Source organism: Boleophthalmus pectinirostris, unplaced genomic scaffold (assembly GCF_026225935.1).
Source record: "Boleophthalmus pectinirostris isolate CB_2022bp ecotype Guang Dong unplaced genomic scaffold, ASM2622593v1 HiC_scaffold_19, whole genome shotgun sequence".
Taxonomy (NCBI): Eukaryota; Metazoa; Chordata; class Actinopteri; order Gobiiformes; family Gobiidae; genus Boleophthalmus; species Boleophthalmus pectinirostris.
The window spans coordinates 34,794,368-34,866,456 of record NW_026571140.1 but is presented as its reverse complement, the minus strand read 5'-3'; the positions used below and the strand labels follow the sequence as shown (position 1 = coordinate 34,866,456).

The following is a 72,089-nucleotide window of genomic DNA, read 5'->3' as shown; positions in this document are numbered from 1 at the left end:
TGTACGAACCTGTCCGAACTCGCGCTGTAATTTGGGGATTAGCAGATGCCTTTAATGGGTAAAAATCATCCAGGCTTTCCCTCCCCGAGACACTGGAGGAGGACAGACCCAAAGCACAAAGAGAGAAACTAAAGCGGCACAAGTGAACCTGTAATCTGCAAATTGTCCTTAAATATACGTCTATAATGGGGAGTGTTACGTCAGTGTTACGCCGGGAGGTGTGACGGATCTCGGCCCGCAGGCTCGTTCTGCCGCAAGTCTACGGGACACTGACGAAACAAAAAATGACTATAAACTTGACGCAACTTGTGTCTGTCTTCTGTCACAACTGAAAAGGTGTATTAAGTCACTTTTCCGCTTTTGAGATCTTACTGCTTTGCCTGGAATGTTCCGCAGTGTTGCTTTAAACTATTTACGCCCCGGAAGACAAACTGGCGACGCTGAAGTGTACGTTTATATTTGACGCGGCGTGTGTGGCGCTTCTTTCACAGCTCAAAAGGTGTATTGAGTAACTTTTCAGCTTTTGGGTCTGCGACATAACTGTATCCATGGAGATCTTATTGCATTGCCTGGAATGTTCCACAGTATGGCATTAAACTAGTTACGCCCCTGAAGAACAGCTGGTGACACTAAAGTAAACGTTTACATTTGATGCAGTGTGTGTGGTACTTCTTTCTCAACTTAAAACGTGTATTAAGTAACTTTTCTGCCCGGAGAGTTCCACCACCTTTCTGTATCCATGGAGATCTTATTGCTTTGCCTGAAATGTTCCACAGTGTTGCTTTAAACTATTTACCCTCTGAAGACAAGCTGGTGACACTAAAGTATAAACTTACATTTGATGCAGCGTGTGTGGTACTTCTTACTGAACTTAAAACGTGTATTAAGTAACTTTTCTGCCCGGAGGGTTCCACCACCTTTCTGTATCCATGGAGATGTTATTGCTTTGCCTAGAAAGTTCCACAGTATGGCATTAAAGACAAACTGGCGATGCAAAAGTATAAACTTGATGCAACTCGTGGTGTTTCTGTCACAACTTAAAAGGTGTATTAAGTAACTTTCTGCAAGGGGGAGGAGGGTCCACCACCTTTCTGTATCCATGGAGATCTTAATGTCCACACTGGACATGGAATGGAATGTTCCACACTGTTGCTTTAAACTATTTATCCTCCTTAAGACAAGCTGGTGACACTAAAGTATAAACTTGATGCAACTTGTGTGGTGTTTCTGTCAAAAGTTAAAAGGTGTATTACGTAAATTTTCTGCTTTTGGGTCCACCACCTTTCTGTATCCATGGAGATCTTTTTTCTTTGCCTTGAGTGTTCCGCAATATGGCATTAAAACTATGTATGTCCCCTGAAGACAAGGAGGCAATGCAAAAGTATAAACTTGATGCAACTCGTGTGGTGTTTCTGTCACAACTGAAAAGGTGTATTGAGTAACTTTTCTGCAGAAGGGTCTGCCACATAGCCGTATCCATGGAGATCTTATTACTTTACCTTGAATGTTCCACAGTGTTGCTTTAAACTATTTATCCACCTTAAGACAAATTGGTGACGCTAAAGTATAAACTTACATTTGATGCAGCGTGTGTAGTGCTTCTTTCACAACTGAAAAGATGTATTGAGTAACTTTTCTGTGGAAGGGTCTGCCACATAACTGTTTCCACGGAGATCTTATTGCTTTGCCTTGAATGTTCCACAGTATGGCATGAAAACTATGCATGTCCCCTGAAGACAACCTGGTGATGCAAAAGTATAAACTCCATGCAACTTGTGTGGACCTTCTTTCACAATTTAAAAGGTGTATTAAGTAACTTTTCTGCCAGGAATGGTCCACCACCTTTCTGTAACCACGGAGATCTTATTGCTTTGCCTGGAATGTTCCACAGTATGGCATTAAACTATGTGTGCCCCTGAAGACAAGCTGGTGATGCAAAAATATAAACTTGATGCGACTCCTGTGCTGTTTCTTTCACAACTTAAAATGTGTATTAAGTTACTTTTCTGCCAGGAATGATCCACCACCTTTCTGTATCCATGGAGATCTTGCCTGGAATGTTCCACAGTGTTGCTTTAAACTGTTTATCTCCCTTAAGACAAGCTGGTGGTGCTAAAATATACATTTGATGCAGCGTGTGTGGTACTTCTTTCTCAACTTACAAGGTACATTAAGGTGCTTGTCTTCGTGTAGATGTTAGTGGTTTTCCTGGAATGTTCCACAATTTTAAACTTCTATCTCCCTGAAAACAAGTTGGCGACGTCACCAGGTCAAGTTACAGGTCAGATCTACGGAGAGAATGACCCACTTACGGTACAGATGTATGTTTACCATCACGATTAATTGATTAAATGCAACGCAACTTCGGAACATTCAGGGCAAAGGAATAACATCTGTGTCGTCGTTGTGTGTGTGTCGTGTGTGTGCGTGTGTGTCGTCGTGTGTGTGCGTGCGTGTGTGTGTGAAGTGGCCCTGCTCCACACACATTCCTGTCCACACAAGGCAGGACTTGTTGGGCTGTGTTCACGCGTTCGTGTTAAGGTGAAGTAGGGGGACCGTCTCTCACACCAGGAAAAAACGGAGCTACCTGTGAACGCTTCTCTCTCGCTCTTTACATGCACAGAGAAATCCAAGAACACAACTGAATCCGTATATTCGTAGTATTTGACCCTGAAACCTCAGATCACTGTTGTCCCAGTTTACAGCAGGTCAGTCGGTCTTATATCTATCTTTCTTGGCGTTTACATACACGGAGAAATCCAAAAAAGCTACAAAACTGAATTCATATATTCATATTTTTTCTGAAAACTTCTCAGATCACTCTTGTCTCAGTTCACAGTAGGTCAAAGAATCCTATATACATCTTTCTCTACGTTTTCACGCAGAGAAATCCAAGAATGTTACACAACTGAATTCATGTATTCATATTTTTCTACAGCAGGTCAGTCAATCTTATATGTATCTTTCTCTACGTTTACAGACACAGAGAAATTCTAGAACGCTACACAACTGAATTCATTACATCTTTGACCGCAACACTTTTCCAGATCACTCTTTAGATCACGTTAAAAAATCGTATAAGCATATCTCTCTCCATGTTTACGTGCACAAAGAAATTCAAGAACGCAAAACAACTGAATTCACATATGCAAATTTGTCCCTAAAACTTCTCAGATCACTCTTGTCTCAGTTTACAGTAGGTCAAAGAATCCTATATACATCTTTCTCTACATTTTCACGCAGAGAAATCAGAGAAGGCTACATGGTTAAAGAATCGTATTTACATATCTCGCTCTACGTTTACATGCACAGAGAAATTCAAGAATGCTGCGCAGCTGAATTCATATATTCAAATTTGCACCTAAAACTAGAGTGACCTTATTTCAACAATGAGCTACTCTCACCTCGCCCGGACGCCCAGGACAGGACTTGCAAAACGGAAAAACAGTCTGGGGATAAACGGACGTTTGGTGACCCTACCTAAAACCCTTCAGATCACTTTTGTCCCAGCCTACAACATGGTTAAAGAATCGTATATACATATCTCTCTAACACTAAACAACTGAATTCATTACATCTTTGTCCCTAAAAACACCTCAGATCACTCTTGTCCCACTTTACAGCAGGTCAAAGAATCATATATACATCTTAAAGTTTTTAAAGTGTATAAAAAGTGTGTGGTGAGGGGTTTTACAGCCTTAACACAGATAGAGTAACTGTAAAATATAAAGCTGATACTTCGTGGATTTCACCTCTCGCGGGTTATTTTTTAGAACGTAACCCCGCGATAAACGAGGAACACTGCACTCTCACCTCACAACCTGTGCACATGGACTCACACTTGTCCCGACCGGGACGGAAAACGGAGAATTTCTTGTACAAGTCATTGATAAATGTGCATTTATGCTTCGGTGTGTTGCAGACTGACCGACTGTTTGTGTCTCGCTCCTTGTGAGTCACAGACGCTACGAGAGACGCTCAGTTTAATGAGTGGCACTGAAAACCCGGACATTTGCATCACTTTATAAAAAAAAAAAACCAGATGCCCCAGACATTACGCAAAATACGGACATGTCCGGGGAAAAACGGACGTTTGGTGACCCTACCTAAAACCCTTCAGATCACTTTTGTCCCAGCCTACAACATGGTTAAAGAATCATATATACATATCTCTCTAACACTAAACAACTGAATTCATTACATCTTTGTCCCTAAAAACACCTCAGATCACTCTTGTCCCAGTTTACAGCAGGTCAAAGAATCATATATACATCTTAAAGTTTTTATGCACAGAAATCGTATAAAAAATCGTATATGCATATCTCTCTCTACGTTTACGTGCACAGAGAAATTCAAGAATGCTGCGCAATTGAATTCACACATTCAAATTTGCCCCTAAAACTAGGGTGACCATATGTCCATTTGTGAAAACCTGGACACTTTACCGGAGGTGGAACGTGGGGCTTCGGCATTGAGCTACTCTCACCTCGCAACCTGTGCACAAGGCCTCCCACTTGTTGTGACCGGACCGGAAAACGGGGAATTTCTTGTACAAGTGTAACCAGACGACAGCAGCAGCAAGTTTTAAGAAGGAAGTAAAAAGGGTTGCACCTGTCGATCCTGTCTGAGAAAAGTGTATAAAGTTTGTGGCTGAGGGGTTTTACAGCCTTAACACAGATAGAATAATTGTAAAATATAAAGTTGATACTTCGTGGATTTCACCTCTCGCGGGTTATTTTTAGAACGTAACCCCGCGATAAACGAGGAACACTGCACTCTCACCTCACAACCTGTGCACATGGACTCACACTTGTCCCGACCGGGACAGAAAACGGAGAATTTCTTGTACAAGGCATTTATGCTTCGGTGTGTTGCAGACTGACCGACTGTTTGTGTCTCGCTCCTTCTGAGTCACAGACGCTACGAGAGACGCTCAGTTTAATGAGCGGCACTGAAAACCCGGACATTTGCATCACTTTATAAAAAAAAAAAAAACCCAGACGCCCCAGACATTACGCAAAATACGGACATGTCCGGGGAAAAACGGACGTTTGGTGACCCTACCTAAAACCCTTCAGATCACTTTTGTCCCAGCCTACAACATGGTTAAAGAATCGTATATACATATCTCTCTAACACTAAACAACTGAATTCATTACATCTTTGTCCCTAAAAACACCTCAGATCACTCTTGTCCCAGTTTACAGCAGGTCAAAGAATCGCATATGCATCGTCCTCTACGTTTAGATGAAATCCAAGAGCGTTACACAACTGAATTCATATATTCATATTTTTCTACAGCAGGTCTGTCGATCTTATAAGTACCTTTCTCTATGTTTACAGACACAGAGAAATCCAAGAACGCTACACAACTGAATTCATTACATCTTTGACCGCAAGACTTCTCAGATCACTCTTGTCCCAGTTTACAGCAGGTCAAAGAATCATATATGCATCTTTTTTCTACGTTTAGATGCAGAGAAATCCAAGGACGCAACAGAAGAAAACTCATATATTCATATTATTCATAAAACTTCTCAGATCATTCTACAACATGGTTAAAGAATCATAAAAACATATCTCTCTCTCTCTCTGTGCTTACATGCCAAGAACACTAAGTCTCCCAGTTTACAGCAGGTCAGTCAGTCCTATAAGTATCTCTCTCTACATTGACATGCACAGAGAAATCCAAGAACACAACACAACTGAATTCATATATTCATATTTGCTCCTAAAACCTCAGATCGCTTTTGTCCCAGCCTCCAACATGATTAAAGACTCGCATTTTCATATATCTCTCTACGTTTACATGCCAAGAACAATAAACAACTGAATTCATTACATCTTTGCCCCTAAAACCTCAGATCTCTCTCGCCTCAGTTTACAGCAAGTCGGTCAATCGTATATGCATCTTTCTCTACATTTTCATGCAGAGAAATCCAAGAAGGCTACACAACTGAATTCTTTACATCACAGGTGTCAAACATAAGGCCCTCCAAGACCTTTAATCTGGCCCTCGGCTGATTTTCTACTAAAATATTTTAATTATATTTTCTATTAAAATATTGGTAATTTTCTGTGGTGTTGATCACAGCAGCGTCTCCAGCGTCTCTGTACGTGGCCCCTCCCACCAGAGCAGCACAAATGAAGACTTGTCTCTTTCCAAACGCTCTTAAAGGACGATCGTTTTGACTGTTGACCGTGACACCCTCATCAGAAAAATGTCCAACATGAGAAAAGTGGAGCCGAGTGCAGAATTTTACAAGAAAAATTGACTTATTCCTATTTACATACAAGTTATTTTTAAAACATTGTGTTGAAATTGCATTTTTCTTAAAGTTTCAGGTTGTTCATAATATTAAAGTATTTTATAAAAGAAAGAGTTAATCCATAAAAAAAAAAAAAAAAATCTGTAATAGATTTGTGTTTCTCTGCACAAACATTTGAACTTATTGTTATTTTTGGGGTTTATATGACATGAGTTTTCTGATCCGGCCCCTTTGGGATTAAAGTAAGTTGGATACAGCCCCCGAACCAAAATGAGTTTGACACCCCTGGTTTACATCTTTGATCTCAGAACTTCTGAAATCACTCTTGTCCCAGTCTACAACAGGTTAAAGAGTCGTATGTACATCTCTCTCTCTACGTTTATATGCCAAGAACAATAAACAACTAAATTCATATATTCGTATTTTACCCATAACTTCTCAGATGACTCTTGTCCCAGTTTACATCAGGTCAAAGAATCATATATGCATCTTTCTCTAGGTTTTCACGCACAGAGAAATGCAAAAACGCTACACAAATGAATTCATCGTCCAATCAGGTTAATTTCGTCTTCTGATCATTTATGTTATTAGGTTATTTTCAGACCAAGAGTTTGTTTTCGTACCTGACTGCTCACTAGCGGTCTTTCTCAGAGTCATGTGATGTTGCTGTGACGGAAAAAAAAGAGCACAGACATGGTAACGTTACCGTATACGAGGGGCATAACAGAAAACATGCAGAGGGCAATGAAAAAACACAATATCAACACACCAGTGAAACCGAACAGAAAATTAATTTACTCAATTTCTCGTCCACTCAAAAGACGAAACAGAACAGGAGCATAAATATAATGTCATATATGAAATACCCTGCATGTCCTGTAATAAAACATACATCGGGGAAACAGGGAGGGCGTTCAGTACACGCAAAAATGAACATAGGAAGGAAACAGTGAAGACGAACACAAAGCAGAACAGGAACAACTCAAATCAGCCATTTCTGAGCACTGTAAACGAGAGAAACACATTATGGACTTGGACGGAGCAAACATCATTGGGACAGAAGGAAAAAACATCATCGCTGGATTAAAGAGGCAATCGAAATACGGAAACGTGCCCACGGGACGATAAACCCGGACGAGGGGGCGTTTTTACTCTCACACACCTGGGATACTGTCCTGAGGAAGTCGGACTGCAGATGGCGCTTGGAAGACAGCGGCAAAATCTGTTTAAATCAGCTGACCCTGCACGTCAAACATCGCAGCAACAGCACATGACTCTGAGGAAGACCGTTAGTGAGCAGTCGAAACTGTCAGGTACGAAAACAAACTCTTGGTCTGAAAAAAGAACCTCATAACTGAATTCATGTATTCATATTTGCCCCAGAACTTCTCAGATCGTCCCAGTTTACAGCCGGTCAAAGAAACAGGGGCCATGAGGAGTTCAGGTGTTTGTAAGTTGATGTAGCATAAGCACTAAAACTTATACTCGCTGCTACACTCACTAGGGATGGGCATTCGATGAAATTTTCTTTATCGATCGTCGGAAGAATTAACGATTCATTATCGATTAATCATTAACGTTTTTATATTAAAATGATCATCATTATTATTACTATCTGCACTACTAATCTGCATAAATAAATTCAGTTTTACGACATATAAACCGTAACGACTCTAGAGCCACATCAGCCCGTTTGACATTATAATGTGTTTAATTCAGTTTTTGTGCAACTCTCACAGAAACAAAACTTAAAACCACATCGCTAATTTGCATAAACTAAGCGAAGATAAAACTACAGCTCTTGTGTCGCTGATGCGGTTCAATTTCTGTCGGATTAAAAGACATGACTCAGTGGAATACAGGTTAGTGTGACCATATTTGCGTTTGTCAAAACCAGGACACCGTACGGGGGGAGGGAGGTGGGGACTCGTCATCGACATTGCGCGACTCTCACCTGGTAAAGCTTTTTCCCACTGGACACCGAAACATATGTGCTGCTTTATTACACTGTGCATGCACATGGACTCACACTTGTCCCGAACGCAACGGAAAGTGTGGAATTTCTTGTACAAGTCATCGTTAAATACGCATTTGTGCTTCGGTACGTTGCAGACTGACCGACTGTTTGTGTCTCGCTCCTTCTGAGTGCAGAGAGACACATGTACACTGACCCTGTTTGGTCACGCTACGCACAGCAACCTACATTCGGTTTGTCGATTAAAATCAACGTAATCGATGAAATTCTTAATGATCAATTATCGATTAATCGATTAATCATGCCCATCCCTAATACTCACTAATAAAAAATTATAATTATACATACAACCGCACTTACATTTCCAAAACTAGAAAAAAGGGGTGGGGTGAAATAACTCTTTACTTTCTCTCACTCCTTTTTCGGACACAAGGAAAATTCGGCGCAACATTTATTTTGCCTGTTATTATAGAATGGAAATAGTTACTTTTTGTGTTATATCTATGTATTTAAGTTTTTTATTTATGTTCTATGTATTACTGTCCGAATAAACATTCATTAATTCAAAGCTCAAAATGCCCTGTTCAACCCTGTAACGTCATGAATAACAGCTCTGTAGCATCCAGTCGAACTGAGAAGGCCAGAACTGATGGTTAAATGACTTTTAATCTTTCCTTGCCGTGTCATAGAACCAACGTAAGAGCTAGACAAGAACAAAATAACAGCAATTACCATACGTTTACAGCATCACTAGCTCATTACATTGCTTAACCGTTATCCATATTTAACATTAATTTGATACAAGTGACAAGAAGTTCAAATATACATTAACAAGTCAAACAAACCTTGTTCCCCTGTCGACTGTAGCTATCTTTACTTTGTTTTATATAACTTTTCTCCGTTGTTTTGATTTTCACTATTAACATTGCCGCGTTTTACTGTGCGTCGTTTCTTTATAACAAGCTAACGTTTTTTTCCTTCACTTCCGTTCACACCGGAAGTCATCAAAATAAAAGCGCAACCTTACAATTAAATGCCATAAACTGCGTGTTAATGTATATAAGAGCTAACTTGACCTTTACAAGCTACTTTTACCTTTTAGTAATCCCATGACTGAAAATGACTCTAGTGAAGGTGTGTGGAGTTTAAAAACACAGTGGAGCTCTTCTTGTATTCCCACGTGGCATCACAAGGTGAAAAACACAACTCCGGGTCTGTTTGTGATGAGGAAACCGCATTATAAAAGATGAGAAAATAGCGTAATATGGGCCTTCGCAATCTTCTTTTTTTTTTTTGCTTTAAACTGCTGGATACACTTGAAGACGTGGGTGGTATGTTGTTTACAAGATAATACTAAAATGTTCCTCTATAATACTTTAATGAGCTTTAATAAAGCATGAGAAAGACTTAATGTTAATGCGTATGATTCATTTTAGTAACCACTTATTTACGGGGGCAGGAGTTCGGGGTTAGAAGCTTCTCACTAAACCTGAATCTTAAAAAACGATTAGTTCATTATGGATTAAAAGTGCGTTGTGTAACTTTTCTGGTGGAGATGTTATTGCTTTGTCTGGAATGTTTCACAGTGCGGCATTAAATCTTTCTATCTTCATGGAGACCGGACCAGACAAAGTTACAGGTCAGATCTGTGGAGAGGCGACCCGCTCACAGTCACAGAAAACCTGTTTTAATAGATATTTTTGAGCTATAAAACCACCTGTAATTGAATAAATGTAAAGTAGAAGTGTTTAAAGTCATACTGTGGAACATTCAAAGCAGAGCAATGGCATCTCCATAGAAACAAGAAGGTGACGGACGCCCATTTGAAAAGTTACATAGCGCATCTTTACTTTATTAATGCTATTACATCTGTAGTTGTTATAAAATGAAACTGTTGCTTTGAAGACGTGGAAATTATAATAGAAAAATCATTTAAAAAATGTGGTAAAAACTGCAAATAGTAGGGACGATAACGATATCCAAATGTCCCGATACGATATTTATTGCGATATATACCTTGACAAGATTTTGGTGTGAATTATTTCCGTCATAATCCCAAGAATTCAAGTAAAAAACATATTTCTTCATGTTGCCTGCGCTGCGAACTACATATCCCATGATTCATTTCAGCGCAGACAACACAAAGAAATATGTTTTTTACTTGAATTTTTGGGATTATGACGGAAATAATTCATAGTTTTGAAGAGTTTAACCACAATTTTCTGATTTTGCGATTGTAATTTTTCTTCAAAGCGACAGTTTAATTTTATAACAACTACACATGTAATAATGTTAATAAAAATGAATCATGGGATATGTAGTTCCTGATGTTTATAAGCTGTTTCTACTGTAAAACAATACATTTAAGCATAGGAACTTGTAATTCGATATATTGTGATGGTCCACGATATTATTGTGAGACTTTTGACGATACGATATCACGATATTTCGGTTATTATTACATTCCTAGCAAATTAAATGTGATAAAAATGTTCATCTTTCAATATAGGGTATAGAGTAATGTTTTTGTCTTTCATTTGACTAAACCTCAATGTTAATTTCTGATGGATTCTTAAAAAAAACATGAGTATAGAAAGAATTAAAAATATATGGGGATGTTTGATTGTGCTCCAGTTTTTTTTTTTTTTTTTAAGTTCATATTCTTTTTATACACACATTTATATCTGAGCTTCTTTTTGTCTGCGCTCAAATTGGAGTATAGGCTGAGATCTTCTTTCAAACAGAAAACACTCTGTTCCACCTTATGATGTCATGTGGTGATACAGGAAGTGCTCCACTGTGTTTTTAAACTCTATTCACCTTCACTAGAATCATTTGGATGATTTTAGCACTGGAATTTTTAATCTCTGCTGAACAAAAGGTGAAATTTTTGCTGTTAACTTGAATGTTAATGACAGCTTCATGACATCACAAGGTGGAACAGAGCATTTTGAGCTTTGGAGATGTAGACAGACTAATAATGCAGGATTACTTAAACATGTGAATGAAACAAAACACAAATCCAGGTCTGTTTTTGATGAGGGAACAACATTCTAACGTGGCTTAAAGCTCACAAGAGTCAGTTTTGCGTAATATAGATAGAACCTGTAAGGAGTATTTAACAAAACAGAATTATCCATAATACGGGAGAATTCTATTTATTTATTTTTTAACCTCTGTGGATTTACTGGAAAATGGTTATAGATTAGGGATGTTAACGATATCCAAGTCTCACGATACGATATCCAAGTCTCACGATACAATATCGAAGAGTCACGATACGATATCTAAGTCTCACAGTACAATATCCAGGTCTCACGATATCCAAGTCTCACGATACGATATCAAAGTCTCACGATACGATATCCAAGTTCTCACGATACGATATCCAAGTTTCACGATACGATATCCAAGTCTCACGATACGATATCCAAGATCTCACGATATCCAAGTCTCACGATACGATATCAAAGTCTCAGATACGATATCCAAGTCTCACGATACGATATCCAAGTCTCATGATACGATATCGAAGCATCACGATACGATATCTAAGTCTCACAGTACGATATCCAAGTCTCACGATACGATATCCAAGTCTCACGATACGATATCCAAGTTTCACGATACGATATCCAAGTCTCCTGATATGATATCTACATCTAACAACATGAAATCCAAGTCTCAAATACGATAATCCAAGTCTCACGATACGATATCCAAGTCTCATGATACGATATCCAAGTCTCACGATACGATATCCAAGTCTCACGATACGATATCCAAGAGTCACGATACGATATCTAAGTTTCACGGTACAATATCCAAGTCTCATGATACGATATCCAAGTCTCACGATACGATATCCAAGTCTCACGATACGATATCCAAGAGTCACGATACGATATCTAAGTCTCACGGTACAATATCCAAGTCTCACGATATCCAAGTCTCATGATACGATATCCAAGTCTCATGATACGATTTTGACACGGTATGAACCTCACGGTACGATATTTATTGCGATATCGTGGGAAAGCTCACGATATGGTGGGGAGGCTCACGATTAGAGATGTAACAATATCCAAATCTCTTGGTACGATATTTTCACGATATACATCTCATGGTCCGATATTTATTGCGATATTTTGCAGAGGCTTACAAACAAAACTGTGAATATTCTACTTTTTCTTTTTAAAATGCCTTGACAAGACGTAATCCAAAGACTTAAAAGTGCTTAGAACTGTTATTTCTTCTTGTAATCTGCACTGAAATGGAGCAAAGGATCATGGTCTATGTAGTTCTCTGTCTTTTTTTTTTTTAACTATTGCTGCACCATAACTATAAATTTAAGCAAAGAGACTTGTAATTCGATATATTGTGATGATCCACGATATTATTGTGAGAACTCTGACGATACGATATCGCGATATTTCGGTTATTGTTACATCCCTCGTGTAGAGATTGTGAAAAAGGACATTAGACAAACATACAACAAACCCCAACAGTGTGGACTCAGCCCTGGAGGAGGTCATTATGAGGGAATCCCATGCTTTCTTAAACCAAACATCGATTCAGGGGCATTAGTCTGGTACACAGGGGAGAAGAGAGAGACGGAGAGGGAGGGAGAGAGAGAGAGAGGGAGGAGGGGATAGAGAGAAGGAGGGAGAGAGGGAGGAGGGGTGTCGTCTTTTTGATCAGATCTCTGTGAAAGATGGGTGTCATGGCCTCGTCCAGCCAGCTGTGAGGGGACTGGCCCGTGACACCCAGAGCCCACACATACGGGACACACAGAGAGAGAGAGAAAGAAAGAAGAGAAAAGAGAGAGAGAAAGAGAGAGGGGTGGAAAAACACACCTACAAACCACATGTGCGCAGGAGAGGGGAAAAAGGAGTGGAGAGGGAGAATGTTAGAGCGAGAGGAAAAGAGAAATGTGGTGAAAGAGGGAGAGAGATAAGAGAGGGGGAGAGCGTGAGGAAAGTAAGGGAGAGGCGAGGAAGAGAGAGAGTGAGGGAGAGGTGGAAAAACACACCTACAAACCACATGTGTGCAGGAGAGAAAGAGAGAAAGAAAGGAGGGAATGAGAGGAGCAGAAAGAGAGCGAGAGAGAGAAATGGCATAGAGAAAAAGAGAGAGAAGAGGACTTTGACTTTTATCATGTATCTTTAATATTATTTTAAGAGATAGAAAGAGAGAGAAGAGTAAAAAAGAGAAAGAAACAGAGGGTGACAAAGAGGAGAGAAAGGAAGAGAGGAAAGACAAATATGGAGGGATGAGAGAAAGAGAAAGAGTGAGAGAAGAGACAAAGGGAGAAAGCATAATTAAAGAAATAGAGGGGAAGAGAGAGAAAAAAAAATGGAAGAGAGAAATATTTCTATAAAACATATCTATAGATCTTGAGACTTTTTAAAATTTTTATTCCAGCCAAAAAAAAAAAAAAAAAAAAAAAACAATAATCCAATTCGAGTCCAGATCAGAGCTGGTATTAATATCGATCCTTCACGATGAAAACCATTTGTGTTGGACCGTCCGTTTCTGCACTGTTCCAATTATGACCAGAATAATATTTGAGTTTTTAAATGTGAAATATGTGAATTCTTTCAAATATGTGAATTCTGCCGCTGTCAGAGCAGGATTAAAAATCAAAATTATCAAAGTGGAGTTCACAGCACATGGACGAGAAATACTTCAATGATTTTTCGACATTCAATAAGTTATACAGAAAAAAATGTACGTATAAAAATGCATGGTTCAAAGTTCGTTTTCAATAAGTAAAATCCGAATTACGTATGGGAAGTCTCACAAGAAAAAAATCATTAGTGTTCATGCAAATTACGGATGCAAAACAAAAAAACACAAACAAAAAACAAACTAAAATCAGATGTATTTATGTAAATACATTTACGGGAGCAAGGAGAGAGGAGAAACTAGGAGACAGGAGCTAGGAGGTAGGAGTTAGGACAGAAGAGACAGGACAGGATCTAGGAGACAAGACTTAGGTGACAAGGAGAGCAACTAGGAGACAGGATGTAGGACAAAGGAGACAGGAGTTAGGAGAGAGAAGCTAGGACAACACCTAGGAGACAGGACCTAGTAGACAGGATCAAGGGGACAAGACCTAGGAGAGAGGAGCTTGGACAGAGGACACAGGATAGAGCAGCTAGGAGAAAGGATCTAGGAGACAGGACAGGAGCTAGGACAGAAGAGAAAGGAGATAGGAGAGTTAGGACAGAGGAGACAGGAGCTGAGAGACGGGACAGGACGTACAGGAGCAATAATCTAGGACAGAAGAATCAGGACACCGTCTAGGAGAGAGGACTTAAGAGAAAGGAGATAGGACACAGGACACAAGCTATAGGAGAGATGATCTAGGACAGATGATCTAGGAGAGAGGAGGAAGGAGCTAGGACACAGGACAGGAGTTGTAGGAGAGAAGACACAGGACAGGAGCTAGGACAGAGGAGCTAGGAAAGAGGAACAAGGAGCTAGAACACAGGACAGGAGCTGTAGGCGAGAAGAGAAAGGAGCTAGGAGACAGGACATAGGACAGGAGTTGTAGGAGAGAAGACACAGGACAGAAGCTAGGACAGAGGAGCTAGGAGAGAGGGGAAATGAGCTAGGAGACAGGATAGGACCTGTAGGAGAGAGGACTTAGGACAGGAGCTGTAGGAGAGAGGAGAAAGGGGCTAGGACACAAGACAGGAGCTAGGACAGAGGAGCTAGGCGAGAGGAGGAAGGAGCTAGGAGACAGGACATTAGATGTAGGAGAGAGGACAGGATCTGTAGGAGAGAGGAGACAGGAGACAGGACAGGAGCTAGGACAGAGGAAGAAGGAGCTAGGACACAGGACAGGAGCTAGGACAGAGGAGCTAGGAAAGAGGGGAAAGGAGCTAGGAGATAGGACAGGAGCTGTAGGAGAAAAAGGAAGGAACTAGGACACAGGACAGGAGCTAGGACAGAGGAGCTGGAGAGAGGAGAAAGGAGCTAGGACACAGACAGGAGCTGTAGGAGAGAGGAGAAAGGAGCTAGGAGATAGGACAGGAGCTGTAGGAGAGAGGAGAAAGGAGCTAGGAGATAGGACAGGAGCTGTAGGAGAGAGGAGAAAGGAGCTAGGACACTGGACATGAACTGTAGGAGAGAAGACACAGGACAGGAGCTAGGAGAGAGGAGAAAGGAGATAGGACAGGGGCTGTAGGAGAGAGGAGGAAGGAGCTAGGAGACAGGACAGGAGCTGTAGAAGAGAAGACACAGGACAGGAGCGGTAGGAGAGAGGAGAAACGGGCTAGGACACAGGACAGGAGCGAGGACAGAGGAGCTAGGTGAGAGGAGGAAGGAGCTAGGACACAGGGCAGGAGCTACAGGAAAAAGGAGAAAGGAGCTAGGACACAGGACATGAACTGTAGAAGAGAAGACACAGGACAGGAGCTAGGAGAGAGGAGAAAGGAAATAGGAGATAGGACAGGGGCTGTAGGAGAGAGGAGGAAGGAGCTAGGACACAGGACAGGAGCTGCAGGAGAGAGGAGAAAGGAAATAGGAGATAGGACAGGAACCGTAGGAAAGAGGAGAAAGGAGCTAGGACACAGGACATGAACTGTGGAAGAGAGGACTTAGGACAGGAGCCGCAGGAGAGAGGAGGAAGGAGCTAGGAGACAGGACATTAGATGTAGGAGAGAGGACAGGATCTGTAGGAGAGAGGAGACAGGAGACAGGACAGGAGCTAGGACAGAGGAAGAAGGAGCTAGGACACAGGACAGGAGCTAGGACAGAGGAGCTAGGAAAGAGGGGAAGGAGCTAGGAGATAGAAGGAGCTGTAGGAGAGAAAAGGAAGAACTAGGACACAGGACAGGAGCTAGGACAGAGAGAGAGGAGAAAGGAATAGGAGATAGGACAGGGGCTGTAGGAGAGAGGAGGAAGGAGCTAGGACACAGGACAGGAGCTGCAGGAGAGAGGAGAAAGGAAATAGGAGATAGGACAGGAACCGTAGGAAAGAGGAGAAAGGAGCTAGGACAGGACTGAACTGGGAAGAGAGGACTTAGGAAGGAGCCGCAGGAGAGAAGCTAGGACAGGAGCAGAGAGAGGAGAAAGGAGATAGGACAGGACGTAGGAGAAAGGAGCTAGGACAACATGAACTGTGGAAGAGAGATAGGACAGGAGGCAGGAGAGAGGAGGAGGAGCTAGGAGGAGATTAGATGTAGAGAGAGGACAGGATCTGTGGACAGGAGAGGGAGGAAGAAGGAGCTAGGACACAGGACAGGAGTAGGACAGAGGACTGGAAAGAGGGGAAAGGAGCTAGGAGATAGGATGAGCTGTAGGAGAGAAGGAGGAACTAGGAACAGGACAGGAGCTAGGACAGAGGAGAGAGGAGAAAGGAAATAGGAGATAGGACGAGAGGAGGAGAGGAAGGACAGGAGAGAGGGAGGAAATAGAGTAGGACGAACCGGAGGAAAGAGGAGAAAGAGCTAGGACACAGGACATGACTGTGGAAGAGAGACTTAGGACAGGAGCGCAGAGAGAGGGGAGGAGCTAGACCAGGACAGGAGCCGCAGGAGAGAGGAGAAAGGAAATAGGAGATAGGACAGGAACGTAGGAAAGAGGAGAAGGAGCTAGGACACAGGACATGAACTGTGGAAGGAGGCTAGGACGGAGCCGCAGGAGAGAGGAGGAAGGAGCTAGGAGACAGACATTAGATGTAGAGAGAGGAGATCTGTAGGAGAGAGGAGACAGACAGGACAGGATAGGACACAGGACAGGAGCTAGGACAGAGGAGCTAGGAAAGAGGGGAAAGGAGCTAGGAGAGGACAGGAGCTGTAGGAGAGAAAAGGAGGAACTAGGACACAGACAGGAGCTAGGACAAGGAGCTAGGAGAGAGGAGAAAGGAAATAGGAGATAGAGGGGCTGTAGGAGAGAGCGGAAGGAGCTGGGACAGGACAGGAGCTGCAGGAGAGAGGAGAAAGGAAATAGGAGATAGGAGGAACCGTAGGAAAGAGGAGAAGGAGCTAGGAGGACTGAACTGTGAAGAGAGACTAGGACAGGAGCCGCAGGAGAGAGGAGGAAGAGCTAGGACAGGACAGGGGCTGCAGGAAGAAAAGGAGGCTAGGACACAGGACGGGAGAGAGGAGAGGAAATAGGAGAGGAGCTGTAGGAGAGAGGAGGAAGGACAGGACAGGAAGGACAAGAAGGAGCTAGGACACAGGACATGACTGTGGGAGGAAGGACACAGAAGACTAGGAGAGAAGGACAGGCTGTAGGAGAGAGGAGAAGAGACAGGACAGGAGGGACAGAGGAAGAAGAGCTAGGAACACAGGACAGGAGCTAGGACAGAGGAGCTAGGAAAGAGGGGGAAAAGGAGCTAGGAGAGAGGACAGGAGCTGTAGGAGAGAAAAGGAAGGAAACTAGGACACAGGACAGGAGCTAGGACAGAGGAGCTAGGAGAGAGGAGAAAGGAGCTAGGACACAGGACAGGAGCTGTAGGAGAGAAGACAGAGGACAGGAGCTAGGACAGAGAAGGAAGGAGCAAGGAGACACGATGGGAGCTATAGGAGAAAAGAGAAAGGAGAGAAGACACAGGACAGGAGCTAGGACAGAGGAAATAGGAGAGAGGAAAGGAGCTAGGAGATAGGACAGGGCTGTAGGAGAGAGGGAGAAAGAGATAGGAGATAGGACAGGGGCTGTAGGAAGAGAGGAGGAAGAGCTAGGAGACAGGACACTGTAGAGAGAAGAACAGGACAGGAGCGGTAGGAGAGAGAGGACAGGTAGGACGAGGAGAGGAGGAGGAGCTAGGACACAGGACAGGAGCTACAGGAAAAAGGAGAAAGGAGCTAGGACACAGGAAGACTGTAGAGAGAAGACACAGACAGGAGCTGCAGGAGAGAGGAGAAAGGAAATAGGAGATAGGACAGGACGTAGGAAGAGGAGAAAGGAGCTAGACACAGGACATGAAGGAAGAGGAGGACAGGAGCTAGGAGAGAGGAGAAAGAAATAGGGATAGGACAGGCGTAGGAGAGAGAGGAAGGAGCTAGGACAAGGACAGGGCTGTAGGAGAAGAGGAGACTTAGGACAGGACAGGAGCCGCAGGAGAGAGGAGAAACGGGCTCAGGAGCTAGGACGGAGGATCTAGGAAAGAGCGGAAAGGGACTAGGACACAGGACAGGAGCCGTAGGAGAGAAGAGGAGAGGAGAGGAGAGGAGAGGAGGGAGGAGGGGGCAGAGGCAGATCCTGAGGTGCTCCGAGTGGGAGGATCTCTCATTCCTCTCCCCGACTCGCTCACAAGTCCAGCACTTCAGACACACACCAACACGGAGGGAGACACTACTACTGCTACTACTACTACTACTACTACTACTGCTACTACTACTGCTACTACTGCTACTTTTTCTCCTTGTACTACCTGCGTTTTTGCCCTGATGCCCGTTCTGCGGTAGGAGAAGAGGAGAAGAGCAGAGGAGCAGAGTTCGCTGTTTTGTAGGAACTTGCGAGGAATGGCAAACTCCGTAGTCTCCCTGGAAACGTCCCACTAGTGACAATGGCTGAGGTAAGTTTATTTAAGTCCATTTACCTTTCGTTTTGCAATTATTTTCAAGATTTTCAAAGATTTTCGAGAAGCACGCTTGATTTTTTTGGATGTTTTTTTTTTTAGAAAAGGTGTCGGTGCATTCTCGACTTGGGACTTGAAGTGTTAAGACTTGGTCACATTTTTTTTGTTTCAAGTTTTGAGATTTGCAGAAAAAAGTTGCGTTGGGTTTTCGTTTTAAATCACATCGATGCACTCGAACAAGTCTGTTTTGTCTTTTTTAACGATCAATTTTGTCTTTGTTTGCGTTTTGTAACAGTTTTTAGTTTTATCTCACACCTCTGCAAGGAAAAATCGAAAATTGTTAATTGAAATTCGATCGTTTGTCTCGTAAACGTGAGCAGGCTTTTTACAGAATTATAATATTTTACTCCCTAGCAACAGCTGAGAGGAAGCAGAGATTTCAGATTAAAAATAATTTCTACATTTTTATCATATTCCCTCTTATAAATATGAGGGGAAAAAAAGAGATTTCACATCTATACGAATTCAAATTTTCATAAGATCTTGAATATTTTGCATAAAAATAACAGAATTCTCTCAGTGTTGCAAAGTTTTATTTCAACAGAATTAAAAAATACTTTAACTAAAATATAAAACAACACTGAAAACATAACTCAGCTCTTTTCATTTCTTATTTTTGTTTATCAAATAGTGAAATAAGGATCATTTTTATATTTAATCTGCAAAACCTAAAATCTCAAAGAGCACAATTTAACATTTTTTGCTTCAGTAGTTGCAACTTTCACACATTTTTGCATCTAAAAATACAAAATTTAAAATGATAAAAACTGCAAGACGCTTTCCACTTTTAAATAACACCACAAAAAAACATAATATGACGTTTAGTTTAGTTAACAAATTGCGAATTTCGATATTAGATACAGATTCAGATTCACGTTTAGCACCAAAACTGTGATTTCTACAAAAAAAATCTTGTCGTTTTCAAGTGATTCTTTATGAAAACGTAAGTGTGTATGAAACAACGTGCACATAAATAAAAAGAGATACAGGCCTGTGTTTATTTCCATGTTTTGCGTGTGTGTAAATTGCGTGTTGCTTGTAACTTTTTATGTTTTTTGTCGTTATAGCTTGAGTTTTATCTGTCGTCTGTCAGATTAAGTAACAGCTAAACTCGACTTCTTGACAAAACTATCTCGATCTTGATAAGGTAATCCGGAGATAAACCTGCACTTACCAAACGCGGATTTCAAATGTCAAAATTAACGTCCGAAAAATTTCACAACACGTTTGCAAAATCGGGTATTTTTTACTCGTCGTATTTGCACGTTTACACTTCTTGCTTTGTTTTACTTTTGCTTTTTGTCTACATAACGTTTAAATTTCAATATTAAGATCCGTTTTGGCTTTTTGCACGAGCTTGTGTGTGTTTTTTTTTGTGTGTCTTACATTGTTTCCATCATTTTTAATCAGGATTTTTCAGTTTTATTGCGTTGTTGTTGTAAATGTGTAAAATGTGTGTACAGATGGAGCAGAATCGAATCATTGCTTTAATTATATTTCATTTTTTGTTTCTAAACTGTTTGCTTTGAGTGCCCCACACGTGAAGCAATTTCGAATTTCGATTTACAAATTTCGCTTTTGAAATTTCACTCAAAATTTCCCACACAAACGTAACCCGTCTCGAAAACATTCCCACTTTAATGAATGAGAATTTAAAAGGTTTTCTTCATTTTCTTACAGTTTTCAGTGTTGATTTTTCTACGCGAATTTCAGCAGATAAATATTTTTAAATGTGTGAATCTTCAGCTGGTTTTCGTTCTATCTTCCTTTCTTTTGACGATTTAAAGACGATGGACCAAAATGTGAAATCGCTGAACACTTTTAGCTCTATTTTTTGTTAGTTTAACCCAAAAAAGTGTTGAAAATCGTAATCGTAATCGTAAAATACTCTGGTCCAAACGCAGCGACAAAATACTGAAAGAAACGAATATTTGAAATTGCGAAAAGTGATCAAACTTTTATTCATAAAGCCAAAGGTCACACGTAAATTTTATAGATTGTGGATTTTTATTCTGTACTAAATGTAAATAAAATAACTCTCCATAAATCTGTAAAGTTAAAAAAAATATTTGAAAATTCACAGATTGAGAAACTGAGAATCTTGCATTTTGGTGAAATTTTGACACAAGACAAAAAATGTCTGAAAACGTAATTATTCTTCAACATATTTTCACAATTATTTTCATTCAGCTGACGTCGAAAGAAGCGCAAAAATTCTAAACTTGCAGCTCAAAAAAAACACTGAACACTGAAATCTGTGCTTTCAGTAAAATAACTCCAGTGTTAGAATTAGGAACAGCGCCCTCTTGTGGTCGTCCCCTGTGTGGTTTTGTGCTCAAAGTAAAAGCCCCATGACCTCATCAAACGGTGTCAATTACAAAAATAAACGCACACACACACACATTTACACACACACACACACACACATTTACACACACACACATCACTGACGGTGTGTGTATAAATGTGTGTGTGCGTGTGTGTAGAAAAGTAGAAAAGAGAAAAAGATGAGCAAGTCTTAAGAAATTCATTTATATTCATTATTATTATTATTATTATTATTATTATTATTATTATTATTATTATTATTATAAAAAATATTTAGTGGCAAATATTTCTGTATTATTATTTTTTTATGTTTTATTTAGTGGCAAATATTTTGGCATTATTATTATTATTATTATTATTATTATGTTTTATTTAGTGGCAAATATTTCTGTATTATTATTATTATTGTTATTATTATTATTATTATTATTTTAAATGTTTTATTTAGTGGCAAATATTTCCGCATTATTATTATTTGTTTAATTTATTTATTTTATTTTATTTATTTTTTGTGATTTTTTAAATTTTTTTATTATAAGTTATAGAATCAAAACACGGCTAGAAAAAACAAATGTTTACAGTGTTGGGCCTTGGCACGGACCTGACTTCTCGTATACGGCCTCAACGTGACTTCAGTCCTAAAATTCAAATATTTTTATCTATTTTGATTTAATTTCTTTGGTATTTTAAGTTCAGTTTGTCACACACACACACACATGCATTTAGAAATAGAAGATATTTTAATGTCAAAAGCTCAACATTTGGATTTAAAAAGTTTTAGTCTGGATATTTTTACTTCTTCTAATTTATTTTTTAACTACACTTTTATTGGCCTTAATAACCCGACTTATATTTACGTTTCTTTTTTTATTTAAGTGAATTAAAGCATAGAAATTATAAGTGGAAGCACAAATATTTTAAATGTGAGTAAGAGTTTGATTTTCCTGCGTTGTTTCAGTGTCAGTTTTATCCAGTTTTTTTTAGGCCCACTTCTTCTGCCGGCTTCATTAGCTTCATCATGTCTCCCTCACCAGAGACTTTTGCCCCAGGAGCCCCTTGGCCTTGAGCCGGTCCACCCCACCCTCCTCCTCCTCCTCCTCCTCCTGCTCTTCTTCCTCCTCCTGCTTCTACCCCTCCTCCTCCTCCCTCCTTATACCCTTCGTCTGATCTCTCTCTTCTTTCCCTCCTTAAACCAGCTCTGTCCCATCCTTAACTTCTACCCCACAAACGCTGAATTTGAGCACGGTTTTGACTCGACTTTTGCGATTTAACGTAAGATATAAGTTAGAATTTAACGTAATACACAAGTTAGAGCCTATTTGTGTTATTTTCAGTTCAGTTTATCTTTATTTCGACGGTCCTTGGTCCGTTTTGACAACACGAAACAATGCAAACCGTTCCAGTAAATCGTTACTTTTGACAGTACGTTCATTTAAAGATGCACTGTGGAACTTTCGCGTGTCTCCGTGGAGATGCTGTTGCTTTCCCAGTAATCCTCCGTGCTTAGAGCGTTATTTTTTGTCCCTTTTTGCTCAAAAATACCTTGAAACATCGTCGGTTTGAGCAGCAGCCTCGTCAAATTTAACGCCACACTGGAAAAAATCAATATCTATGTAAGTTAAAATGGCTTAAATTAAGAACGTTTTATTTGTTTTTGAGTCGATTCAACTCGACAAGTTAAATTATCCGCCAACGAAATAAGTGCGTTTGTCTTAATTCAAGCAACATTCGATTTTGTTTCTTATTTTAACTCAAAAAGTTGTTGTTTTTCATATTTTAAGTACTAAAAGTCTCATTCCGCTGGCAGATAATTTTACTTGTCAAGTGAAATTGACTCAAATCGTGATCAAACTTACTTAATTCAAGTCATCTTAACGTGACTAGATGAAACATAACATTACATAGTGCACATTTCATTTATTATTACGTTTTATTTATTCTCGTACTTTATCAGAATCGAAACTAGGAAGCAAAAAGCAATTCTTTCTCCTTTCTCTGTTTTCTTCTGTTTTATTTCGAACATGTGTCTTTAACATAATGCATCTTGGCACTGAAGGTGAAAAGTAGAACATAAAACACACAAAAAACTAAAAATATATATACATCCTAGTAAACGACTGTATATTATGAAGACAACTACCCAAACTTTTGTAGACTAGAAGACAAAATGACACGAGATCGTCAATGGAAAAGCTACTGAAATTGTTAAATCTGTTTTGTTCTGTTTGTTGTGATAAGTAAACTTCTAATTTAGTGATAATTATAAGACTCTAATACAGTTTTTATCGATATATCGTATTGCGTAATGTGATGATACGGTGTTGATATCGTGGGCTGCTGTAGCGATATATCGGCAAGAGCGTTTTTTGGTATATTTAAGTTAATAATTTTGTTACAGCGCTACAGTTTGTTGCTCGTTTAGAGGAAGGAAACTTATTTATGCGACACATTTGATGTTTTCACTGTTTCGATGATTAAATTGTTTGTGTTTCATATGAACTTTGGACAAGAAGTGGTTTAACAAAGACTTTTAGCATCACAGACATGATTAAGCCTTATCGAATCATTTTGAAATATATCGTATTGAATCGTAAGTGCACTGTGTCGAGATATGTATCGTATCGTGGCCTGTGTATCGAGGTGTGTATCATCAACTTCTAAATGATACTCGGCTCTAGTTGTATTTGTAAAGCTGCTCGTCTGAAACAGAAGCAGAGGATTTGTAAATGAGTCGATGTGAGGAGATTGTGGACAAGCTCGGGTTTCTACGGAAGCCGGGAGGGCTCATAACAAACGCAAACGCTGGAACAAATACAAACGCCACAACACAAATGCAAACGCAAACCAAAAAAAGCCACAACAGAAGGAACAGCGGGACTCTATTTTAATGCAAACGCTGCAACAAATACAAACGCCACAACACAACAAAAAGCCACAACAAACCAAACAAAGCCAAACCAAAGAAGATACTATTTAATGTAAATAATTTGGTATAAATGTAAAATTAAAATCACTTGAAAGCTTTTTTGGACTTACTGATGGGAGGGTTTTGTTTCTGATTTTTTCTTGTTTTCATTTTTTGTCAAAGAAACAAAAAAAAAAAAAAAAAGATGCACTGTGTAGCTCAAAAATACCTAGAAAAACAGGAGTTCTGACTCTGAGCAGCGTCGCCTCTCCACAGATCTGACCTGTAACTTGGTCTGGTTTGGTCTCCATGAAGATAAAAAGGTTTAGTTTCATACTGCGGAACATTCCAGACAAAACAAAAACATCTCCATGAATAAAAGCACGTGACGGATGCTCCACCAGTGCATCTTTTAAATGTTAAAATGAATAAAAATTAAATGAAAAATCACTTGAAAACAGATTTGAGCGCAGTCGCTTGATGTGTTCCGGTAAAACTTTGTCTGGTTTGAGCAGGACAGATTAAAATGTGATTGTCTGAAATCTACGGGAGCCAGGAGGGATCGAAACAAACACCGCAACACGACAAAAAGCCACAACAAACCAAAAAAAAACACACAACAGAAGAGATCGCGGGACGAACCAAGCGACAGTCAGACAGTGAACATCGATCCTGGCCACAAAACAATAAATTACTTACGTTTCCAACTTCTTCACTTCTCTTTTCCTTTACTTTTCACTTTCTTGTCCTTCTTCAACTTTTCCCATTCACTTCCGGCTTGATCCTTGAACGATTCACTTGGTCCGTCGGAAAATAGAATCACTTCCATTGTGGCTTTTTGTTGTGTTGTCGTGTTTGTATTTGTTGCGGTGTTTGCGTTTGTTATGATCCCTCCCGGCTTCCGTAGGTTTCACACAATGATATTTTCATCTGTCCTGCTCCAACCAGACAAAATTTATCAAAACACCTCAAGCAACTGTTCTTAAACCTGTTTTCAAGTGATTTTTAATTCAATTTTTTATTCATTTTTACACTTAAAGAAGCACTGGTGGAGCGTTCGTCAAAGGCTTTTCTTCGTAGAGATGCTATTGCTTCGTCTGGAATGTTCCACAGTGTGATATTAAACATTTCTATCTCCATGGAGACCGAACTAGACCAGGTTACAGGTCAGATCTGTGGAGAGGCGACGCTGCTCACAGTCAGAATCACTGTTTTTCTAGGTATTTTTGAGCTTTAAAACCACCTGTAACTGAATGAAAGTAAGTCAGTGGTGTTTGATTAAAGTCACACTGTGGAACATTCCAGGCAGAGCAGTGACATATCCATAGAAACAAAGCAGGTGACGGACCCCCAACCAAAATTTACACAAAGCAACTTATTATTTACATTAGATAGTAGCTTCTTTCAACGCACTCAGTTAAAATTGACACGTCTACTTTGTGGTGAAAGATAATTTTTATGTTGTATTTTTTTTTTTTTTTTTTTTTTTTTTTTTTAAATCAAGATTCAAGTAACTTTTGCAGTTCTCCATCTGTGGTTCACTGGACAAAAATGTAATGAAATGAAATACTGATTATAAATACAATTATAAATAATAAAATAAATCAGATTATACTGAATTTAAAAAGGTACTTAATACTTTTACTTGAGTTTTACTCTAGTAACAAATTTGAGTACATGTACCACCACTGCACAAACACACACCACACACACCAGAACTAAACCAGGACTAAACCAGACTAAACCAGGACTAAACCAGGACTAAACCAGGACTAAACCAACTCTATATCATAACTATACTGTGGGATCAAACCAGGACTAAACCAGAACTACATCAGAACTAAACTGGGATTAAATCAGGACTAAACCAGGACTAGACCAGGACTAAACCAAGTCTATATCATAACTACTCTGTGGGATCAAACCAGGACTAAACCAGGACTAGACTAGGACTAAACCAGGACTAGACCAGGACTAAACCAGGACTAAACCAAGTCTATATCAGAACTATACTGTGGGATCAAATCAGGACTAAACCAGGACTAGACTAGGACTAGACTAGGACTAGACCAGACTAGACCAGGACTAAACCAGGACTAAACCAAGTCTTATCAGAACTAACTGTGGGATCAAACCAGGACTAGACCAGGACTACTAGACTAGGACTAGACCAGGACTAAACCAAATCTACATCAGAACTAAATTGGGATCAAACCAGGACTAAACCAGGACTAGACTAGGACTAGACTAGGACTAGACCAGGACTAAACCAGGACTAGACCAGGACTAGATCAGGACTAAACCAGGACTAAACCAAGTCTATATCAGACTACTGTGGGATCAAACCAGGACTAAACCAAGTCTACATCAGAACTAAACTGGGATTAAACCAGGACTAAACCAGGACTAGACCAGGACTAGACCAGGACTAGATCAGGACTAAACCAGGACTAAACCAAGTCTATATCAGAACTAAACTGTGGGATCAAACCAGGACTAAACCAAGTCTACATCAGAACTAAACTGGGATTAAACCAGGTCTAAACCAGGACTAGACCAGGACTAAACCAAGTCTACATCAGAACTAATTAGGGATTAAACCAGAACCAAACCAGGTTAAGTGTGAATACAGTAAAATGTTTTAGTTTTTTTCCTCCCAAATTGAATTTTACCCAACCCAGTTACACCACACAGCAGACTTTATTGCATTGTTGCCATGGCTACCAATATTTATTTTTAGACAGACTATTTCACAGTCACACAGGTTAACGTTAGATTTAGAGGTTTAGGATTAAGGTTTAGAAACTTGTAATCTAGACTAAGAGTTTTGGGGACTTTGGTTTTGTTAAGTGGAAATTACACTTGAACTCATCTTAAATCTTGCACAAAACACCATGGAAATGTTATTGTTTGTTATTATTATTGTCTAGAATGTTCCACAGTATAGATTAAATTTATCTATCACAAGAGAGACAAGCAGGTTACAGCACTACGCTACATTACAGGTCAGATCTGTGGAGAGGTGCCACTATTTTTGAGCAATAGAAACACCCATAATACACTACTACACCAACTTTATTTATAAAACATTTTAAAAACTTTACAACCAGCCGAACATAGAATAGACAAGGACGATCGCAAAGTACTACAAAAACTACAAAAAAATATAGACAAAAAATAAGATCCGCAAGTTAATTAATGTACGTGTCATTTCTTGTTAAAAGCCGGTGAAAAAAGGTGCGTTTTTGGGAGTGATTTAAAAACAGGTACAGACTCCACCCGTCTAATCTCTAATGACGACTGCTACATGAAAAAATACTAGATATGTAAGTGTAATGTCATACTACGGAACATTCTAGGCAAAGCAATAACATCTCCATGGAGACACACTGCAAAAAGCAATATCTAGATAAGTGAAAAGGACTTAAATTAAGATCAATTTACTTTATTGGAGTAGATTCAATTTAAAGTAAAATTATCTAACAATGGAATAAGTGTGTTTTGGTCGGATTTTTTTTCTTATTTTAAAAAGAGTCGTTGTTTTTCTTATTTTACACAGCAAAAAAACTAAATCTAGCCACGTTTAGATGCCTTGAATTAAGAAAGTTTTATCATGATTTGAGTCAATTTCACTTGACAAGTAAAATTATCTGCCAAAGCAATAAGATTTGTTGTAGTTAAAATACGAAAATACATCTTGCTGCACTTGAAGTCAGAAAAACAACAACTTTTTACACTTAAAATCAGAAACAGAATTAAATGTTGCTTGAATTAAGAAAAACACACTTATTCCATTAGTAGATAATTTTACTTGTCAAGTTGAATCGACTCAAATAAAGTAAAATTTTCTTAAGGTAATTCATTTTAACTTACCTTAATATTGTTTTTTTGTTTTGTTTTTTTCCAGTGTAAGTGTAGCAAAATGTATTTTTATATTTTAAGTACAAAAAGTCTGTTGCCAAAGTTCCATTAGTAGATCAAATTTACTCAACTGATCAAATTTTCTTAAAGCTGCACTGTGTAACTTTCTGGTTGGAGTCCGTCGCCTGCTTGTTTCTATGGAGATCTCATTGCTCTGGAATGTTCCACAGTGTGACATTAAACAACTGTAACTTACATTTATTTAATTGCAGGTGGTTTTATGGATCAAAAATGCCTAGAAAAACAGATATTCTGACTATGAGTGGGGTCGCCTCTCCACAGATCTGACCTGTAACTTGGTCCGGTTTGGTCTCCACGACGACAGAAAGTTTTAATGCCATACTGTGAAACATTCCAGACATTTCAAAAAGTATCTGACGGACCCTCCACCCGAAAAGTTACACGATTTAATCTTAACTTGGCGAGATTTTCGTTTTTTGCAGCGTAAGCATCCACCAGAAAAGTTACGCAATGCGCCTTTAAATCAGTCAGACCAGCAGCTCCGGATCTCCTCACGGTGCGTTCACTTAACGCTTGTCGTCAGTTAACAGTTTACAGCCACGCAGCGCGGGGGCTCGGGGGCTCGGGGGCTCGGGCTGTGGGGCTGTGGAGCGTGATTTACTCCCAGCTTCAGTGAACGCAGCAGGGGCCAGTCGTACCAGGAACAGTGTCCTCCCACAGCATTCCACGCACCGCTCTTGACAAATGCACCGTTTAGTGTGGGGATTCCGAACGCCGTGTCCCGAGAAAACAAATGGAAAAATTAACACGTGAAGTTTTTGAACAGAATTTTTGATTTATAATTGTTTGTTGATAGAAATGTGTGCTGCGAAAGTTGAATTGCATAACTTTTCTGGTGCTTTTCTCCCTGGAGATGTTGTTGCTTTGTCTGAAATGTTTCACAGTGTGGCATTAAACCTTTCTGTCTCCATGGAGACCAAACCAAGACCAAGTTACAGGTCAGATCTCTGGAGAGGCGACCCCGCTCACAGTCAAAACGCTTATTTTTCTAGGTATTTTTGAGCTATAAAACCACCTGTAATTTAAAAAAAAAAGAAAGTAAGGTCAAGCTTTTTAATGTCACACTGTTGAACATAGAAACAAGCAGGTGAAGAACCCTCCACCGGAAAAGTTACACAATGCACCTTTAAGTTTGAAAATTATTAGTTTGTATTAGTGTCAAGATACAAAAATTTCAAACTTTATATTAAGGATTACAATCGATTCTCAAAAAACAATTATTATCCAATCCAATCCACTTTATTTATATAGCACATTTCACAAACAAACTGTTTCCAAAGTGCTGCACAAATACATAAAAAATAACAACAATAAGATGATAAAGTAAATTACTAAAATAATACTAGTCTTAAAGTAATAAAACTAGTAAATAATATAAAAACCAGTAAAATAAAAATAAAACTATATATTATACCACGATAAAACTAATAATTATGGATGTAACAATAATCTAAATATTGTAATATCGTATCGTCAAAGTCACAATAATATCGTGGACCATCACAATATATCGAATTACAAGTCTCTTTGCTTAAATTGAGAGTTATGGTGCAGCAATAGACAGAGGGAACTACATAGACCATGATCCTTTGCTCCATTTCAGTGCAGACTACAAGAAGAAATAACAGTTCTAAGCACTTTTAAATCTTAGTACTTTTGGATTAAGTTTTCTCAAGGCATTTTAAGACAAAAAAGTATCATATTAAGAGTTTTCTTTGTAAGCCTCCACAAAATATCGCAATAAATATCGTACCGTGAGATGTATATCGTGAAAATATCGTACAGAGAGATTTGGATATCGTTACATCTCTAATCGTGAGCTTTCCCACATTATAGCAATAAATTTCCTACCGTGAGGTTCATACCGTGACGATATCGTATCGTGAGACTTGGATATCGTTACACCCCTACTAATATTAATAATTTAAAAAACACAATTTATTTAGACAATAGAATTAGATTTTCAACATTAAATCATAGTATTTCATAGTTACATGTGGTCTATGTGCTCTTATACAGCTCAAGATCATTGTAAAACTATTTCAGAAAAAAGGTTTTGTGAATGTGACTTTTTTAGTATCGATAAGTGAGCATCTAATAGGGATGTAACGATATCCAAATCTCTCGATACGATATTATCACGATATGCATCTCACAGCTCGATATTTATTGCGACACTTTTTCGCTTTTAAAACATCTTAACAACATTTTGGTGTGAATTATTTCCATCATAATCCCAAGAATTCAAGTAAAAAACATATCTCTTCATGTCGTCTGCGCTGAAATGAATCATGGGATATGTAGTTCCTGAAGTTTATAAGCTGTTGCTACTGTAAAACCATGAATTTAAGCAAAGACACTTGTAATTCGATATATTGTGACAGTCCACGATATTATTGTGAGACTTTTGGTTATTGTTACATCCCTAGTATCTAATTTCAGTACTAGTTTTAGTATAAATGAATGAATTAATTAATATTTATTCAGAAAGTAATACATAGAACATGCATAGAAATGTAAATACATAGATATAACACAAAAAGGAAATATTTCTTTTCTATAATAATAAGCGAAAATAAATGCCACGCAAATTGTCCGAAAAAGAAGTGGGCAAACATATTTCTTTTTTTTATCTTCATTTGTAACCTTGCAGTTATTTGCTCCATAAGATATACATCCTTTATTTTATTTTTCCACTGGGTAACTGAGCCAGGAGACCGTTATCATTTTTTTGGCAATTAAGAGTTAATTTTTCAGCAAATGAAAATGACTATTTGCTCTTAAGTCATTTGGAAAAATTCCCAACAGCACAACACATGGCTCTAATATAATTTTGATCCCCAAACAGTTTTCAATTGGCAAACATATTTCTTCATTAATATCAGATTTTTGAGACTTTTGACCAGGCCCGTCAACAAAAATTTGGGGGCCCGGGAAAAGAAACCTCACATGGGCCCCTTTTAACATAAATTTAAAGGAAGAGGGTCCAATTCTGGGCCCCTAAAACCCTGGAGTCTAGTTTGTATCTCAAGAAAAGACAAAGTGTACTGAGATATTTGACTGTACCCCTGTTGACTGTTAAAGCAGCATTATGTAACTTTCCTGCTTTTTTTTTGTTTTAGTTTTTTTTGCTTTGTTTGTTTGTTTTGTTTGGTTGTTGCATTTTTTATTTTTTTTTATTTATTTTTTTTATTGTTTTGCTTTGTTTGTTTGTTTAGTTGTTGCATTATTATTATTATTATTATTATTATTATTATTATTATTATTATTTTATTTATTTTTTTTTGCTTTGTTTGTTTGTTTGGTTGTCGCATTTTTATTTATTTTTTTTTATTTTTGCTTTGTTTAGTTGTTGCATTTTATTTTATTATTATTATTATTATTATTATTATTATTTTATTTTTTTGCTTTGTTTGTTTGTTTAGTTGTTGCATTTATTTATTTATTTATTTATTTTAATTTATTATTATTATTGTTGCTTTGTTTGTTTGTTTGGTTGTTGCATTTTTTAAATTAATTAATACATTTTTTTAACAATACTGTCAAACAAAGACAAAGCTCATCTCACAAAGACAAAACGACAATTAGTTTACACATTGGAGGTCCGTCGTTTGATTCTCCCCTTCCATGCTGCTTTACTGTTGAGGTGCTCTCGGGCAAGACACTTTACCGACCTGAATCGTGTTTGCTGTTTGACATAACTGGGTAAAAGGCAGCTGTCTCGTTCATTCTGACGTAGATTTCAAACTGGTATTAAGTTTAAAAATCAAGAATGAAAGATGAGACCTGGAGGAATACTTGTTCTGCCGGTGGTTTGTGGTTTGATCCCAGCTCTGTGCGCACTAGTCCTGTTGATGTGCCCTTGAGCGACGCTTTTTTGGTGCAAACATGAAAACGGAATTCAAATGTTAAATGTTGCTTAAAGATGATTTTTAAATTGAAATGAATAAAGATTTAAATGTACAAATGTATGGAAAAATTGGCATGTAAGTTCAGATCTTTGTTATAAAACATTAGAGAGCATAAAACGTGATTGTTTGGGTGGCTTAGTAGAATGAGTTGTTTGAGGTTGACAGTTCAAATTCTGCACTCCTTGGTTCATTCTGTTGTTGTGTTCTTGGGCAAGACACTTCTTCCCCCTTCTACTTTCTTTAGTCAGTGTTGAAAACGTATTTGTTCTGGTTCACTAAAGGAAATCCACTACAACAGCTGAGGTTGAAAAGTTTAAATCTCATACTTCAAGATCTTTTAGGCTACGTTCAGACTGCAGGGTTTAATGCTCAATTCGGATTTTATTTGTGAAGTCAGATTTTTTTTGCGAGACCGTTCACATTTCCAATTAAATGCGACTTGTATGTGATCTCCAGCGTGAACTTTAAACGCCCCAAAAGTGTTTACGGAAGTTGCCTAAACACGGACACCTGGAGATTTTAAAGTTGCTGTCGTACCGGAGCCAGAAGATGTACAGCTTGTTTGTTTTACGGAGAAGGATGAGGTTTTTGGCGATGGCGTTTTGTGGGGCAGTGGCAACAACATCTGTAGAAAGGAAGTGTGGGTATGGAGTCGTAGCTATGAGATGTTTGTTGCTTGTTGATAATGTGTAGGTGGGATGAATGCGACCTGACCGTTCAGACTGAAGTCGCATGTCAAAAGATCGGATATGTATCGGTTTTAGGAGCACATATCCAAAGCTACGTTCAGACTGCAGCCTGAATTGACCCAAATCTGATTTTTTCGCCCCTATGTGACCTGTATCTGATCTTTTAATGACAGTCTGAACGACACAGATCTGATTTTTTTCAAATGCGACCCAGAACACTTGGATATGTGCTCCTAAAACCGATACATATCCGATCTTTTGACATGCGACTTCAGTCTGAACGGTCAGGTCGCATTCATCCCACCTACATGTCAGACTCGGAGTCTCGTCAATGGAGGGAAAGCGAGGTTTGCGAGTTTATTCATATTTGGGGGGATCGCTGTATTCAGGACAAATTAGAGGGGGTTTTGAAATGATTGTCAAAGAAATGTCCGAGCGCGGTTACAGGCCGGTCCTGGCTCCAACATCAACAAAAAATAAAGATCCTGCGAGCCAAATACAAGGAGGCTAAAGACTCAAACAAACAAAGCAGCCGTGGATGAGTAACCTGTCTGTTTTACCAAGAACTGGACCATATTTTGGGAGACAAGCTCAGCGTTTAAGCGACTTCCGTAAACACCGAACACGCTCGTTGCAAGTGACGTCGTCGTGTCCTCCAGTGCTCGTGCGTGACACTTTCGGGGCGTTTAAAGTTCACGCTGGAGATCACATACAAGTCGCGTTTAATTGGAAATGTGAACGACCTCGCAAAAAAATCGGATTTCGCAAAAAAAGATCAGATCAAGGTCACACAGGGGGCGAAAAAAACAACTGCAGTCTGAACGTAGCCACAGTTTACCAGACCAGAGTTCAGTCCTGGTTTAATTTTGTTCTTAAAGGTTGTATGGAGGATTTTTTTTTGTTTTTGTTTAAAATTGTCATTGAAAGTTTAAAATACCATTACAGAGACGCAGCAGCCTTTTAATTATGATGTCCGAAAAAAAAAGAAAGTATGAAAATCTATCAACTGTGGACGTAGTGAGGAAAGATAAACATCAGCCAATAGAAAACGAGGCTCCCTCTTTTTCTATTGGCTGTTAGGTTGTCAGTCAAACTCCCTACATTTTTAGTGTAACTGACTCGTCGGCGCTCGGGGATTATGTGGTTTATGCAGTGGTTCTTTTGAGGCTTTTTCAAACTGTAGCTTCCTTGCAATTTGCACAAAGTTTGTTGCGATGGCGGATGAGAATCCACGACCAGTTCGCCGCAAAAGAAAGTCCGAAGGGTCTAAAAACTGACGCGTCGGTCGCTAAAATATTTCTAGGCAGGTCACTTCAACAGTAATTCTGAACATGCACTGGATGTAAACAAATGTGATTTCTAGAGTAAAGAGGCGGGAGGAGATGTTTCTACTGAAACATGCACAACATTTGAAAAAGGACTGTCACTGTATTTCGTTTCCCTTAAAAAATCCTCTATACAACCTTTAAATCCTGCTTTAGTTCCTTATAGCATAAAGACATACTGGTGATTCTTGGGTATTTGGAATAAAGACTTTTACAGATCATAAAAGATATATCCATTAAGAAGCCTTTGCCCACTTCAGTAGCTTTATACATGTTTATACTACAGCTATAGAAGTGACAAAAATAAAGTCAAATTCACCTTTTTGTGTCAGAGAAGTCCATATACTGGCTCCCAAGTTGTTTACGTCCTCTGTTGTCCGTGGTCTTTCACCGGTCTCTGGTCTCCATTCAGACCCGTGTAGGCTTTCAATCCGGCGAGGTCAAAGGTCGGACATATTTCGAGGTTGTATGAAATCTATAGTTAAGTGCAAAGTTTGAGGAGGATGCAGGGGAAGTGAAAAAGCCTCGGTGGTCAGTAGGGCTTAGGTGTCGCCATGGGAACGCACTCACGGCTTTTCTGAGCGGTGACACCAGTCCATACACGGTGACCTTAAGAAATATACGGAGTTAGACACAGACGGTATACAGAGTTATTTTATCTATTTTGGCGAAGAATTATTAATTGAATTGAAAGAATGTGGAAGGTTTTGGGGGTTTTACTCTGCACCAATGCACTGCTGTTGTGTACTTGGGCAAGACACCACTTATCTATGGAAGATAATTTGTTCCATCAGATTTTAAATTTTAAATACCACTGAATTTCTCACTTTGAATTTTTTAACTCTGAAAAAAGATGTTTGAATTATTTTTATTCAGAATTTTAGTTGCTGAAATTTTAAGTTTACTATGTTTTAAATTCGAAATAAAAAAAAATTCACCAGAGATATTTTCAAGCCCTCACATTCAACAGTCGAAATATAGAATGTAAAATTCGCAGTGAAAAATTACACAGCAAAAATCCAAGATGCCAAGGCAGAAGCAGTCGATCATGTGAGCGAGGAGGACAGAGGCTGTTTCCTATTGGCTGTTCTCATGCGTGGGCGGGGTTTACACTTAAGAAATCAATGAGATGAGGTTACAATGAGGCTAATTCTGACCAATCAGATCACTTCACTGCACCTCCTGTTTGTTTCCTGTTGATTACTAAGATCGGATCACTTTGGATCGATTGCTTCTGCCTTGGCATCTTGGATCTTCACTGTGAAATTTTTTTTCACTGCAAATTTTACACTCTGAATTTCGACTGTTGAATTTCAGGATTTGAAAATATTTGTGCTGAATATTTAAAAGGTGATTTTTTTAATACTGAATTTTATGCACTTTGAAAATGTACACTTAAAATTTCAGCAACTAAAATTCATAATAAAAATAATTCAAACATGTTTTTTCAGAGTTTAAAAATTCAAAGTGAGAAATTGAACAGCATTTAAAATTAAAAATCTGATGAAACAAATGATCTTCCATACCTATCCCACTTAGTCACTTTTCTGTAACTTTGACTTAATGTATTTGCTTTTAAGTTTATTCTGAAACCTTTACTATCATAAGTCAAAGTCAAAGTGAACTTTATTTTCAATCACGCCATGTAACAGACATTAGGGGATCGAAATTGCGTTTCCCCAAATTCCAAAGGCGCAAATTAAAAACTAAAATACACACACATATCACACACTCACTACACTACACGTGGAACATGAAATGTACACAGGCATCATTAATAAATAAAATAAACACTGTAATATACAAGCAAACAGCAAAGTACATTTTAGACATTTTTTGTAAAGGAATTCCCGGAAAAAAGTCAGCCTAAAAACAAAAATACAAAAATTACTAGATCACAGAGATAACCCTTATTTAGCCCTCATTTTTGTATATTTCTTAAAGTTATTTGTTTATTTATTTTTATTATTGCGTGGAATGTCCCATAGTATGGCATTAAACTTACATATCAAGCAATGGGACAAGTTACAGGTCAGATCTGTGGAGAGGTCTGCATGTTTTTCCCTTCCATTGTATTAAAAATATAATCAATACATTAGAAATGGAACAGATGCAAACACAGATGTTTAATGCCCTACTGTGGAACATTCAAGACCAAGCAATAACGTTTTCGTGGAGACAATGAAGTGACTGCTCCTCCGCTAGAAAAAAGTTCCACAGTGCAGCTTTAAATGTATGTACGACTGTCAATCGCAGTGTTAAACTTGTTTGTATTGTTTGGTGGAGACTTTGACCCTCTCTCTTTCTCTCTTGTGCCCCTTCTCTCTCTTCTCTCTTAGTCTTGTACCCCCTCTCTCTCTTCTCTCTCTCTCTCTCTTCTCTCTTACCCCTGTCCCCTTCTCTCTCTTTCTCTCTTACCCCTTCTCTCTCTCTCTCTCTTACCCCTGTCCCCCTTCTTCTCTCCTCTCCTCTCTTACCCCTGTCCTTCTCCTCTTTCCCCCTGTCTCTTAGCTACTTTGAACCCGTCTCTTCTCTCTCTTTCTCTCTTACCTGTCCTCTCTCTCCCTCTCTTCTCTCTTCCCCTTCTGCTCATCTCTCTTTTCTCCCGTCTCCTCTTCTCTCTTCCTTTCCTCTCTTGCTCCTTACCCTTTCTCCTTCTCTTCTCCTTTCTCTCTACCCCCCCTCTTCCTTGTTCTTTCTCTTCTTCTTTCTCTCTTACCCCGTCCCTTCTCTCTCTTTCTCTCTTACCCCTGTCCCCTTCTCTCTCTTTCTCTCTTACCCTGTCTTCCTCTTTCTCTCTTACCCCCGTCCCCTTCTCTCTCTTTCTCTCTTACCCCTGTCCCCTTCTCTCTCTTTCTCTCTTATCCCTGTCCCTTCTCTCTCTTTCTCTCTTACCCCTGTCCCCTTCTCTCTCTTTCTCTCTTACCCCTGTCCCCTTCTCTCTCTTTCTCTCTTACCCCTGTCCCCTTCTCTCTCTTTCTCTCTTACCCCCTGTCCCTTCTCTCTCTTTCTCTCTTACCCCTGTCCCCTTCTCTCTCTTTCTCTCTTATCCCTGTCCCCTTCTCTCTCTTTCTCTCTTACCCCTGTCCCCTTCTCTCTCTTTTCCCTGTCCCCTTCTCTCTCTTTCTCTCTTATCCCTGTCCCCTTCTCTCTCTTTCTCTCTTACCCCTGTCCCCTTCTCTCTCTTTCTCTCTTACCCCCGTCCCCTTCTCTCTCTTTCTCTCTTACCCCCTGTCCCCTCTCTCTCTTTCTCTCTTACCCCTTCCCCTTCCTCCTTGTCTCTCTTTCTCTCTTACCCCTGTCCCCTTCTCTCTCTTTCTCTTATCCCTGTCCCTTCTCTCTCTTCTCTCTTACCCCTTCCCTTCTCTCTTTCTCTCTTACCCCTGTCCCCTTCTCTCTCTTTCTCTCTTACCCCTGTCCCCTTCTCCTCTTTCTCCTTCTCTCCCCTCTCTCTCTTCTTTCTCTCTTCCCCTGTCTCTCCTTCTCTCTTACCCCTGTCTCTCTCTCTCTCTCTCTCTTCTCTCTTATCCCTGTCCCCTTCTCTCTTACCCCTGTCCCCTTCTCTCTCTTTCTCTCTTACCCCTGTCCCCTTCTCTCTCTTTCTCTCTTATCCCTGTCCCCTTCTCTCTCTTTCTCTCTTGGCCCCCCTGTCTCTCCCCCTCTCTTTGCTAATCTTTCTCTCCCCACCTCTCTTCTCTCTCTCCCCATCTCTCTTTCTCTCTTGCCCCCTCTCTCTCCATTCCTCTATCGTTCCATCTTTGTCTTTCTCTCTCTACCCCATCTCTCTCTCTCTCTCTCTCTCCCTCCCACTCTCCCTGCTCATCTCTCTCTTTCTCTCTGCCTCTCTCCTCTTCCCCACGTCCTCTTTCCTTTCTCTCTTGCCCCCTCTATCTCCGTCCCTCCCTCCCTCTTTGTCCATTTTTCACTTTCTCTCTGCACCCCCATCTCTCTCTTTCTCTCTCTCTCTCTCTCCCTCCCACTCTCTCTTTGTCCAGCTTTCTCTCTCTACCCCATCTCTCTTTCTTGCCCCCTCTCTCTCCCTTCCTTTATCTTTTCATCTTTGTCTTCTCTCTCTACCCCATCTCTCTCTCTCTCTCTCCCTCCCACTCTCTCTGCTCATCTTTCTCTTTCTCTCTCCCCACGTCCCTCTTTCCCTTTCTCTCTTGCCCCCTCTATCTCCATCCCTCCCTCCCTCTTTGTCCATCTTTCTCTTTCTCTCTGTACCCCCATCTCTCTCTTTCTCTCTCTCCCTCCCTCTGTCTCCCTCCCACTCTCTCTTTGCTTTCTGCCCCATCTTTCTTCTCTCTCTCTCTCCATCTCTCCTTCCTCTCTCACTCTCTACCTCCCCCTCTCTCTTTTTCTCTTGCCACCGAATCTCTCTCCTTCCCTCCCTGCCTCTCCCTCTTTCTTTCTTTCTTTCTTTCTATCCCTCTCTCCCTCCTTCTCTCCGTCTCTCTCTGGTGTACATGTGTTTGCGCTGTATCTTCTCTTTGTGATCAATAAACCACATAAATATTAGATGATGTTGAAGCAGAGCGAACAGAGAACTAACTGTGGGCCTTCGACCAGCGTGAGGACCAGGGGCCCAGCGGTGAACACCAGGCTCAAATTCAACATGTTTTCACCACGAACAGCTGACAGAGCACTCCACGTTCATGCATTTGAGATACAACTGCAATAACGATGCAAATTAATTGTATACTGCTGATGCTTAAACTGTGCAATTACAGACGGTGAAGTTTTGAAATTATAAACGTGTATGTACAATTAACCAGCGTGCCGTAGATTCTAACCATAGACTGGGGGGAGAGACGTCACCCATAGTTTTCGGCTCAAGTCAAATTGTGAAATAAAAACAACAGGATTGTGTAGAGTGGGTTAATACAGTGCTTCTCAATTATTTTCTGTCTCGTCCCCCCTTGGAAGAAGAAAAACATTTCGCTCCGCTCACTCAACAAAACCACTACCGAACGTGGACAAATCGCTCCTCGCCTTTAGTCACCGAGATACAAGATACGAGAGCAAATGTTTTAGTCGAGTCTCCGTGTCTCTATGTCACCCCACAGCAAAAGACCAACCGCTACGCCAAATCTTTTATTCCTTCTGCCATAAGGATTTTAAACGGAAAGTGAATTTGTTACTGTGTCCCTGATGCACTGTGGTTTGAACGTCTAGTGTCTGTCTTTCTTTTTCTGTATTATTTACATTTATATATTGTGCATGACCAGAGATGTGCGAACTGAATTGCCCTTTGGGATTAATAAAGTTGTTGATTGATTGAAAGTGACTCCCAAGACACATGCAACATGTGTCCGTCCATATCCTGCAGAGTCCTGCACCAGTACAGGCAAATAGTCGCTAAAACGGGCCGGGTTTTAATATTCTGGAATTTTACGAGTGAGTATGTGGACTGGTAGTAATTACACACTAAATCAGGACTAAACCAGGACTACACCAGGACTAATCTTGGACTTAAGAGAGAGAGAACCCCGAGCCCATGGAGCAGGGTGACCGCAAAGCGCGATTGGACGACAGCTGCACTTACCTCTGTGCGCGTGAAGCTCTGCGTTGGTCCTTTTGCTCGCGGTCTCTTGACGGACTACACGGGCGCACCTCCGGACCTGTCTCGACAGTGAGTCCTGGTTCCGTTCTGATTTAGTCCTGGTTCAGTCCGTGACGTGTGCGGTGCAAAAATCCTGCATCTCAATCAATGTTTCCTCTGCTTCAGCCTGTGAAGCGATGACAGTCGAGTTGCGTCTGTAAATTCGTATTCGTACTGAAGAAAGCGTAACCGTTCATTTTGTGATCGTAATTCTTGAAGTTGCAACATTTCAACTCGTCTTCTGATGGACGCTTCAGTTAGAAAGCTTGTAATCTGTGTGTGATTTATCACGGACACAGGTGGGTAACAGCTGGAATGTTAACGGTTCCGGGCGGGTGCCAGTTTAACTTTAATAAAATCACAGTAAATTTTTCAATGTAAAGTCAATTCAAGTCAAGTCGATGGAGCCAGAAGTTCCCCCATGCTCACTTCCTATTTGAAACACAATGGCTAGTGGGATAGCGATGTCCATTATATAAATACAGTGATTCTAATTCAAAAGAAAGAGACATTATTTATTTTAGTTATAATGTGTTCCCTTATCATTACTTTGCTCAAAGATGTATTTTGATTGATTCGTGCATGTTTGAGAAGTCCAGTTTTTCACTTACCCTCTATCCCTGCTCACTTCTCTGTACTTATTTGCAATTATTTTTAAAAAATTCAGACTCCGAATCAAACATGTAGGGTTGAAAAATGTCACACATCCATTTTTAAACAACAAAACCTAAGTGAAAATCTGCAGCTTGCCTCTCTCTCTGTAATGATTTTAAACAAGAATTTGGAGCTGCTTTTATTATTAAGTCATTTTCGATCAGTTTTATGGTTTATACGTGTGCGTAACGTTAAATCCTGATGTTCGATGTTATAGTTTAAACACTGAATAAATACAAAATCGTAGCGCGTCTCCTTGAAACATGTGACTCAGAGGTGTGTCGGAGGAGTGTGCTGCGGACTCACTGAACACAGGGATCATTTAGTACAATTATGTGTGCTGTCTGTGAATGAGCAGTCAGCCTTTGTTGTGACAATATCAGGGAGACAGAGAGAAAAGAAGGGAAAAGGAGGGAGGGGGTGATAGACAGGGCGGGGAACAGAGGCAGTCGCTGAGGTGGAGGAAAGCTAAAGACTTTCGTGTAGAAATGACCTTAAGACATGGTATATGAATATGTGAATACTTAAGTCAGACTATTTTGTGGACTATTTGTAAGTGAATGTATTCAATTGCCAAAGGGTCCATATCAAGTCCTGGCTGAACGATTTTAAGACTAAACTGAATTGCGATGTTCCTGGCAGATATTGCGATTTTGATTTCAGTTTCAGTGCACTTGAACATTTGTAAACATCACAGAAACTTGCGTCACACTAGAGTTCTGCACCAACAATTTGACGCTGGACCGTAAAGCCCAGTTTAAGCAGACGATAAGTGCTGTGATTGGCGATTTGTTTACGTTTTACAGAAACAAAACTTAAAACCACACGGCTCATCTGAATAAACTATAAGCACTGAAAAAAACGGTTTGCTTTTTGTACGCTAATGTGGTCCACTTCTGTCGGACTCGGACACGAATCAGTGGAATGTGTGTGTTCTTTCTGTGACAGAGGATGTGCTGCTGATGGTGAGTCTGTTCTGTGCTTCTTTTGCGTTGAAGATGGTTCATGTTAAACTTACCGGGTTTAAATCCTCGCCTCCTCGCGTTGTGGTGGTGAGTTACTTCATGGCACATGGACCTTGACACAGACCTATAAATCATAAATGATGTTGACAAGGCGATGGCGGCAGTGCGCGTTGCGTTGACGCAGAACTAAACTTCGCCCTTAAATTGGGCTTTAGGAGCGCTGCAGAAACCGTGGCTTTGAAGCTCCCAAAATCGTGTTGTCTGAGATCGTGATTTAAGGTTCAAAATGATAGATCGTTCAGCCCTTATTTGTATTGTATAGATTATAGACCATTTATTGCAAATTGACATTGTATTAAGTTGTTTTTGTTATGAAATACTTAAAAAAAAATAGTTATTCTTACTATAAGTAGGCCCGCCTTTCCTCAGATCTTTGTAAATTCGTTTAATATCATTGATTTCTTATGACTATTTGCTGCGTGGCTTATTTATTTATTACTGACATTTTATAAGAATATTTAAGACACAACACTTTTGGAGATTAGTCCCATAAATGTGTTTGTGTGTTTGTTTCATTTAAATCAAACCAGATCTTTGCCATTTTTTGCCCTAATAATATGAGTTAAGCGTGGAACAGACAAACAAATCAACAAACCAACAGGAGGAGGCACAGACAGACGTTCCTTGCATTAATAGTTAGATAATATAGACCAGTGACCAACTGTTTTGTGCCACGGACCAGTTTTAGACCTGACGGGTGACTGGTTTAGACCTGGTTTAGTCCTGGTTTTAGTTCTGTTTTAGACCAAGTTTAGACCTGGTTTAGTCCTGGTTTTGGTTCTGTTTTAGACCTAGTTTAGACATGGTTTAGACATGGTTTTAGTTCTGTTTTAGACCTAGTTTAGCTCTGGTTTAGACCTGGTTTAGACCTGGTTTAGTCCTGGTTTAATCCTGGTTTTAGTTCTGTTTTAGACCAAGTTTAGATCTGGTTTAGACCTGTTTTAGACCTAGTTTAGATCTGGTTTAGTCCTAGTTTTAGTCCTGATTTTAGACCTGGTTTAGACCTGGTTTAGTCCTGGTTTAGTCCTGGTTTAGTCCTGGTTTAGTTCTGGTTTAGACCTGGTTTAGTCCTGGTTTAGTCCTGGTTTTAGTTCTGGTTTAGTTCTGTTTTAGACCTGCTTTAGATCTTTAGACCTGGTTTAGTCCTGGTTTTAGTCCTGGTTTAGTGCTGATTTCAGTTCTGGTTTAGAGACACGGTCCACGTGGCGCACTGGCATATGTGGCGTTTGCACTTTCGGTACCAAACGACCCAAGGCCCGGGGGTTGGGGACCACTGATACAAACCCAGATAAGAGATGTAACCAAAATATTATATTTCGTGTCAAAAGTGTCACAATATGCACTAACCTCTTTGCTTAAGAGCATTATTTTATTGCTACAACATCTTAAAAAAAACAGATGGAACTACATAGACCATGATCCTTTGCTCCATTTCAGTGCAGACAACATAAAACAATACTTGTAATTTACATCTTAATTAGAATATGACAGCGGCTCAGTGGACAGAGCAGTGGTCTAGTATGAAAGTGGTCAACCCCAGCGAAGACAAAAAAAAAAATGGACTGAATGAATCATGACGACGGTGCGGAGCTTGGAGAGGCTTTGGCAACTCTGTACAGCGCGTTACAAGTGCGAAGAATTAACTTGTCAAGGCATTTAAAAAAAGAAAAAGTAGCGTGTATCAACTTTTCTGTTCGTCTCCTCAAAATATTGGGCGCATATCGTGATCACAGCGTCCAGCGTAGATACCCAGGTGTTAGGATGAGGCAGAGTTTGGGGTTTTCGGGATAGAGATGTACAGAGCAGGCGGCGGAGAGGGAGAGGGGAAGTGGGTGGGGGTGTGTCGGGGGGGTCCCACACGGGGATGGGATTAGCCTAATTGGGCCCCTGCGTTGGCTCTGTGCGCTGTAATGATGGGATTACGAGAGAGAGAGGGAGGAGAAGGAGGAGGAGGAGAGGGACCGAGGGGCCAGAGGGGCAGTCACACCTCAGGTCTGTCCCGAGGAGGAGGCCACAGTCACGGGACAAAAGGACAAGACGGGCTCCAGCTGTGGGACTATCAGACCAATTAGGCCCATCTGTGTTTGGTTTGATTTGCTCCGAGTCAAAAGTGGCAAAAAAAAAAAAACGTGATACTGAGAGTCTTTTTGATGAAGACTTTACGGTGCCTGTGGAACTTTTCTTGTTGCGGGTGACCTGCTACCTGCTTGTCTTCATGGAGGTGTTATTGCTTTGCCTAGAACAGGAGTGTCAAACTCATTTTTGTCCGGATCATAAACCTCAAAAATAACAATAAGTTCAAATATTTGTGCAGAGAAACACAAATCTATTACAGAAATATTTTTTTAATTGATGAACTCTTTCTTTTACAAAATATTATTATGAACAACATGAAACTTTAAGAAAAATGCAATTTCACCACAATGTTTTAACATGAACTTGTATGCAAATGGATAATCCTGCACTCGGCTCCACTTTTCTCATGTTGGACATTTTTCTGATGAGGGTGTCACAGTCAACAGTCAAAACGATCGTCCTTTAAGAGCGTTTGGAAAGAGACAAGTCTTCATTTGTGCTGCTCTGGTGGGAGGGGCCACGTACAGAGACGCTGCTATGCTCAGCGACGCAGAAAATTACCAATATTTTAGTAGAAAATATAATTTAAATATATAGTAGAAAATTTGCCGAGGGCCAGATTAAAAGGTCTTGGAGGACCGGATCCGGCCCCCGGGCCGTATGTTTGACACATGTGGCCTAGAAAGTCAGTCTAGAATCTTCTACATATCTTGCATTTATTCAAGTATGGATGTTTTATTATTCATCTGCTTCAAGGGTCACCAGACTTTTTTCTCTGGGGGGGCACATCATCTCTCCTCACTGCGATGGAGGCCAAACAAAAAATACTCGGTCGTCCACTGTTCTTTGAAAACTTGGCACTCTCTATCAAGATTTTGTACTTTTACACTCGCCATTTTGCTGAACTTAACTGCACTACAGAACTCTGCGTGCGCGTTGACTGTCACTGTCTGATCTCGAGTTTGTCAGGTGACGAAAATTCTGCGGCAAATGTAAATACGTCATATAATAATTCAAATATAAATATAAATACGTCATATAAATATCATTTTTTATTGGAAAAAAAATCAACAATATGCAAGATGCAGATGTGTTATTATTTGCCAAAAAGTCATTTAAATAATAGGCCATGACAAGTTTTGAAGATTGCCTCATTGAGTCAGTTCAAGTGGTGGGGGCAGAGGGGCTAAAGGGCCAGAGTCAACCTGGGCCTTAGTTTGATGACCCCTGATCTACTTAATTACCTTTTAAAACATGCATCTTTAAATATGTACATTTTTAGTCCTTTTTGAGTCGATTTTTTGGGCTTAATTATGTGTCATGCTTCGTGTAGTAAACATGGGGTAAAGAGAACCGATTAATACCTCAAGAATATTGTTATGACCCAGCTCTGCTAGGGACAGGGAAGTAACAAAAATAAAACCAAGATGTAAAATGGAATAAATTACATAATGTTTAATTAACAGGGGTGTAAAAGGTAAATCAACAAAAGACTAAAATATACAGAAAATAACCTAAACTAAGAAACAGAACAACAGAATAAACTGAGTTTTGTGTCACAAAAGGGGTCACGCAGGCTTACACAAAAATGAGTGGTTAACAAAGGGACACACACTAAACTAAAACACAAGTTCTCCACATTAAACCACAGAAGCTCACAAACAGAATCGAGTGACCGAATCAAAAATAGACACAAAACAGAACTACACACACGAATACAAAATGGCATATTGGCCACCAAGACCAGCAGCCCCGATCAGGTGCAGGTAATCTTCTTAAATAGGGGGAGGTGGCTGCAGGTGAGGTGGGCGCAGACTTGCCCCACCAATCACAAACGAGAGCTCCCACAGCAGGAATCAAGGTGTGTCAGCAGAATAATTTAGAACACACAAAGCCTCTCGTGAGGGTTTAACACTGTTGAAGTAGTTCGTATAGTGTGAGAACATGAATCGTGAGCTGTGAACTTTTACACTCTGTGATTTGGTCGTACAGTTTGAGCTGGGGCTGAGTGAAACGATTGAAAATATCACACAGTGTACGTCTGGCTTTACTGTGATTGGCTCACCTTTCCACACACCTGACCAGTAACTTGGCCCGATGGCTTCACCTACTTATCGCAGTGAAATTAGACAGGCTTTATGCAAGACTGTGAAATTTTCGTGGCAAAGCAGAAAGACTGTTTGAGATGAGAACAAGCCACTACAATTTAAAAGGAACTTACATGTTTAAAAAACCCAGATTCAGAACCAAGGTTATGGAGCGAAGCGTCGCTGTGAAAGGAGTTCACTTATGGAATAATCTTGACAAAGAAATAAAAGAATCAAGTACAATGACGACATTTAAAAAACATATAAAATCGAATGAAGTGTGTATGTATGAAAAAGTAAACTACGTTCTGTATAATAGTGAAGATTTACTGTTTGTAATTGATGAGTATTTGTGCCTGAACTGATATGGAATGTTTAATAACCATCAGTGTTGATGTATTGTTTTGAAAAAGGAAACTGGGGCAGATAACATCAGATTTTTTCTTCTTTCTGCTCCTTTTCATTCATTTCTTGTGTGTCTGATGTTGTGACACTGTCGATGTCTTTTTATGCTTTATGAATGAAATAAATAAATAAAAATCTCTATGGAGACAAGAAGGTAGCAGACAATCCACCAAGTTTCTTAGTACACCTTTAAAAATACAACTACTTTCTGTATAAACACACATTGGTAACGTTTTTAACCCTGGCTTCTTCCAACTCACCAAAGTTATCACAAAAGTAAAGAATCATCTTTGTCTCTACATGTATTTACGGACGTTGTTTTTACATATCTCTGCTATACATAACATCTAAACACTTTTAATTTAATCTCAAAATTGTAGGATCAGTGTTTCTAATCCTACAATTTTACCCAACACACTTTACAATGTGGGAAAACCGCTGAAGTTGCTCTCAGCGTGTTTGCGATATACGGTCTGTGTAATCCTGCAGTCATCTCCTATAGTGTAATGTTTGATTGATCGCTGGTTGTATCATAGCTTCTTTTCTCCGCGGGGCAAAACACTGGAATAAACAAGTACATTATAGCCGTGTACTTTTATATTCATAGTACTTTGTGTGTTTTGTGTTTTTAGGCGATCTGCTGTACTCTGGTGAACTGCACCTGTGACAGCTTCAAACCGGGGAAGCTGAAGAGGAGACAGTGTGACAACTGCAAGCACGGATGGGTCGCTCACGGTGAGAGATTAGACTCACTGCTCTATTATTTATATTGTTGGGTCTAAGATACAGTGGAAATGAAAATGGAACAAGCTAGAGCACAGTGGCAGAGTGGTTAGCTCTCATCCATCTGATACAAAGACTTTATTACATGGTTTGATATTTTGGTCTGTTCATTTTGTTGACCAAGGTTGTGTTGACGTACACACACCACATTAAGACTGAGACTAAACTGGGACTAAACCCGGAACAAAGCCTGAACTAGACCAGAACCAAACCAGGACTACGTCAGGACCGAGCCAAGTGGCCAGACCACGCTAGGCCTTGGTAGAACTTGGACAGTAGACCACTGGGACCATTCTACTGCAAACTGTTGTTGTGTCCATAGGCAAGACACTTTCACTCATTGTCTAGTATGAATATGGTGTAGATTGGGGGTTTTAGACCATTGTTTCCCAAAAACTGGGTGGGTCACAAGAGATTTTTCTGGGGTTGCCTTGTCCCGATCTATATGTAGGTTGAAATGTTAAAACATGTTTTGTATAATTTCTAATCTTTTTGTAATTATTTTATTGACTATTTTGTTCCAATATTGCCAGTGTTGGGGAGTAACAGATTACATGTACTGGAGTTACGTAATCAGAGTACAAATTATGAGTAACTGTATTCAATTACAGTTACTGTTTCAGTGAGTGGTAATTGGATTACAGTTACTTTGTTGAAATAAATGGATTACACAGAGGTATTTTCCTGTTTTCACATTTTGGGCTATATCCACTTTTTTTTTTTTTTTTTTCTCGGTAATTCCACTCATTGCCAAACACTAAACCAGGTCTAAACCCAGGTCCAAACCAGGTCCAAACCAGGTCTAAACCAGGTCTAAAACCAGGTCTAAACCAGGTCTAAACCAGATCTAAACCAAGACTAAAACCAGGTCTAAACTATGTCTCAAACAGGATTTAACAGGACTAAATCATGCTGCGCGGACCGTGTCTCCTCCTCTTCTATCAATAATATTTTTAATTTGGTTGAGTAAAGTCTGGGCTTTTTATTTTCTTTTAGCAGACAAAACATCTTATGTGAAGATTTCCTCATCTTTGCTTCTCTACAGCAAATCAAGTAATCCAAAGTATTCAGATTACGTTACTCACTTTAAGTAATTTAATGGATTACGTTACAAACTACATTCTGGGGTCTGTAATCTGTAATCTGTAGGGGAATACATTTTAAAAGTAACCTTCCCAACACTGAATATTGCTGGTTCAATTGAATGTTGAAAAGAAAAAGAAATGGGCTGCGTTTAATGTCCAAATAGGCGACTTACGGATCCTTTTATTGCTGTTTTAATGACTGTTTTTCATTGTTTAAAACTTGAGTAAAACTAATTGTTCAGAGAAACACGATCACTCAGTCAACAATAAAATATCCTCATTAATGTTCAGTAATGGTCAAATCCACCTTTAATTTATGATTTTCGAAGAATGTCTATTGACTTGGTTTGTGACTTTTTAAACTATGAGTCCCCAGAAAAAAAAAGTTTGGGAAATGCTGTTTTAGACAATCTGCCCCAGGGCGACCGTGGCTATTATTGTAGCTCCACGCAGTCGAACATGGAGTGAACAAATAATGCAATGAAAAGTGCTATGAAAAGCGCTTTACAGATCAACAAATCAAATGCTTTACTATTTTCATTAAGTGTGCGATCTCACTTACACAACGACCACATCAAAGCTGGAACTAAACTAAGCTGGACCTAAATATGGACTAGACCAGGAACACACCAGGGCAACAACAGCGTACATTTTGACTCAAACTAGGAGAAAACTAGGACCAAAACGTATAAATGCACCCTAGTCTACACCAAGACTAAACTGGGATCCAACCAAATCAGAATAACGAGCCAATATGGAATAAAAATAACACCTTAAAATGTGTTGTACTTGTCTCACTGTCACTCATCTATGGCCACAGTTTACGTAGCAGTGCTGATTGGCTGTTTCTTGATGAGAAAAAAATGGACGTGAAAACCGTGCCAAAAATAATCTGTTTGCATAAACCACTCATTTTGTGTTTGTGTTATGACATTTGCGAGCTTGTGGATGCAGTGTTGTAACTGAACGCTAGTAACTCTTCCACACACAAAATACTTCTACGGCTCCAAAACTGTTTTACACACATCGAGGGACTGTTTACACGAGAACGCTTGCGGGTAAAAATGACAAAATATTTTATCGGAAGTGCCTTTCGTTTAGACGGTAACGGCGTTTTGGGGCTTAAAAACGCAAAAATCTGAAACCACCCTCCAGATTAGAAAAGTTGAATACGCTTTGCCGTAGCGTTTCCGTCTACACTGCCCAAGACGCAAAACTCTGGTCAGATCTGCTCACGTCTCGTACACGTTTACGTCACATACATACAGTACACAGAAACCTGGCATGCATACCCAATCAAATTCCACACATTTTTGCGTCACCGTATGTACACAGACTTCCTCCTGAAAACGCTCGTCTAAACACAGAAAAAAAAAGTGAAGACGCGACGCCGCTTTTGCATCTTCTGTTCAGACCGTCATCATATAAATGTAGCTTGAAATCAGATACAAACATTACCGTATTTTCCGTACTATAGGGTGCACTCAAAAACCTCCAACCCCGTCAAAAAACGACTGCACAATCCAGAGCGCCCTATACACAAATCCACTCGGGTGTCCCAGCACGACTTCAGTAAACTACAAAGCCGCACCACCCGCAGCGCACGCAAACACACACGGAGCAGACAGCGACACCCACAGACACACTCATCACTCCACGCCGACGAGGAACGAACCGAAAAAGCGAGTGCAATGTGCCACTTCTAGACACGACTGAACAACTGAGTCACTGCGAACACGCCGACAATCCGTTGGTCCCAGACAGCACCCTCCCTACACGCCACAACTGAACAAAGCCCAGAGTCACCGTGAACGCCACAAACAAAGTCCCACTGACCCATCCAACTGTTGTGTTTCGTTTAAAGTCCGGTGCGGTTTATTTGTGAAAAAAGTTTGAAAACAGACCATTTAATGACAGTGCGCCTTATAATCTAGAGCGCCTAATAGTGCGGAAAATACAGTATTTGCGCACGCACAAAATAATAAAGATATGCAAAACTACTCTACACATATAAAATATTGATACAGGTACAAAATGTATTAGCACAACCACATTTTTCTTTTGCACAGAGTGGTTTGTACAGCTGCAAAACTTTATTTCACATGTGAGACTCTTTTTTTTTTACAAGTACATGATATTTATGGCATTATTTTTATTCCATATGCTAAGAGAACTAAGGAGAAAGAATATATTTACATCTGCACATTTAAGAGAGAAGTTTAAGAGTAAACCGAGAGATAGAAAAACAGTTTTGTTCAGTATTTGCTCACAGATAAAGTTTGTTGTCTTGTTTTGTAGATACTTTGAATACTCAGCTCTACCCTCTGGTCACCTCATGCATTTTTAAAACTGTACATCTTTTCATTGTGTCCCTCTTGCTCCGTCCTGCCTCCTGTCTCCTGTCCCAGCCTGAGGGACGTATCTGCCTCAGTCCTTTAGTATAACCGCCTCTCTCTGTGCATGTGTTTGTGTGGTTTTGCTGTAGCCCTGAGCAAGCTGAAGGTGCACCACATGTACCAGAGCAGCCAAGTGGAGATCGTCCACTCCAACGTGGTGTTTGATATCTGCAGCCTGATGCTCTACGGGACCCAGGCCATCCCCATCCGCCTCAAAATCCTCCTGGACCGTCTCTTCTCCGTCCTCAAGCAGGAAGAGGTCATCCAGATCCTCAACGCTCTCGACTGGACTCTGCAGGACTACATACGAGGATACGTGCTGCAGGTGAGGCTCATTATTTTTCATTTATTTTGCGCTTAAAAAGTACAGTTCACAACAGACATGACAGCCAAGAATAAAAAAAATAAAAAAAAAACTGCATGTGTGTTATGAACAAATGTGTCAACTTCTAACATTTTAATCTAGATTTTTAAAGACACTGACATAGAAGTTTCTGGAAGGTTTGTCTGAGAGTTTTATGATTTTGGTCCATGAGACAAGACAATATTAAAAGTGTATTGTGTAACTTTTCTAGTGGAGGGTCTGAAATCAGCTCGTTTCCATGGAGATTGCTATGTTCCACTGGATAGTATTACACTTTATTTAACTCCAAGGAGAAAAGGAGACATCCCCAGGACAAGTCAGGTCTGTGTAGAGGCGACCCTGGTCATATGAAGACTTTTCTAAGCAATAAAAATGCATATAATTAAAGTGAATGAAAGATGTTAGTGTTACGAAGCAGCTCACTCGGGTCGGGGAGAATGGTATAAATTAAGTATTTTTTAATTAACTGGAATGTAAAAGGGTAAATTAACAAAAAATATGTACACAGAATAACCTAAACTAAGAAACAAAATAAAAGGATTAACGTATAAAAAACGGGTCATGTAGGCTCATACAAAAATGAGTGATTAAACTAAGGGACATGCACAAAAACAAATCACAAGTGTCCCAAAGTAAAACCACATAAACCCACAAACAGAATCAAGTGACAAAACAAAAAAAGCACAAAACAGAGCTAAACTAAACTAACCGAGTGTATCACCATACACAAAGTCAGACAAATACTAGTCCAAACAAAGTGCTGACACGAAAGAGACACACACAAAATGGCAGACTGGCCACAAGGGCTGGAGGTGAGGCAGGATTGGCAGGTGTAGAAGGGCCCCACTGATCAGGGACCAGGGCTCCCACAGCAGGAATCCACGGGCACAAGAAAGAAATTCAGGCCCCATCCACACTAGAACATATTCGAGTTGTTTTCATTGTGGATGCAGTAATTGTCCACACTAATCTGATGGAAAATAGCTCAAGAAACTGAAGGATCTGGTGCTGCCAGCTCCTACAAATTCATGTGAGTACAGATCTGATCCTGCACTGTGTGGACACCTGAAAACGCTGATACACTGATGTAGGAGCTCTGGTTGCCGTCCTTATTGGACCACGTCACTGTGACTTGCGCCTTCCTGATTCGCTGGGTTCGTGACATCGGTCATGTGATGCTATTGCGGAAAACAGTTTAAACAAACCATAAACAAACGGGAAACAGCGTAGCTAGAACTACTTACTAGCACACGGTCCACGAAAAGACTGTTTTCACGCTTGCCATCTTCCTCGGTTTGAAATCAGCTGCTGCAACTTCAGACACGGTTACCAGAACACCCCTCTGTCACAGAAAGAACACATATATTCCACTGAGTTGTGTCCTTTAGTCCGACAGAAGCTGAACCTCATCAGCGCACAAGGAGCGAGCTAATTTTTTGAGTGCTTAGTTTAAGCAAATTAGCCATGTGGTTTTAAGTTTTGTTTCTGTAAAATGTAAACAAATATGCTCAAAGCTGTGTGGATAGGGAAGACTTGCGGACACAGAAACGACATGTCTGGAAGCAAATCGTTTCTGATACCGTGATACAGTGATTAATTTCAGTGTCAGTGTAACCTAAAACACTCACAAAACAAGTCAAAAAAGATGTAAGCTGGATGTTGCGTAATGCACCTTTAATGAGTAAATGTTTCTGTATAGAGTCAAAAAGCAATAATGTTTATTTATCCTTACCTGTTTGAGCCTGTTTTAGCGCAGAGACTTGATCAGTCCTAACCCGTCTCGTACCAGATTTATATTTGTCGCAGTCTGGCATGACTCACAACACCGTAACAAACTGAAATTATTGCAAAAATCCTGTTTAGTGGCTCACCTGGTCGACACGAGAACTCACAAGTTTCAATAAATATAAACTCAAACGATCCAAAATCAGCAATCAAATCGAAAATATTTATGGCTGGATTTGTAGTTCAGGACAGGACACTGCTGTTGAGAGACGCTTGAGTCAGGGGGAGGAGGCACTGAAGGAATTTTTGAGGAAAAGGGAGTTTGGAGCCACTTTGCTTTTTCGTTCCATTCCCAGTACGAACCGGGGACATCTCCAACACATTTGTAAATATCGTGTTTTTACCGGAGATTTCCTTTAATGATGAAGCCAACCGGCAGCTGTCCTTGAGCCCGTATGTATGTGTAAGCGTCCACTGCGCCCCCCTCCCTCTCTCCTCTGCATCAACTCGCCATCATGTATTCTGCTGGGGTGCGTTTAATTCATGTTAGCTTGTCTAATGGCCAGCCGGAGTCAGAATCCTCGACAGGCGCTGGGTGGATGCCGTGTGATCAAATATTAAACGTGGTTACGCTTTTCAAAGAGGCCCAGCTCACATGTGATTAGAGCGGGGAGAGGAGGAGAGGAGCAGCCTGATCACAAACTCCAATGAGAACGCACGGATCTATACGAGGCTCCGTGTGTGATACTGTATATATGAATGTGATTACTCAAGCAGAATTCCATATGTTCTTGTTGTTATCTCGTTAGAAAATTCTCTCTCGCGTTTCCAATATTTTTATTTGGGTAAATCTTGAATCAGTATTGACACTTTTATTTTTATGATCTTCAAAAATCATTGTCCTTGGTTTAAAATGGATGCTGGAATAGAGTAAAAGGACGTCAGAGCTCGTCAAAGGAACACTTTATTATACACAAAAGTCCATAATTTATCCAAATGTAAGTCAGTAGCTTCAGAAAATGATTAGGGGTGTAACGATATCCAAGTCTCACGATACGATATTTATTGCGATATCGTGGGAAAGCTCACAGTTAAGCATGTAACAATATCCAAATCTCTCTGTACGATATTTTCACGATATACATCTCACGGTACGATATTTATTGCGATATTTTGTGGACATTGTGAACAAAACTTTTATCTCTTAAAATGCATTGACAAGACTTAATCCAAAGACTTAAAAGTGCTTAGAATTGTTATTTCTTCTTGTAGTCTGCACTGAAATGGAGCAAAGGATCATGGTCTATGTAGTTCCCTTTGTCTTTTTACTGCACCAAAGAGACTTGTAATTCGATATTTTGGTTAATGTTACATCCCTAAAAATTATTACTCTGCTGTATTTAAAGTACATGGGCATGTGCCTTAGTTTAAATAATTTGAGAAAGACCAAATTGTGACTAAAATTTGAAATTAAAATACAACAGGCGTAATTTGAACAGAAAATTACCCTTACTGGAAAATGTAAAAATGGGTAAGGTACAAACCCGAGGCACTCTGACTGAATATATTAAAAGTCCTTTATTACATGAAGGGACGCCAACGCTTTTCGACCAGCAGGATGGTCTTCGTCAGGGCAAAGTGACCACTCGTAGAGTACTTGTACTGCTATTTTTGACTCTTTTTATGACCTGGTGAAGCGCTCTACCTTTTTTCTTCATCTGACAACAGGGATAAAAACATCTGAAGACAGTAATATTAAATTTAATGCCTGTGGAACATTCCAAAGGCAAAGAATTACTGCAACATTTCCAAAAAAAACGAGCAGGTGATGGCCCCGTTTTCAGAAAAGTTACATGGTGCACCTTTAAATACATCGCAATGGTGCTATGTCCACTGGCAATTTTCATTCATGAATAGGGTGACTAGATTTCCAAAATAAAATAAAAAAAACCCTGGGACATCCTTTGGGTTTGTGGTGGTTGGTAATAATAAAATTGTGAAACGAGTGTGTAATTAAGGAAAATTGTTCTGCCCTCAGCCCATTCATGACTAACATGTGAGTCAGTACAGTCAGTGGTGCTGTTAAAAATTTGGGGGCCCTAGGCGAACTTAAGTGTGGGGCCTTCATTATAATGCACCGTTTTGTTTTGGTTTTTAATATATTTATTGTCTGTTTTTCCCCTTTGTTACTGAGACATGCACATCTTTATTTATTTGAACTAGAATTGGATTGTGGAATTTGAAGTGGATTGGAAACTTTTATTAGTTTGGTCGCCTACTAAAGCTGAACCAGAGCTGAAAGTTGTTTTTTTTTTGTTAGTACAATTACATTTTTGTTTACACCCATTACATATGATTATTTTTCTTATGATTATTGTTTAATGTCAAATTGCTCTGAGGTCTCGGCCATTAGTGGCACTGAGGGCAATTGTTTGGGGGCCCCTCCAGGTTTGGGGGCCCTGGGCAGTCGCCTACTTTTGCCTAATGGTAGCACCACCTCTGAGTATAGACATTTTTTTAGTAATAGTAGTCCTAGTAGTAGTAGTAGTAGTAGTAATAGTAGTCATAGTAGTAGTATTAGTAGTATTCGTAGTAGTATTAGTAATAGTAATGGTAGTAGTAGTAGTAATAGTAGTCCTAGTAGTAGTAGTAGTAATAGTAGTAGTCATAGTAGTAGTATTAGTAGTATTCGTAGTAGTATTAGTAATAGTAATGGTAGTAGTAGTAGTAATAGTAGTCCTAGTAGTAGTAGTAGTAGTAATAGTAGTAGTCATAGTAGTATTAGTAGTAGTCGTAGTAGTATTAGTAATAGTAATAGTAGTGGTAGTAGTAGTAATAGTAGTCCAAGTAGTAGTAATAGTAATAGTAGTAGTAGTAGTAGTAATAGTAATAGTAGTCGTAGTAGTAATTAGTAATAGTAATAGTAGTCGTAGTAGTAGTAATAGTAATAGGAGTCGTAGCAGTAGTATTAGTAGTAGTCGTAGTAGTAGTAGTAGTAATAGTAGTTGTAGTAGTAGTATTAGTAGTAGTAGTCATAGTAGTAGTAGTAGTAGTAGTAATAGTAATAGTAGTGGTGGTAGTAGTAGTAGTAGTAATAGTAATAATAGTCGAAGTATTAGTAGTATTCATAGTAGTAATAGTAATAGTAGTGGTAGTGGTAGTATTAGTAGTATTCGTAGTAGTATTAGTTAGTAGTAGTAGTAGTAGTAGTAATAGTAATAGTAGTCATAGTAGTAGTATTAGTAGTAGTGGTAGTAGTAGTAGCTAAACAAATAACAATGTATGCCTCACTTTACTGTTGAAAAGGATCAAATTGGTTAAAAATAGTGACACTAGCGACATTTCTTGTATAAAACTGGGACAAATCAGTGGTTTTGGATAAATCTGGTCACCGTATTCATGAATTCTCTAAAGAAACAATATCAAAATCAAGTCTGTAATTCTATACACTATAATATATTTCTTGTGCGTGTACATAGTTTGTGATGTGATACTCGTACAATGCTAAGTGGGCGCGCCGGGGCGTATGTCAGCGCTAGCTAAAAACACGACGGCGGCTATCTCGCTAACCCGCTAACGTGCTAACTCCAGTGATTCAAATGAAGAAGAACGACCTGGGAGATGAAACGCTCGGCTGCCCGCTGCAATTAGCTCCAACTGTAATTCCTTTATTTAGCCGCGCTGCCACTCTTCTTCATGGGTTATGTCACGTAAAGCGTCTCCTGAATATGTATGAGCGCGGGAGACACGCACAATACTAATGATATGAACGCTCCCTCTGGCTAACCTTGCTCTGTCCCCTGGCGCCGCGCACTCTTTCTCTAAACAAACTTATTTAAGACGAGTTATTTTAATCAACGAGATATTTTCAAAGACTGTGGCTGTGAAATTGCACACAGTTTTTGGTTTAAGGCTACATTATGAACCCAAATGTATTAATTTAATTAGCTTTAACTATACCTATAAGTTGCACGGTCATCTGTGTCGTTTATTTATTTATTTATTTATTTTATTTTATTTTTTATCTATTTTATTTTTTAAGTACTGTCTTTATTTATTGATTTTATTATTTTTGTTCATTGATTTTATTATTATTTGTTTATCCCTAGATTATATTAGTTCCTCTTGTTTTTATTTATTTATTTATTGTTTATTTATATATTTTATTTTTTAGTACTGCCTTTATTTATAGATTTTTTTATTTTTTTGTTGTTGATTTTATTATTATTTGTTTATCTATAGATTCTATTAGTTCCTCTTGTTTTTATTTATTTATTTATTGTTTATTTATGTATTTTATTTTTTAGTACTGCCTTTATTTATAGATTTAATTTTTATTTTTTTTTATTTTATTATTATTTGTTTATCTATAGATTCTATTAGTTCCTCTTGTTTGTGAAGCACTTTGGAAACTGTCTTGTTTATAAAATGTGCTATACAAATAAAGTTGGATTGGATATAAACTTGATGAAAAAAAATTTTTAAAAAAAGTCCTTAGAACCAGAGATAGGAGTCACATGACAGTGATCGACCAATTGTAACTGCATTGTATTTTTTGGAAAATATCATAATGCAAATAAACAACAAAACCACAAATTTATGAATTAATAATTTCAGACAGAATGAAATAAAACAATTAGTTAGTTTCAAAAGTATAAGTACATTTTAATATAATTTTGTTAACCATACACATCATCAGACATATAAGTAATTTTTAGGGATGTAACGATATCCAAATCTCTCTGTACGATATTTTCACGATATGTATCTCACTGTACGATATTTATTGCGATATTTTTGCTAAGAAATTTCTACTTTTTTTTCTTAAAATCCCTTGACAAGACTTATTCTAAAACAGTTTAGAGCAATTATTTCTTCATTTAGTCTGGCTGAAACGGAGCAAAGGATCATGGTCTATGTAGTTCCCTCCTCTGTTAAGTTATTGCTGCACCATAACTCTTAATTTAAGCAAAGAGACTTGTGATTCGATATTGTGATGGTCCACGATATTATTGAGTAGTGAGACTTTCGACGATACAATTTCACAGTATCTCCATTATTATTACATTCCTAGTAATTTTACATGTAAATTGTTTTAAAGGTGCACTATGTCGCTTCTCTTGTGAATTCTCCATCACGGCCTTGTTACCATGGAGATGTTTTTGCCACAGCACGGCATTCAATTTATCTATTTTCCAGAGACAACAAGGTCATAGGTCAGATCTGTAGAGAGGCAAGCACACGAAGAATATAATTTATAGATAATGTCTACAAATGCCTTTATCCTTCTATCATCATTTTAACACTTAAGATACTTTACTAAGTACTAGAGATGTAACAATAACCGAAATATCGTGATATCGTATTGTCTCACAATAATATCGTGGGATGTCACAATATATCAAATTACAAATTTCTTTGCTTAAATGCATTGTTTTACAGTAGCAACAGCTTATAAACATAGAAAACTACATATCCCATGATTCATTTCAGCACAGACAACATGAAGAAATATGTTTTTTACTTGAATTCTTGGGATTATGATGGAAATAATTCACACCAAAATCTTGTCAAGGTATTTTAAAAGCAAAAAAGTGTCCTATCTACAATTATATCAGCCTCTCAGCAATAAATATCGTGATAATATTGTACCGAGAGATTTGGAAATTGTTACATCCCTTCTAAGTACTATTAGGATTCTTCTGTGTCGATTTTCCTATCAGTACAACAATATAAACAACGCTCTGATATAATTAATACATAGTCTTTTTCTTTTGTTTCAGGATGTTGCTGGGAAGGTTCTGGACCGTTGGGCGATCATGACGTTCGAAGAGGAGATCGCGACTTTGCAACAGTTCCTTCGCTTTGGAGAAACTAAATCCATCGTTGAACTCATGGCTCTGCAGGACAAGGAGGGCCAGGCTGTTTTAGTCCCAAGCACTCGCACCAACTCCGACATCCGCACTTTCATCGAACGCAACACGCCGAGGACCACCGCCAACCTCACCACCACCAACGTCGAGAAGCTCAGCGGCAACAGCATGCACCATTTCGAGAACTTCATCAACAGCATGGCGTTTATGCTTCCTTTCCAGCTCCTCGGTTCAGTCCCCACCCCGTTTCTAGGCTCGCAAAACAGCATGCTCCAACAACACCAGCAGCGCGCCACCATGGAAAACCAAAGGCGGGACGAGCCGAGTCGGGACAGCCTCGCGAACCAACTAACTCTTTCGCATACAAATGACGGCGGTCTCTTGGGGGCCGGCTCGGCTCCGTTCGGTTCCGATTTGGACTCTGACAAACAGTTAGACGGTCTCCAAGGAAACGCCACCACGAAAATCGAACCTGAGGATTTCTCGACCAGCGATAACTACTCAGACGGGCCCTCGACTCCCTGCACGCCTTCAATGAGCTCAGAGGTAGCGCAGATGTCGCCTGAGGGAAAGATGCGCTCCCTCGATAGAAACGGGCCGAGCGGCGGAGGTGCTGTTTTGACAAGCAACGGGGGGATAGGAGCGGGGGGAGTCAGCTCGATGAAGAAAGGGCGTGTGTTTTGCAACGCCTGCGAAAAGACATTCTACGACAAGGGGACTTTGAAAATCCACTATAACGCCGTGCATCTCAAAATCAAACACAAGTGCACCATCGAGGGCTGCAACATGGTCTTTAGCTCGCTCCGAAGCCGCAACAGGCACAGCGCCAACCCCAACCCCCGCTTGCACATGCCGATGAACCGCAACAACAGAGATAAGGATTTGCGCGGTAGCCTGTCCGCGGATGAGAACTCGCAAGAAAAACGCAACGATTACGGAAGTCCGATTTCAGACAATCACAAGTCCATGCCAAGTTACATGATCAGCCAAGTCGAGAACGGTTCCAAACTCAATTCGTCGTTTTCGAGTATCGGGCAAAGCGGGATTCTGTTTCCGAATTTGAAAACAGTGCAGCCAGTTTTACCGTTTTACCGTAGTTTAGTCACGCCGGCCGAGCTCGCGAATACGCCGGGGACTTTGCCGTCTTTGCCGCTTTTGTCGTCATCGGTGACAGTCAAACCGACGACGATGCAGGAGCCGTGTATTTTAGACCCCATACCAAAGAAGAAGTCGCGCAAATCGAGTATGCCGATCAAAATCGAGAAAGAGACGATGGAACTAAACAACGAACTCATGGACAAAGGTAGCAGCTCCGAAGACGAGATGCTGCACGGCAAGGAGGAGTTTGACAATCACGTACTGGCGAGGAAAAATGAATTCGAAAACAACGACAAGCAAAATCTGGGGGATAATTTCGACAAACAAGACGGCAGGCAAGTTGAAACTGGAGTCATAACTTGCGCGACGTCGCCTTTCGAGAAATCGGAAAAAAACGCAATGAACGCCGAGGATGAGAAAGACGAAATTACCACGCACAAGATTTCAGAGCACAGGTGGAGCAACGGAGAACTGACCAACGGGAGCTCTCCGCAGAATTTAGACCAGGAAAAGGAAGAGCTTGAAGATTTTGGAGATTCGAATCTGGACGAGGATTCGGAGATGCCGCACCACTGTGAGATCTGCAGCAAGACTTTTAAAAACCCGTACAGTGTTAAAATGCATTATCAGAGCGTGCACCTAAAGGAGATGCATCTGTGCACGGTGGACGGGTGCAACGCAGCTTTCCCATCGCGACGAAGCAGAGACAGGTGAGACACAGACAAGAATTTAAGGTCAAATGATTTCTATGTTAAATTTTTTTATTATGGTACACTGCAAAACAAAAAAATGGTAAAAATCACAATTAATCAAAATTTAAAGGTGCACTATGTAACTCGTCTGGTCATGGAGATGTGCCTAGAATGTTTGTTGTATTTACATAATAAGCAAGTTTAATGCCATACTGCGGTACATTCCAGGAAAAGCAATCTCCAAAGACACAACCAGCTGCTGGACTCTTACCAGAAAAGTTACATCTGCACCTTTAACAACCAAATTTAAATGTTGATTTTGCATTTCTGTCATTTGTTTAGAAAGGAGAAGAGCAAATTTCATTAAATATTGTTAAAAAATATTGTTTATATTGTATAGATACGACTTAAAGGGCCAATTGATGGTTTTCAGATCTAGAATTTGATGATGTTAAACTCGCAAATGGGAACAAGAGACAGTTTTTAGCGCTGATTACGTTGTGCTTTGCTTTGAAATATCTAAAACGTAAATTCACAAATGTTTTATTTATTTATTTATTCATAAGGGAAGCCCATTGAGATATAGCATCATGTTTGCGAGGAGGTCCTAAATACATTAACAAAAACAGCATTAACAGAAAAGAAAGAAAAAACATTCAAAACAGAACAATACAATACAGGATCCTAAGATGCAGCTCTCTGATTTTGTCATCAAGTGTTGAATTTGATCATTTCTGTTAGACTAGACATTACTACATAAGAACCACATTTATTACAAGAGAAATCTGCATTTGAACAATATTAATTAATAATATTGGTCCATAGAAGGTTGTTTTGTCACCTGAAACAGCAACACCTGATTTGAACCATGAGTGCGCAAAAAAAAAAACATGTTTCAGAAATAACAGTTAGCCCCGCCCTCTTTCTCTCACGCTGATGTTAAACCATGACAGAGATTTAAAAGTGCTGCTCTTTGCATTTTCACCTCCACTACGACTTTAGTGTGTGTTTTCTATTTTATTTGAAAACATGACAGAAAAACAACTGTATGAGAGTCTAAGGCAGATGCTTCCCTGTGGTTCTAAACTTGAAATATACCTTCTATTTTTAGTCAATCCAAACAACATCCATGGGTTTCAGAATGATGGCGAAGGAGAAATTCAGTTTGTCGACTGAACGAAAGTTTATTTGGTTGTGTAGAACCAAGAACCAACCTGGACTTTAGAACTGAAGAAGCATCTTGGACGAGCTGCGAAACGTACTCGACCAAATAAACTTTTATCCAGTCGACAAATTGAGTTTCTCCTTTTTCGATGGATTCTACCTGGACGACTGAGAGATTTTTCACACGTTTCAGACTGATGAAAAATTTGGTCAGTCGCCATAGTGATTAACAATTAAAAGCAAAATATTACATCTTTGAAACGCTGAAAAAGCTCGAAATTTTGCATATAAGAGGAAACTGAAATGACCACGTTTTGCAAATAAAAGCTGTTTACAAAGTAGTGCACATAGCAAAATAATCAAATAAAATAGCCAGTATATGAAGTAAAATCTGACTTTTAAGAATAAGTAAGTCGGTATATTAGACAAAGACAAACTTTGATGATCCACAAGGGAAATTATCTGGACGTTGCTTGAACTGAAACACGGCACAGTTTTTTTTTCCGCGACGAACCCACAAACATTATAATTCATTAACCACACAGATTTTTACAAATACCCACATTACTGGATTTTAAGAGGCCTCAGATTTCACTTGTGGTCTGGTGCAGCGAGCGGTGGAGCTGAAATTGGTGCTTGTATACACTGGTACACCACAAGAGTAAAAACGCGACTGCAAACCAAACGGCGTCTAACTGTACGAGCAGCGGTGGAGCCAATACAAAGGCTATGGATGCTAATGGTTTATTCATTGTGTTTGTGTGTTTGACTCTTGTTCGGCTCAAGTCTGGATCAGGGCCAAAGACGCTCCAGAGAAAACAGAGGGGAGTTTATAAATACAGACAGAGAAGGAGGAAGACGAGGAGAAAGAGGAGGAGGGGGGAGGTACACAGTGTTATTACAGTGGCAGGTGAAGTTAATGGGTGCAGCTGGGTGGGGTTTTTCATTCAGTATTGAGATTTCAGCTTGAAAAATAACGTTATAATCGACAGTTTTTTTATTTTATATTATTTTGATGCATGTTTTTAATGTTTAAATGGCAATAGTAGTGGACAATTGACAATAGAAGCACATTAAAACCTGTTGAGCACCGTCGAAATGCATAAATATATAAAATTTTGATTTCAAATTTTAGTTTTTGTTTGTTTTTTGCCATTTTTGTTTCTAATTTCTATGGCAAGAGACCTATTTTTTCATGAAAACGATGAATATTCTCATTTATCTTCCAATTTCAGTCATAAATATATGGATTTTTAAAAAGTTTTTCTGAAATTTTGAGCACCATCTAAATGCAAATATCAAAAATTTTGAGGAGTTTTTCTCCATTCCAAATTTTAGTCAGTTTATTTTTCCATTTTTGTTCTTAATTTCTATGGCAACAGTCCTACTTTTTCATGAAAACGATGAATTTTCTCATTTATTTTCCATTTTACAGTCTTTCTGAAAAATTGAGCACCATCAAAATGCATAAATATATAAAATTTTGATTCAAAATTTTAGTTTTTTTTGTTTTTGTGATATTTTTGTTTCTAATTTCTATGGCAACAGACCTACTTTTTCATGAAAACAATGAATATTCTCATTTATCTTACAGTTTCAGTCATAAATATATGGATATTTATTGATTCAGAGTGAAATTTATAACAGGTTTTTATTTATTTGTTGTTAGTGGTTATTTTATATTATTTTGATGTATGTTTTCAATGTTCAAAAAGCAATAGTAGTTGATAATTGACAAGAGAAGCACATAAAAACCTCACTTTCTGAAATTTTGAACACCATCGAAATGCATAAATATTGAAAATTTTAATTCCAAATTTTAGTTTTTTTTTTGTTTTGTGCCATTTTTGTTTCTAATTTCTATGACAACAGTCCTACTTTTTCATAAAAATGATAAATAGTCTCATTTATCTTGCAGTTTCAGTCATAAATATATGGATTTTTTTTACCTGTCTTTCTGAAATTTTGAGCACCGTCGAAATGCATAAATATATAAAATTTTGAGGAGTTTTTCGCCATTCCAAATTTCTATGGCAACAGACCTGCTTTTTCATGAAAATGATGAATACTCTCATTTATCTTCCAGTTTCAGTCATAAATATATGGATTTTTTATTCATTCAGAGTGAAATGTTTGTCAAGTTTTTATTTATTTGCGCTAATATTAACACTAAATATTTAAAGTGGTTATTTTATATTATTTCAATGTATGTTTTTAATGTTTAAAAAGCAATAATAGTCGACAATTAACAATAGTAGCACATAAAAATTTGTTTTTCTGAAAATTTGAGCACCGTCTAAATGCATAAATATCGAAATTTTTGAGGAGTTTTTCGCCATTTCAAATTTTAAGTTTTGTTTTTTGGCATTTTTGTTTCAAATTTCTATGACAACAGACCGGCTTTTTCATGAAAACAACGAAAAGTCAAATTTTACTGCCATTTTTGTTTCTAATTTCTATGGCAACCGTCCTACTTTTTCATGAAAACGATGAATATTCTCATTTATCTTCCAATTTCGGTCACAAATATATGGAATTTATTGATTCAGAGTGAAATATTTGTCAAGTTTTTATTTATTTGCGCTAATATTAACTCCTAAATCCTTAAAGTTGTGGTATTTTTAGACTATTTACCGTGTGTGTGCAAGTGTGAGACGAAGAACTAGTATTTCCAGCACAATATCACGTTTCGTTTTGATTAAAAATACGCTAGAATTTCCAACCACTTCAACATATTTACTTTCAGCCGAAAAACGAAATCTGTACTTGACAGTGCGGACCTGATTTTCAATGACAGCTGCAGGACTTGGCCTTTTGGTGGATTTTTTTTTTCAGACTCCAGCCCCAGCTACAGCCGTGGGAAGTGCTGCATATTTATCACGACGTGCACTTTTCTTACTGAATCTCCAAATATAGACTTCTCTACAGTATTATAATATATTGACGCGCACGTATTTAGTTCCCCGTTACGGATAGTGCAGAGACATTTCACTTGCGCGTCGAGATGTGGTGTTTTGTGCTGGAAACTGCATAAATTTTTGAAAAACTCCAGCAGCTGTTATTAAACGGGGTCAGCGCGGTCACATATCGATTTGTACATTCTTGTGTAGTGAGAGAAATCAGAGTCTGTTTAGTGTCCTCGCAGTCTTATAAGGCAAAATGAGTCTGTAAACAAGAAGATGGCTGTTTATTTATTCATCAGCTGTCAATATTGAATAGCAAATTTTACACCACAAAGTTTCACACTCGCAAATCAAGACTATATATGGATTTGTATTTTTATCATTTCTAGACGGTTTCAGGTCGTGTGGATTTGAGTTTTGGCTTTGTGACTTAAATCGTCTACAGGAACAAGTGGGTTTGCGTAACATTTCACTGACTGAGAAAGAAAAATGAGAGCTTTTATTTGTCAGACAAGGTTTCGTGTTAATTGAAAGCGACAATTTGAACTTAATCTCCTCTTTTTTGTTTCATGTAAATTGTAATTTTACTTTAACTTGAGTTTAGATTTCATTTCAGTTTCAAACTCGAAAAGGCGAAATACTCAAATACCCAATTTTGAAAGCGTAAAGACATTTAAAAACCTTCTTTTTTAACACAAAAGTATGTAATTTTCAAAACAGAATGAATACAAATATGAATAGTATTTCCTCAAACACCTTGAAGTCTCATTCTGCAAATATAAACTATTCAGAAATGTCAGATTTGCTTCTATCGATGCAAGTTTCTTTTCAGTGTCAAATGAGTATCCAGTTTTGGTACTAGAGTTAGATCAAGAAGTCAAGTTAAATCTTTATTTGTCCCCACGGGGCATTAGTAGCTTTTAAAAACACACTTTATACTGGAGTTGGAAATTGTAATTTTACTTTAACTTGAGTTTAAATTGAATTTAGCGTCACAAAACTAAAATTACAAACTCGATTTTGATACTAAGGAAAATTTAAGGAAAATACTCAATTTTGAAAGCGCAAAGACAATAAAAACCCTCTTTTTTAACACAATAGAATGTAATTTTCAAAACAGAATTAATAGTTTTTCCTTAAATACCTTGAAGTCTCAATCTACAAAGGTCAGATTTGCTTACGTCGATGTAAGTTTCTACTCAGCGTCAATACTTATTCAAATGAGTATCCAGTTTTGATACTAGATTTCGATCAAGCTGTCAAGTTAAATTGTCCCCGCGGGGAACTAGTAGCTTTTAAAAACTCACATTCATTATTAAAAGAACACATTATACACAAGATGGAAATTGTAATTTTACTTTAACTTGAGTTTAGATTTAATTCAATGTCACAAACTAAAATTTCAAACTCGATTTTGATACTAAGGAAAAGGCTAAATACTCAATACCAATTTTGAAAGCGCAAAGACAATTAAAAACTCTCTTTTAACACAATAGAATGTAATTTTCAAACCAGAAATTCAAATCATTAATAGGATTTCCTTAAATACCTTGAAGTTTCAATCTACAAACGTCAGATTTGCTTTTGTCAGTGCAAGTTTCTTTTCAGTGTCAAATGAGTATCCAGTTTTGATACTAGAATTAGATCAAGCAGTCAAGTTAAATATTTTTATTTGTACCCGTGGGGCAGTAGTAGCTTTTAAAAACACACATTCATTATTAAAAGAACACATTATACACAAGATGGAAATTGTAATTTTACTTTAACTTGAGTTTAGATTTAATTTAACATCACAAAACTAACATTTCAAATTTGATTTCGATACTAAGAAAAACGCTAAATACTCTAAACCACAAAGACAACAAAACCCCTCTTTTTTAACACAATAGAATGTAATTTTTAGAACAGAATTAAGAGTATTTCCTTAAATACCTTGAAGTTTCAATCTACAAAGGTCAGATTTGCTTATATCAGTGCAAGTTTCTTTTCAGTGTCAAATGAGTATCCGGTTTTGATACTAGATTTAGATCAAGCAGTCAAGTTAAATCTTTATTTGTCCCCGCGGGGCAGTAGTAGCTTTTAAAAACTCACATTCATTATCAAAAGAACACATTATACACAAGATGGAAATTGTAATTTTACTTTAACTTGACTTGACCCTTAGTATTGAAATCGAGTTTCGTAACGTTACATTAAATCTAAAGTTAAAGGCTAAATATTCAATATCCAATTTTCAAAGGGCAAATACAATTAAAAACCCTCTTTTAAGCACAATAGAATGTAATTTTCAAACCAGAAATTCAAGTCATTTATAGTATTTCTTTAAACACCTTCAAGTTTTTATTCTACATACATATAGCATTCAGAAAGGTCAGATTTGCTTCTGTAGATGCAAGTTTCTTTTCAGTGTCAAATGAATATTCAGTTTTGATATTAGATTTAGATCAAGCAGTCAAGTTAAATATCTTCATTTGTCCCCGCAGGGCAGTAGTAGCTTTTAAAAACTCACATTTATTATTAAAAGAGCACATTATACAGAAGTTGGTCTGTTATTATTGCTGTGCTTCAGATGATGATTGATGATTCACTTCTAATGAACAATAATACTTATTACAGAAAAACTAATGGGGGCGGCTGAAATGAAAATTGTTCGAATGAAGATTTTTGTTCTAGTACTAGTCACTGATAGAAATGATCCATTTGTGAATTAACTTTTTAGGTATTTCATCTAGTTTGCATAGCAGTTCACTGAATTACTATCAAAAATGTTACGCGATGGGGCTTTTATTTATCTATTAGAAAATACATTATGGTTTTATGTTAAGTGAAAGTGACAATTTGAACTTGTTTCCTGTAAAAATAAATTTACCTAAGTCTAGATTTGATTAAGTGTCACGGTACCTGCATTTCGAACTCGATTTTGATACTAAGAAAGAAACTCAGAACAAGTAATATTTAAAAACCCTCTTTTTTACACAATATATTGTCATTTTAAACATGGCAAAGGAGAAATTCGATTAGTCAACTGGACAAATGTTTATTTGGTTGAATACGTTTGGCAGTTTATCCAAGCTGCTTCTTCAGTTCTGGTCAAAATGCTTGTGGACACTTCCTTATATCTGTTTGAAGGGAGGAGCTAACTACAATGAAACTACTCTGAAACTAACACAAATTGAATTTCTCCTTTGCCACTGATTCTGTTTGGGAGGGATTTTTCACACGTCATTTTAAACACAAAAATAATATTCTTTCCTAATGAAGTGAGTATCTAGAAACTCAGACGCACTAAACACCTTTAAAAAACTGCTCAAAACACACCTTTTTCTCACAGCCTATCCATGCCACACATGATCGCTCTTCATTACTCTTTTGTCTTGTCCTTGTCGTTGTTTTAGTGTTATTTTAGTCTTTGTGTTACCATGAAAAGTATAAAACCAGTGTCTTATTATTATTGTTATTATTATATTTTGATAAGACTAAGATTTTGTATCAGTCGTTCGTTGTCCCTCGGTGCAATTCAAAGGGCAGAAGTAGCTTTAAAAAACACTCACACATTCATTATTAAAAGCAGATAATACAGAAGTTGGTCTAAAAGTTGGACATAATTAGATTTTTTACTAAACATTTCAACAAAACCAAACTAAATCCACTTTCTCAACCCTCTTCTCTCCGCAGACACAGCTCCAACCTGAACCTCCACCACAAGCTCCTGACCAAAGACCCCTACAGCCCCCCGAGCGGCCGCTTCTCCCCGCTCTCCCTCTGCCGAGACCGGGACTCCGCTCTGGACTTCCCCCCGGAGCCCCTGGACCCCCGAGACCCCCTGACCCGGGACCCCGCCACCCAGACCTCCGTCATCTTCAGGGGACACAACCGAATGGGCCTGGTGTACCCTATGAGCAAACTCTCCAGCATTCCCAACAGCAACGGCAACTCCCCGGCGAGAGACAATTTGGATGAGGAGACGGTAGGGGGCGCCGGCGGGGAAGACGGCGCGGTTTTAGACCTGAGCACTTCCTCTTACGGTCCGGTCCGGGGCAGCGGTAGCGCTCGGTCGTCGTGGGATTCCGATGGAGCCGGGAGCGAGGAAGGGATGGAAGATCTTGACATTCCGATTGAAGACAGCGAGGAAAGCTGCGACGGCAATATCGGGAAAAGCCAGGAGCTGAACGCGGACGGGATCATGAACTGCGCGGGGCAAGGGGGCGGAGGGGCGCAGGCGAACGGGGCGGGGTCTCCGATAACTTGCCACGTGTGTCAAAAAGTCTATAGCAACAAGGGGACTTTCAGAGCGCATTATAAAACTGTGCATTTGAGGTTGCTGCACAAATGTAAGGTCCCGGGTTGCGATACTTCCTTTTCGTCCGTGAGGAGTCGGAACAGGCACAGTCAAAACCCAAATCTACACAGAAACCTCGCGGTGAGCTCAGGACCAACCATGGACCAAGAGTAGAGACTGAAAAAATGACTGAAAATCTGTGTTAAACGTCGACGTGTGTATGTTTTATATTATATTCTATTACTGGGCACCAACACAAAGGCTCACCATTTAGCACTTTTCATAATATCCCTCCTCGAAAAGTAGAATTAAACTGTTTTTATATAAATTTTTAGATCGAATTCTCAAATTTTTCAAGTCAAAAATTGCTCAGAAGAATTCACATTGGTATTTACGACACTAAATATTTACACTAGAGCTAGACGATTTTTAGAATTGTTTAAATTTTGTATTACCTGGTACAAATATTTACCACAATTAAGCCAGAATCTCAATGACAATCAATACAGTTACTGCTCAGTGGTCTCTGATGGGTAAAGTCTGGTATTTACGTCAAAAAAATCATCACAATTGCCACTTGTTTAGTATAAAATAGTTTTGTAATGCAGTAGGGGTGTAACAATAACCAAAATATCGTGAGATCGTATCGTCAAAGTTCGCACAATAATATCGTGGACCATCACAATATATTGAATTAGAAGTCTTTTTGCTTAAATTAAGAGTTATGGTGCAGCAATAGCTAAAAAGACAGAGGGAACTACATAGACCATGATCCTTTGCTCCATTTCAGCGCAGACTACAAGAAGAAATAAAAGTTCTAAGCACTTTTAAGTCTTAGTTCTTTGGATTAAGTCTTGTCAAGGCATTTTAAGAGGAAAAAATTGCCTATTAACAGTTTTGTTTGTAAGCCTCCACAAAATATCGCAATAAATATCGTACTGTGAGACGTATATCGTGAAAATATCGTACAGAGAGATTCTGATATTGTTACATCCCTAATCATGAACCTCCCCACCATATCCTCCTGGGACTCGAAGAAAAAAAGTGTATTTCAATATATATTTTTTGTGATTTTCTCTCTATTTGGAGGTAAACAAACACCTTAGCATTTAGATTTTGTTTATTTTATTTTTAATTATAATTTTATAACATGTCCACTGTATTGGACGTCTGGGACATTTTGGTGTTAAATCCATGTGAAATTAACAACCGTACAATAACAACTTTTTTGTGACCAACATTTTTGACAAGCTTCTACAGTTGCCTCAAAAAGTGCCCTATTTAGGCAGAGGAAACTCCTCCCCCCATGAAGAGTCTATCTCAAAAACACTTAAAAGATCGACTGGTTATCTCAATGTCCACTATAAAGGACACAAATGAATGAATGGGCCGGGTCTCAGGAGGATATCGTGAGCTTTCCCACGATATTGCAATAAATATTGCACCGTGACGATACCGTATCATGAGACTTGGATATCGTTACACCCCTATAAAGCAGTTTTAAAGATGCAGCTTGAGTTTAGTATGTTATAGTCAAAGTTTAACGTCAATAACAGTGGCACAGATGTTAAACAATCGCCATCAGACCAGAAGGAAGCAGGGTTAAATCACTGCGGAGGTGCATACTGCGTCTCCATGTCGGACATTTCATCACGTTTCCTATTCCAGTCACAGTATTGTAATGGATAGGAAGGGCGTCTGGTTTAAAATCCTGCCAAATCACCATAATTTACCAGTATTTATACTTGAGATCAATTCAAAATGCTGTAAAGGGTCTGAAAGGTGCAGACACAAGCACAATCTTATTCTCAATCGTATTACTATAAAGAATCGCAACTTAAATTATCATTAGTCCAGAATAAACTTGAAACAATTTTCACATTACACACATTTTTTTCTTAGTAATACATTTTTTTTAAGCATAATTTAAAAACATCATTAAAATAACATTATTGGATTGCCTTTTTGCCCAGTGACATTCCCTTGTGTGGTCCGATCTTCAGTTGTGAGTCGTTGTATGTAATGTATTTTGGACATTTTGAAGTAACATTTTACAAGTGTCATCGACATTTCTTTGAACAAAAATGAAATCGGATTTTTTGGCTGAAATTCTCTATGTTGTGATCGATAATTTATTGTACGGTGTTTTGTCCTGTTTCTGTTGTCGCCGATGTTGACCAAAGATTTCCCATTCCACAGGTTTGTACAGAAAACTCCCTTTTTTAAGAGTAAGGGGTATGCAGTATTAAAGAAAATAGCCCAGGTTGTATGTTAAAGATGCACTGCGTGACATTTCTGGTGGAGGTCACTTGCTTGTCGCTATGGAGATGTTATTGCTTTGCCCTGAATGTTATATGGTTTGTCATTCAACCAGTCAAATCTCTATATCAGGGGTCGGCAACCTTAAATACTTGAAGAACCATTTGGAGCGTCTCCCACAGAAAAGAAAACACCCGGAGCCACAAAAACCTTTCACATCTAAAATGAAAATAACACTGCATATGATTATATGATTTTTTTACCTGGATGCTCTGTACAAAAGACTATAGTGAGTTGCATTTATGAAATCAAAGAAATGCTACAGACATATTATCTCCAAAAAGTTTCACATGAACCATTTCCAACACGATATATGCACAGAAAAGACTCACCATCAGCAGCACATCCTCTGTCACAAGGAATTAGCTGTTTTTTTCAGTGCTCATAGTTTATGCAAATGAGCCATGTGGGTTTAAGTTTTGTTTCTGTAAAACGTAAACAGAGGTACGCAAAGCCGTATTAAACACATTATTACTCAATGTCTTTCTGAGTTCTCCTCGCAGGAAATAAAAATCCAGACTTAAATTATCCACTCGTAGTGAACCAAAAACGCCATCTGCTTCTGTGTTCCAGAATAATTTTATCGTGTGTCTTATCAGCTGTGAACTCAAATGAATCTGAGCATGTAGCATTAAACGTTCTGTTTTCTTCAGAAACTTTTCTTTTCTTGGATTTATCCATCATTTACCTATCAGGCTGGCGCTACCTAGTGCCTCGGCTTAATTTCATTTCTCTCCAGCGACTAAGTCAGGAATCAAAATACCATAGACGGTTCGCAAAAAACCCCGGAAGTGCAAGTTCGGGCACCAGTCAATCAGCGAACAGTGATATCTTCAGTGTTGTCAACGATTCCCGAGATCGAGGATTTAAAGCCAGAATAAAGAGAATGTTTGGTGAATTTCATCAAGGGGAAAGACATTATTGCCCTTCTTCATACGGGATTTGGGAAAAGCTTAATATACCAGTTAGGCCCGTTAGCGGCGCATTACATACTTGACGACCAAATAGCAACGATGATAAAAAGCAGAAAGAACAAAAATGTGGCTGTTTGCTGCAGGTGTTCCAATCATGGATCTATTAAAATAACTGGATACAGTATTGCTGCTTGTAGCTGCCTCGAGTTGATGTAGTGGCCACTCAGTGGTACTACAGTCGAAAAAATCCCATGGGCCGAGAGAAGATTTTTCTCATAGAGGCAATGTAATCACAACCTGCTCGTGTTCGGCTGACAGGGACCTACAACTTTCAAAAATGTCGGATTTTGTGGCGATTTTTACCTATTTTTAGATCATAAACTTTTTCTCGCTCAAAATCCTTCAGTTGTCTTAAAAAAACGCTTTATATTCGTTAGCTCCGGCTCCGCTCTGCTCCGCTCTCGTTCCTCTCGCTCTGATTGGTCAAAGCGATCACGTGATACACGAGCCCGCGCTGCGTGTGGTCGCGTGCATTCGCGTGTGCCCGTGGGAGAAAAGAGCACTACTGCGCATGCTCGGTCGGCCCACAGCCACCGGAAGTACCTCGCCGGGCTAGGCTAATCTGGGATCATGCGCCATTGAGCTCAGTCCATTGACTTGAATGGGCGGCCATTTTGGAACCTGGGGGCTTGGTTCCAATCAGTGGG

At 39.1% G+C, this 72,089-nt stretch overlaps 1 protein-coding gene across 1 annotated transcript; it reads left to right on the top strand.

Moving 5' to 3' along the window:
• The first annotated feature begins 18,547 nt into the window (after positions 1 to 18,547).
• bnc1 (basonuclin 1) lies at positions 18,548 to 68,427 on the top strand. Its single transcript, XM_055154637.1, has 6 exons — positions 18,548 to 18,775; positions 46,420 to 46,522; positions 50,141 to 50,376; positions 57,924 to 58,628; positions 58,680 to 59,821; positions 67,546 to 68,427. Exons 1-6 carry the CDS (start codon positions 18,767 to 18,769, stop codon positions 68,321 to 68,323), a joined length of 2,973 nt encoding a protein of 990 aa, XP_055010612.1. The 5' UTR covers positions 18,548 to 18,766; the 3' UTR covers positions 68,324 to 68,427.
• The last annotated feature ends 3,662 nt before the right edge of the window (positions 68,428 to 72,089 follow it).

What these genes read in the sequence shown, in the direction of transcription:
- bnc1 (XM_055154637.1), top strand. An exon ending in TACGAGGATACGTGCTGCAG is followed by an intron (nt 50,377 to 57,923) that starts GTGAGGCTCATT and finishes CTTTTGTTTCAG; the next exon opens with GATGTTGCTGGGAAGGTTCT. An exon ending in GGCCGAGCGGCGGAGGTGCT is followed by an intron (nt 58,629 to 58,679) that starts GTTTTGACAAGC and finishes AGCTCGATGAAG; the next exon opens with AAAGGGCGTGTGTTTTGCAA.